This window comes from Perognathus longimembris, chromosome 12 (genome assembly GCF_023159225.1).
Source record: "Perognathus longimembris pacificus isolate PPM17 chromosome 12, ASM2315922v1, whole genome shotgun sequence".
In the NCBI taxonomy this organism is placed as follows: Eukaryota; Metazoa; Chordata; class Mammalia; order Rodentia; family Heteromyidae; genus Perognathus; species Perognathus longimembris.
This window is the reverse complement of record NC_063172.1, coordinates 53,657,832-53,718,779: the sequence shown is the minus strand read 5'-3', so window position 1 is coordinate 53,718,779 and position 60,948 is coordinate 53,657,832. Positions and strand designations below refer to the sequence as shown.

At 39.1% G+C, this 60,948-nt stretch overlaps 1 long non-coding RNA gene across 1 annotated transcript; it reads left to right on the top strand.

The window, feature by feature from the left end:
• The first annotated feature begins 2,760 nt into the window (after positions 1–2,760).
• Positions 2,761–22,159, top strand: LOC125360830. The gene is made up of 3 exons (XR_007212812.1): positions 2,761–2,772; positions 20,581–20,588; positions 22,043–22,159. It is a non-coding gene; the product is annotated as an uncharacterized LOC125360830 (long non-coding RNA).
• Positions 22,160–60,948: the final 38,789 nt, after the last annotated feature.

The following is a 60,948-nucleotide window of genomic DNA, read 5'->3' as shown; positions in this document are numbered from 1 at the left end:
ACAATTAGGTTTAAAATAAAGGGTTTTGTTCCACCAACTCATTACTGTGTGTGGTGATTAAGATTTATCTTTTATTTTTTAGATTTTTGCATAACAAGTTATCTAAGATCCCAACAAAGAGTTTTCTCAGTTGTATTCATTAAAATACTTCTCATGAAAGCAAGTATATAAAGAAATCTTGTAACTTTCTCCAAAATACATAAATACCAAACAATGATTGCCTTTGCTAACTCTTGCTGGAAAGATCGCTGAAGTTCTAGTCTATTAAGGGAAATTGATTTGTTAACTGCAGCATGGTAGAGGCCCCAGATAGTCTATCGGGCTTTCATGTATTCTCTTAGAAGTGACATTCAAAAGGAATATTGAAGACAGAAGTTTTTCTCATCAGTCGATTTCTTTTCTGGTCAAGTCTAAAGACTCCAAAGGCTTATTATTTTTCTTTAAATTTTATTTTAAAAAGAGATGTGAGATGTTCCCAAGACAATCTGATCCCACTGCTCAGGTTGAGCTTTCCCTTGCTACACTAACACTACAGCCCAGCTCATCTTCTCCTACAGAAATCGAAAGGAACCAAAACCTCAGTTCTGTGCTGATTTCTGTTCTCCTTGGTTTCCCTACTGTTGTCTGTATACTGATCTGCCCCACTTTCTACTTGTCCATGTGACTATCTCTCCTTCATTTTTGTTGTGGTTACTGCATTGTTTTGTTCCCTCAGTACACATACTAGTTCCAGTGATCAGGTGAAGGATAGATGCCAGTTGGAAAGCCCACAGTGGAAAACTCACAGAAGTGTATCTGTCACTTCTCTTAGAGGTCACAGTTGTTCCTCTTTCTGGTATAAACAAAGGGATGTTAAGATGAAATAAAAAATCAGAATTCTTAATAAATTCAATTTACATTCACTTGTGGCCTGGAAATAATACTTTCAATGTTTGCATTTAAAGGGTCATGAATAATCCAAGAGACAATTCATCCACTCCTAGTCCATCTTGTCATGTCTCTCCATTCCCCAAATCCTTGACGGTTCTCACAGAAAACTTACCTAAGGTTGCCAGATGCTCACTTGTTAGAGCAGTGGCCTTACATTATGCTCACACTGTGAAGGGGGATTGGATGAGGAATCTTCTTGTTTTCTGTGGCATTTTGTGACACAGTACATTTCTTTTTGAACAATTTCACCCCTTCTCCTGCTCTCTTCCAGTTTTTCCCTTGTGTCCCCACCCATAAGCTGCAGAGTTCATTTTCAACATAGTGTCTAGTGATTACCACTGCAGCATTTGTCTATCCTTTGTTCCTCCATTTCTGTGGCCCCATACTCTGTCAAAGACAGATAATTGAACAAGCAAGACAAAAGGAGGACAAAAATACAAAATAAACCAAAATTTTCTTCTTGTTTCCATTTTTCAGATTTCATTTTGATAAATATTATTTTATATAATCAGATATTGTGCTTTTGCATTCCAGACCTAAGAATATCCTCCTTAGGTCTCACTGTCTGTGAATGTCTAGAGACTTATATAATTTATCATGTCCCAGTATACATTTTTTAACCATTCAGTGTGTTTACCTATAGATTTATACTTTTTAGTTTTACAGTACTAAAATGATAAGAGTTATTGTTTTTGTCTGTTTGCAACTGTAACATACTATAGAGATTTCTACATAGGTGTCATTCTTGTCTCCTAACACCTTTAGAAAGTTTTGAAGCTTTTTCCTAGTTTTGTTCTATTGTTTTTTCCTGGTAAGATCTTCATAGCAGTTTTCCTGTTCCATGCTTATTCATTTACTACAATAGTGTTTACTCCCTGCTGGAACCTCAGTGCAAAAGTAAATGCCAGTAAGAAGGTGGAAGGATCTGGGCACCATTGGTTAATGCCTGTAATCCTAGCTACTCAGGAGGCTGAGACGAAAAGATCATGGGTTGAAGCCAGCCCAGGCAGGAAACTCCATGAGACTCTTATCACCAATAAACTATTCAGAAAAATTGGAAGTGGCACTGTGATTCAAGTGGTATAGTTCTCACCTTGAGCATAAAGAAGCTCAAGGACAGTGCTCCAGACCAGAGGTTAAGCACCTGAATGGGCAAAAACAAAACAAACAAAACCCAACCAACCAACCAAACAGACAAAGAAAGTGGAAGTAGCCCTACTTATGGTGATGTGCTCATATTTTACCATGAGTTGTTGATTGCTGTGGGCTGGGCTGGTCACTGCCTCCTACATCTTCCAAATGATCAAAAAGCTAGGTTATGATTTAGATGACAAAAACAGAAAATAGTAAAGTGACAGAGGAATAACAAATGAGCTGCACTTAAACAATGAAGTCTATTTACAGCTGGGGGTCCTAAGTTCACTAGTAACGTGGGGGGCATATGTTGCACTGGAGTCTCACCCACTTGGAGCCATTGGAAATATACTCAAATGGACAATTTAGTGTTATGATGATCCTCAGCAATACAATCAAGAACTGCTTGTCTTGACTTTATTATTTTTTGGTGTGATAGTTGATGGAAGAATACTTTCAGAATGGAGAAGAGTAAAATACATTTTTTGTGACACAGGTCCTTAATATTTAGGCCAGTTTAATGTAGATTAATAAGAACCACTTACTGATTTACTATGTAGTTCTTTTCAACTTTTTTACCTTTAAATTGTAACCACAACTTCAAGAATATTACAGAATAGAAATTTGGAAATACCCTATTTATAAAAGGTCTTCAAATATTATTATGTAAAAGTATAGATCTACTTATTTTAGATTATTCCAAAAATGGTTCTTTAAGGGGAATAGAAATCTGTTTTCTTTAGTTGTTGTATTGTATTTTGTACCTACGTATAAATACCTTAAATGAAGTTGACAGTAATAATAATAAAAAAAATCAAAGGTGGTTGCTCAGTTGTTACCAAAACATACATGCATGAGTATACATAGCAAAAATGTGAGCAAAGATTAGTGGAGCTCCTGAGTCAGCAATAGTGGCATTTGGGAAATAGAGTGTTCTAGATCATTATGGCTCCTACTTGTCATGTTCCCAAAGGAGTTATTTCCACATTCTTCTTTGTTTGTTCAATGCACAGGAATATCATGGTGACAATGAAGTCAGAATGAAGTCTATTGTATTGAATAATTTTAGATTTCTTTTGATAAATTGACAGAAGTTTAACACAAAATGTAAATTTGGACACAATAATGCTGAAGTAGATGCTTTTTAGCCAAGTAATCAGAAAGGGCCAAGGAACAATCAAGGGCACCTGGAACAATAAAGCATTCCTAAATAAGCATGAACTGTCTTGTCTTATACTTCATTTTCACATGCTGAACAAGTGCTCTACTTGTTTTCCTAGTTAGGTTTAAATTCTTACTAGAAATGTTGAGCACAAAATATCTATATGTTAACATTTTAAGAAGATTCACCCCTGCATTTAATAACTTAAAACTACTAATTACAGCTATATTTTACTGTAATATAATATAACTTAAATAAACAGAAAAATTATAAACTAAATATAGCTGATGCCTCACAAAATTATGATACATTTAAATTTACTTAAATGTATACTTTTTAAAAAGTCATATTCTAAATATAAGGACTAGCATGATTCTTTTTTTTTTAAGCTTATAGGCTTGCCTATTCCAGTCACTTGAAATGCATCAGATTCTGCAGAATGCAATGGTTTTTTATTTTATTTTTAAGCGATTCCTTCATATTCTATTTTTTTGCTTATTTGTTTTCCACAAACTTTTCATTCATATGTAATCACAATGAAAAGCTATTGGAAGTCACAATGTTTTCTAGCCTGTTCAAGTCACAGAAGACTGCATATTACAATGGGGTAGGAAACCATGCCTGTCCTCAACTCTTTTGGATATAGGTTCATATTAGCCTTTGGTCACTAGATGTTTTGTGTAGAATGTGACCTGATTCCCTCATGGGCAGACTTATGAATTCTATGTAGACAACATTCCTTTTTTAAAGGAAAGGAAGAAAAAAATTACTATTACCTTGTAGTTTTACCATACTTGTTTATAAAAAAAAATAGATAGAGACACCATATTTTTTTTTAGCTAGCAATCAACATAATTTCCTGAGAGAAATTGTTAGGAAGCATTAGGAAAATACTGTGAAACTTGATGATTTGTTTGTCTAGCTGGAGAAATATGGGAAGGAAAGTAAAGGCTCTTAGTTTTTTTGTAATGGTCTGCAGGCAAACAGCAGACTTGAATTTTTAGTGATGTCTTTTAGCTTTATAAAACAACATATCTTCTCTCCTTTGGGGCACACCTGTCTCTCCATATTGATGCCACTGAACTTGGTTTAAGGAAGAAGAGAGTGAGGGGGCAGCCACATGCACCATGCACACACATTTATAAGCCTCTTTTGAGCAATAAAGCCTCCACTACTTCTTTTAAGTTATCCCTGTGAAAAAGTTAAAATATCACTACCCATTCATAACCTCTGCTCTTTAAAAAGTAACCAAGTTCTGAGGTTTCAGTACTTGTGATTTTATCATTCTATTTAGGAAAAAAAAAGAGTCCTGATTTTATCTCACAATTACTGATTTGTAAAGAATATAGTTCATGTTTAGTGAAAAGTGCTTTTTAAGTAAGATACTATTAAACGGAAATGGTTTGTCAAATTGTGTGAGATGTGTAAATATGTAAGCAGTTTTCCTTTTATTAAATTTATACATACATAATAATTGTGTATCTTAAGGATATAGTATGATAATTCAATACATACATCTGCCCACTGAAGATTTAAAAAGAAGGCAAGTGTTTAAAGTAGTTAGAATAAGTTTACATAAATGGGGAAGGAAGGCTGTGAAAGTATGCAGACTTTATGAAAAAAGAGCCCCAAAGAAGACTCCAATAAGATCCTCTTGGTTTTATACTATGAAGCTTCTCTCTTGGTCTTTTGTGCTGATTGCTTGATGGTTTGTGTATGCACTAATTCAGCTGTTTTTATCGGCTGAGTGGACACCAAAGAAAGTATGTGAGAAAAAGCATTTGAGCAGGAGCCCAAGGCACTGTGGGAACAAGAAATGCATATATAGGCCATGAGTTTTCTCCCACATGTAATATCCCTTCCAACATACCATTTTCCCTTTACTTTAAATAAAATTAGAGTAAAGCATACTTACATCTCAATAGATAAAATTTTGTTAAGTAAAAAATATTTAAAATATATGTATTGTTAACTAGAAATTCTAGAGGCAAAATATGACTGATAAAATAAAATAGAGGAAAATCAATATTTTTCTACACAAATGATTGATTGTAGAAATTAACAGTCACTTTTAGCCAGTTCTTGCCTGTGGATTTAGGCATCTGGATTCCAACACTGGTCGGTGACTATGATCTCTACTGGCTGGGAGACTTTATACAAGGCTGCTCCCACAACAGGGGAACTGAAGCATCCGTCCAGTGTGAATATCCACCAAGCCTCCTTGGGCATTCGGTTGCTTCAGAGATACTTCAGAAATGTAATTGCAGGGTGTAATTGTCCTTGAGTATAAAAAGAAATGTATTTTTTTCCACCTTCCTTCTGAATAGATTGGGGTACTTACTTTTATTTTTACTTATTTTATTTATACTTTTATTGTAAAGGTGACATACATAGGCTTTGCACTTATGTAAGTCAGGCAATGAGTGCATTTATTTTAGAACAGTGTCACCCCTTCCCTTGTTTTGTCCGTTTTTTCCCTCTTGATCCCCATCCCACCCATGGATAGTTCATTCTCAACACAGTGTCTAGTGAGTATCACTGCTGAATTAGTTTTCTCTTTGTCGCACCATTCCTATGCCACCCTTTCCCCTCTCCAAACCACATAAACTTACATACAAGACAAAATGTACAGAAATAAAAAACAACAACAAAAGGAGAAAACAGAAAGAAATAAATAAGAAAAACTAAGTTATAAAACTGTTTCCATTTCTTGGAGTTAATTTTGATTAGCATTATTTTACATGATCATACAAACACATATAGTTACTGAGCCTTTGTGATCGTCTTTTATTTTTTTTAATTATTTTTTTTTTCATTGCAGGTACAACCATAGGAAGGGGATACAAGAGGATCATCAATAATAAAAACTACGATTTCACATCGCATGTTGAAAGTAATTAACAGTGATATGACAGTCGTTTCCATAACATGAAGTTCACTTCCCTTAACATCATCTTATGTGTTCATAAGGGCTATTGGGCTGTTGTGATCCTCTGCTGTGACTTGCCTAAACCTGTGCTAATTATTCCCTATGAGGAAGACCATAGAGTCCATGTTTCTTTGGGTCTGGCTCACTTCACTTAGTATAATTTTTTGCAAGTCCTTCCATTTCCTTACGAATGGGGCAATGTCATTCTTTCTGATAGAAGCATAAAATTCCATTGTGTATATGTACCACATTTTCCTGATCCATTCGTCTACTGAGGGGCATCTCGGTTGGTTCCAAATTCTCGCTATGACAAATTGCACTGCGATGAACATTGTTGTGCTGATGGCTTTAGTGTGTTCTTGTTTGTGGTCTTTTGGGTAGATGCCCAAAAGTGGGGCTGCTGGATCATAGGGGAGCTCTATGCCTAGCCTTCTGAGAAATCTCCATACTGCTTGACAGAGTGGCTGACTCAATTTACATTCCCACCAACAATGAAATAGGGTTCCCTTTTGGCCACATCCCCTCCAACAATTGTTATTGTTAATTTTCTTGATATAGGATATTCTTACTGGGGTGAGATGGAATCTCAATGTTGTTTTGATTTGCATTTCTTTTCTTTTTTTTTTGGCCAGTCCTGGGCCTTGGACTCAGGGCCCGAGCACTGTCCCTGGCTTCTTCCCACTCAAGGCTAGCACTCTGCCACCTGAGCCACAGCGCCGCTTCTGGCCGTTTTCTGTATATGTGGTGCTGGGGAATCGAACCTAGGGCCTCGTGTATCCAAGGCAGGCACTCTTGCCACTAGGCTATATCCCCAGCACATTGATTTGCATTTCTTTTATGGCCAGTGATGTAGAGCACTTTTTCATATGTCCCTTGGCCATTCTCATTTCCTCCTCAGAGAGGACTCTTTGTAAGTCTTTAGCCCACTTGTTGAGAGGGCTATTGGTGCTTTGCAGTTTTGTTTGGAGGAATGTAATTTTTTTAGTTCTGCATATATTTTAGAGATGAGGCCTTTGTCCATTGTACGGCCGGTAAAGATCTTTTCCCAATCTGTGGGCTTTCTGTTTATCTTGTGAGCTATGTCCTTTGCCCTGCAGAACTTCTGCAGTTTGATGCAGTCCCATTTGTTCATCCTTTCTTTAATTTGTAGCATTTCTGAGTCTTTGTTAAGGAAGTTCCGTCCTGTACCAAGGAGCCCAAGTGTTTATCATACTCCTTCCTGGTATCTGTTTTAATTTCCTGGTATCTACTTTATATCTGTTTAATATCCTGGTATCTGTTTTAATTTCAAGGTCTTTGATCCATTTGGAATTGATTTTGGTGGAGGGTGATATATAAGGATCTAATTTTAGTTTGTTGCATGTGTTGAATCAGTTTTGCCAGAACCATTTATTAAAGAGGCTATCTTCTTCCATCCTATTTTTTAAGCTCCTTTATGAAAGATTAAGTAGGCATAGTTCTGTGGGTTTAATTCTGGGTCTTCAATTCTGTTCCATTGGTCTTCAGGCCTGTTCAGGTGCCAATACCAAGCTGTTTTTATTACTGTAGCTTGATAATACAGCTTGAAGTTGGGTATTGTAATTCCTCCAGCACTGTTCTTTCTGCTTTGGATTGTTTTTGCTATTCTGGGTCTTTTCTTGTTCCATATGAATTTCTGGATTGCTTCCTCTATTTCATTAAAAAATGGTGTTGGGATGTTAATGGCTATCGCGTTGAATTTGTAGATAGCATTTGGCAACATTACCATTTTGATTATATTAATCCTCCCAATCTAGGACCATGGGAGGTTTTTCCATTTCCTTAGTTCTGCCTTAATTTCGTTTTTCATGTTTTTAAAGTTCTCATCATAGAGGTCTTTCACTTATTTGGTTAAGTTTATTCCTTGGTATTTAATGCTTTTTGAGGCTATTGCAAAAGGAGTTGCTTTCCTGATTTCAGCCTCGGTGTTCGGGTCATTACCAAATAGAAATGCCATTGATTTTTGAGGGTTTATTTTATGTCCTGAAATTTGGCAAAGTTTTGTATCAGCTCTAGTAGCTTGGGAGTTGAGTCAATGGGGTTCTTTAGGTATAGGATCATGTCATCTGAGAAGAGAGAGAACATTTAACTTCATCTTTCGGTATTTGGATCCCTTTCATATTTTCTTATTGCGTAATTGCTCTGGCAAGGAATTCTAATACTATGTCGAAGAGAAAGGGAGAGAGCAGACATTCCTGTCTTGCTCCTGATTTTAAAGGGAATGTCTTTAGTTTTTCACTATTTAGAACTATGCTTGCTGTGGTTTGTCATAGACTGCCTTTATTATATTCAAGAGTGTTCCCTGGAATCCCAGTTTTTCCAGGGCTTTTAGCATTAATGGGTGCTGGATTTTATTGAATGTCTTTTCCACATCCAAAGATATAATCATGTGGTTCTTTACCTTGCTCCGGTTGATGTGGAGGATTACATTAATGGACTTGTGTATATTGAACCAACTTTGCATCCCTGGGATGAATCAAGCTTGATTGTTGTGTACAATTTTTTTGATGACCTGTTGAAGTCGATTGGCCAGAATTCTGTTGAGAATTTTTGCATCTATGTTCATCAGAGAAATCGGTCTGTAGTTCTCCTTCCGTGATGAGTGCTTTCCTGGTTTTGGAATGAGGGTTATACTGGCTTCATAGAATGTGCCTGGTAGTGAATTTTCTCTTTCAATTTCATTGAAGAGTTTGAGAAATATTGGTGTGAGTTCTGATTTGAAGGCTTGTAGAATTCTGCTGTGAATCCGTCTGGACCTGGAATTTTCTTGGATGGGAGAACTCTTATTGCCGTTTCTATTTCAATGCTGGATATGGGTCTGTTCTGAAGGTTTAAATCTTCATCGTTGAGTTTGGGTTATCAATTTTTTTTAGGAAATCATCGATTTCTTCCAGGTTCTCAAATTTGTTGGAATAAAGATTTGCAAAATATTCCCCTATTGTGTTCTGAATTTTGGTTGTTTTTGTGGTGGTGTTACCTGTTTCAACTCTGATCTTGTTTATTTGGGTTTGCTGCTTTCGTTTTTTGGTCATGTTTGCTAGGGGTCTGCGTATCTTGTTAATTTTTTCAAAGAACCAACTCTTTGTTTTGTTGATTCTATCGGGTTTTTTTTGTGTCTAATTCATTTAATTCTGATTTGATTTTAATTATTGGCTTCCATCAATTGACTTGGGGTTTGGCTTGTTGTTCTCTTTCGCGGAGATTAAGGTGCTTCCTTAAGTTGTTGAGTTGCTGTTTCTCCAGTTTGTTGGTGTAGGCACTCAGAGATATAAATTTCCCTCCGAGTACTGCCTTTGCTGTATCCCAAAGGAGCTGGTACTTTGTGTACTCATCCTGGTTGAATTCCATAAACATTTGAATTTCTGTTCTAATTTCTTCAATGACCCACTGATGGTTCAGCAGTTGTTGTTTAGTCTCCATGTATTGTAGAATTTTCTGTGGTGGCTGTTTGAGTTGAGCTCTAATTTTATTCCATTGTGGTCTGAGAGAATGCAGGGAATGGTTTTGATACTTCTGAAATTTGTACCGATTTTCTTTGTGCCCTAAGATGTGATCTATTTTAGAGTATGTTCCATGTGCTGCTGAAAAGAATGTGTATTCTGTTGTTACTGGATGTCAGTTGTTGTAGGTGTCAGTTAAGTCTAGTTGGTCTATGCAGTTGTTTAGTTCTGTGGTTTCTTTGTTCAGTTTTTGGCGTGTTGATCAGTCAGACCTGAGTTGACAGTAGAGTGTTAAAGTCCCCAACTATCAAAGTGTTTGGGTCTACTAGTCTTTCTAGAGTCAGTAGTGTTTATTTGATGAAGTTAGCTGCTCCTGTATTTGGTGTGTAGATATCTAGGTTGGTTATATCCTCCTGTAGGAGAGATCCCTTTATTAGGATGTAGTAACCTTCTTTGTGTCTTCTTACCATTTTTAATTTGAAGTCAATTTTATCTGATACTAGGATTGCAACTCCAGCCTGCTTATGGGGGCCATTTGCTTGATAGATTTTATTCCAGCCTTTCACGTTTAGAAGATGTTTGCTTTTGCTACATAGATGTGTCTCTTGCATGCAGCAGAAAGATGGATCTTGATTTTTGATTCAACTTATGAGCCTATGTCATTTGATTGGAGAATTAAGTCCATTAATGTTGAGAGTTAGGATTGAGAGATGATCATTTGTTTCTTTCATTATAGCTATCTTGTTAAAAGCTGTGTCTTCCCATTTCTTGATTTGATGTTTACTATTTAGGGTTCATTTCTCTGTCTTTATTGTGATCTTGATTATTTTCTCTGTATAGTACATCTTTGAGGATTTTTTGTTAAGCTGGTTTGGTGGAAATATATTGTTTCAATTTTTCCTTACTGTGGAAGACTTTTATTTGACCTCCAGCTATGAATGAGAGTTTAGCTGGGTACCGTATTCTTGGTTGGTAGTTACTTTTATTCAGAGTTTGGCATACCTCATTCCAGGCTCTCCTTGCTTTCATGGTCTCTGCTGAGAGGTCGGGTAATTCTGATAGCTTTTCCTTTATATGTGATTGTTTTCTTCTCCCTAACAGCATTCAGGATTCTTTCCTTGGACTCCATTGATCCTGTTTTGATCATGCTGTGTTAGTCAGATGTCCTGTTCTGGTCTGGTCAGTGAGGGGTTCTAATTGCTTCTTGCATCTGTATAGATCTATCCTGGATATTTGGGAAGTTCTCTGCTAATATTCTGTTAAATAGGTTGCATATTCCATTAACTTTTTTCTCCAGTTTTTCCTGAATACCTATTAGCCTTAAATTGGGCTTCCTGTTCATGTCTTGGAGCTCCTTGAGTAATCTGTTTTTTAAATTGGATTGGGTTTGTATTGATTTTTGATCTTTCTCCATGGATTCTAGGGAATCTTCAGCTCCTGAGATTCGTTCCTCTTCTTCAGCTAGTCGGGAGTGTAGGCTATCTACTTGATTTTGAATTTCCTTTTCTTCTGACTAGTCTTTCCTGATGATTTCCATGTCATCTCTTAGGTCCTGCATGGACTTCTTTACTTGATTAACTTCATTTATTTGGTTTTGTGTGCTGTCTCTCAAATCTATTAGCTGGGTATCTATCTTTTCATTTGACTCTTGAATTTCATTTATCTTTCTATTTGTCCAGGCCATGATTCATCTATTTCGGAAGGATTGCTGTTTTGTTTCATACTTTTCATTAATCATGTGTATCACTAGACTTTGTAGAGCATTTTGAGGGTTCTCTTCTATGTCTTTGATTGACTGCTCTGCTTCCTGCTTGTTTTGAGTGGGAGATGAGACTCCATTGTCTGCCATCTTTCTTGTGTTTCTTCTGCCCATTTGGATTGGGAATGCCAATCTACAAGCACCTGTGAGCACCATTTAAGACCCAAAGCAGACCTTACCAAGCATTGTTGTGGAAACCTTAGAAGTTCACAATTATATACAGATACCTTGTATACCTGTCTATAAAATTAGATTTGGTGTTCCTAGTGAATACAATTTCAATATGACAACCAATCCTAATCCTTGTATTCAGTAGTTACTTATTTGCTTTTACAACCCTATGAGCAATTTTTGTTCTTATATTAAGTTCTTTTTGGACTGGCTGGCTTTGTCTTTGATCCCCTTTGATTCACTCTGATTGAGCAGGGATACCCTCTATCCAATAACCAGGAGTCAATGGAATCTGGAGGTCCTGGAAGTAAGTCAGGAGGATAAGTTAGAGGTTGTAAAGAGAATAGAGTAAAATGTATGAGGGGGGTGATTATTTTGATTTAGTTTCAGTAACGTGGAAATGTGGAGAAGAGTAGAATCAGTAGAAAGAAGGAAGTTAAAATGATAGACAATGGAGAGTTAGCATAAAAGAGTGGAGGTGTTATTCATAGGAAAGTAATTTATAAAGGAAGAGAATGTAAAGAGAGAAATAAACAAAAAATACTGGGTACACAGATACACAGATACACAAAACAGAGAAAAATTATTTTTTAAAAAAAGGAAAAAAACCCCAGAAAAACAAACAACCAAAAAAAATACAACTTGATAAAAAAACAGGTAAACAATGGAAAAAAATGATGTTTCGTATATGAAAAAGAAAAGCTTAAAAATGTTTGAAAAAAATGGAGTCTTCCTTGTTTGGGTGGGCTTTCTACAGTCTCTGGTGTCCTTGTGATGGTCTGCAGTCTATTTTGCTGCTTGGCTGTTTTGACTTGCTTTCGGTTAGCAGGGGTAGATCTGTTCTGACCCTCCCCCACTGTTAGTGAAATCCTGGGTCTCTGTGGTTCACACAACTTGCAGGTAAGACTTGGGTGTCCTCTGTAGATGGGGCATATGAACAGTCTCGGGAACCGTGGCTCCTCTCCTCTCCTCCGGGAAGGCTGCCTCTAACTCCTGTCTTTGAATAGCCTGTGGACTCAGCAGGGCAGGGCGCCTCTGGTCTGGTTTACCTGGCTGAGATTTGCTTGCCTCGGGGAGGTTCCTCCCTCCTGGGTGGGGTGGCCTCCTGGGCGGAGCTGGCTATGGAATTCAGCTCTGTTTTGGGCTGGGAGTTGGGCTTCCTCTGTGACAGGACCGTTTATCTGTCTCAGGAACTGTTTGTTTTCCCATCTTGTTGTTCTTATGCCTCTGCTAGCTGCTCACCACTTTCGTTTTTAATTTAGAAATTCTGGCAGGCAGTGCGGGGCATCGCTGGCTGAGCTGCAGCCCAGGACCAGCCTCCCGCCTGGGCAGGGGACCTTCTCCTGGGCGGAGCTGGCTCTCACTGATTGGTCCCTCTTGCCCTTTTCAAAGATGGCCCCTTCATCCTCACTTTCCCCTGGCCCACTTTAGTTCCAGTCTGGTCTGACCCTATGCCAGTGTCAAAGATGGTGCTTTGCTCCGGTGGTGGGGGAAGGGCTACATTCCAGATGCTGCTCTATGGGTGCGAGTGAGAATGTCGTTTGTGGGGTACTCATGCTTTCTCTGCGATTTCAGCCTATTGGTGCTCAGCCTGCGATCCATGTCTGTCTGCCGCCGTCTGGAGGATTTCTTCCTGGTTGCTTCTGTGTGCTTTAAGTGAGAGGAGTGTGGGGCGCTCTGTGTGCCAGCGCTGGCACTGGCGTGGCGGTGGGATGCCTCCTGGAGCACAAATCTGTGTTTTCAGGCCAGCAAAGTAGATTTTCTTCTTCCTGGCCAGAATCCCTGTACTGTTATAACTTACTTGGGCTGTCTTTCTAGGAGTAAAATTTTCTCTGGAGTGGGAAAACTGTGATTTGAGAGGGAGCTTAGCTAGGGCTCTGCTGCTCCTCCACCATCCTCCCAGAAGTCCTCCATCCTTAGTCTTTTAAAGAACCTCCATACTGCTTTTCAGAGTGTTTGAACAAGTTTACATGCTCACCAAAACTGCAATAATATTTCCTTTTGGCCATATCCCCACCATCAGTTATTGTTAGTTTCCTTGACACTGTCCATTCGAAAGATCTTTTCCCTTTCTGTTGTCTTACTATTTATCTTGCTAGCTATGTCTTTTGCCATTTAGAAACTCTGTGCATTTTTGACTCCCACTTACCTACTTTTTCTTTGATTTCCTGTGCGTCTGCCAAGTTGCTTTAGTGTTTCCCCTTTCTCTTCCTGTAACATTCTCATGGTATTTGGCCTTTCATTGAAGTCTTTGATCCGTTTGGAATTGAATCTGGTGCAGGGTGATATATAAGGATCAATTTTCTGCATATGTATACCTAATTCTGCCAGCACCATTTGTTGAAGGGGCTGTCTCTCTTCCATCCAGTGTTTTGGCTCCCTTATCAAAGGTTAGTTGGCCATAGTCTGTGGGATCCTTTCTTGGTCTCTGTTATATTCCATTGGTCCCCAGGCCTGTTCATGGGCTAGAACCAAGCTATTTTTCTAACTGTGGCTCTATAATAGACTTTGAAGTTTTGCATTGATATCCCCCCAGCAATATTCTTCCTGCTAAGGATTATTTTTGCTATTTTGGAGTCTTCAATTATTCCATATGAATTTTTGGATTACTTCCTCTGTACCATTGAATAATGCCATTAGGAACTTGATATATACTGCAATGAGTTTGTAGATAGCTTTGGGCAATATTATCATTTTTCACAATGTTAATCCTCCCAATCCAGAGCATGGAAGGTGTTTCCATTTCATTTAATATATTCACTTTCTTTTTTCAGATTTTGGAGGTTTTTTTTTTTTTTTGCCAGTCCTGGGCCTTGAACTCAGGGCCTGAGCACTGTCCCTGGCTTTCTTTTGCTCAAGGCTAGCATTCTGCCACTTGAGCCATAGCACCACTTCTGGACGTTTTCTATTGTTGTGCCAAATCGCAAGACCACCACCAAGAAGACCACCGAGACTCAGACATTCTGAAATGCAATAGCAAGGCAGGACTTTATTTAAGCGAGCTGCAACTCGGGCCACGTCCTACCCACCGACACAGCGGAGGTTAGGAGGGAGCCTCGAGCTGCGATTACACAGGGCTTATAAAGGCAAAAAACAAAGTTACAACAATCAGGTGTTCAAGTAAGATTAAGACACAGGTACAAATCTGATTAGCTCAGGGTTCGAGGTACCCCAGGGGTGGTCAGAGTTAAGCATTCCCAGCGGTTAGAGTTCTAGACCGACTGGGCCCTAATGGGCTTATCCTGGGATTGCTCACAGGGCCTGCTTATCTCAGGTTCGTGTGGTAAAGTGGGGTTCGCGTGGTAAAATGGGGTTCACGTGGTAAAAATGGGGCCTGACTTCAAAGTCTGGCACTTCATTTCCCCATTTTTCTTTTTAGTACCTTGGGAGCCAATCATGGCTCCATTCTGTCCATTTCAATGGCTTGCATGTCTAGGGGATGATATAGAGATAAGGCATGGGCAAATAGGGCCCAAAGTAGTAACCAAAGGGCCTGTCACCATTTCTCACAAGTACAGTCTCTGTACCTCTGTTTTGCATGCCTCTAGTTTATCCTTCTAACGGGCGCCTGTCCAGTCCACTCTATATTCGGGGTTGTCTGGTGCGCTCCTACACAGGAACAGGAGAGAGAGAGAGCCTCAAGACTGTGTGGTCTGCCCCCTCACAGGGGCAGGAGATACACAGTGAGACTATGTGGTCTGCCCCCTCACAGGGGCAGGAGAGACACAGTCGAACCTATAAGCCACGGCTCCCTAAGTCTGTCTGTAAGTGTTGTCTGGTCTTTGTCCCAGTGATTATTTTTGTGTGTTTCTTTCTTGCGCTGTGCCTGACTGACAAACGGATGATGGGGAACATTCCTTCCACTCCCCTGGACTTGAGTTTAGCTCACTGGAAAGATGTACAGGTGACAGCCCACAATCAGTTAATCAGTGAGTGTCCGCAAAAAAGAACTCTAGGGGGACCCCCACCCAGCCTTCTTAAGCAGAAAATTGTTTAGTGTGCTAAAATGTTTTAATAAGACTAATAATGTTTTACTAAAACTATCAACCCCTGGAAAATGAGGCTGGAGAATGCTTTGCATCTCTAGAATGAATCCCATTTGGTCACTGAGTGTAATTGTTTTGTTAGTTGGTGAATTTGGTTGGCCAGAATTTTGTTCAAAAGTTTTGCATCTATGTTCATTGAATTGATGGGTCCGTTCAATTTATTAGATGAGTTCCTATCTGGTTTTGGGATGAGAGGTATGGTGGCTTCAGGGAATGAGTTTGATAGTGATCTTTTGTCAATTTTAATTTTTTTTTTCCAAAGAACCAGATCTTTGGTTTGTTGATTCTGTCTATGATGTTTTCTTCTCTAATTCATTTATTTGTGATTTAATTTTGATTATTTTTTCCATCTACTGTTTGCCATTTGGCTTGTTCCTCTTTTTTCAAGGATCTTAAGGTGCCTCATTAAATTGCTTATTTGGGATTTCTCCAATTTGTTGATGTTGGCCCTTAGAACTATAAACTTTCCTCTCGATACTGTATTTGCGGTGTCCCTGAGGAGGCGGTCATTGTTATATCCTCATTTATGAAAGGATATAACAATTCTAAATATCTATAACCAAATTTCAGAGCAGACAGCTTCATCAAACAAACAATACTTAACCTGAAAACACAAATAGATCCAAACATTGATTGTTGTGACATTAACACTTCACTGTCACCTATGGATAGATCATCTCCGCAAAACTCCACAGAGAAACCACAGAACTAAATAATTACATTGACCAACAAAACTTAATAGACAATACAGAATAGTTCACCGCGTAGCATCAAAATATACACTGTTCTCACCAACTCATGGAACATTTTCCAAAATAAATCATATTTTAGCCTACAATAAAAGCTGTGTAAACCCAGAAATATTGAAAGTATTCTCTGCAGTCTGTCAGACCCAATAGAATAAAATTACAACTCAACATTAAAAGCCATCACAGAAAATTTTGTAACTCATGAACATAGAACAACACATAGTTGAATGACAGGGGGCCATTAAAGAGATCAGAATGGAGAATCTAACATTTATGGTATTAAACAAAAGTGAACACACAAAATTCCGCCTCCTCAGGGACACCGCCGAGTTGGAAAAAAAAGTTGAGCGCTCAAATTTGAAACCACAACAGGATGCAACATAAAGTTAGGGACCAACACAAAGCCTTATAATTATATAATTTTATAGATATTCCCTTATCTAAGTCTTTCTTAACTTTTGTTTAGGAAGTGGTATAGTCGTGCAGAAATTGAGATTATATATAATTGTAGCAAAAATTTGTTGGAAGAGCTAGGAAAACAAAACCAACAAAAAGATAATAGGATGAGTTAACTAGACAGAATGAAAATGGACACAAACACAGTCAAACAAACAAACAAGCAATATGAAACAAACTACAATAGGACAGAATGCAAAAGAAAAGGAACAGAAATAAAGGAAGACAAAAATAAAATTAAAAAATAGAATAATAAAGAAAAGTAAAGGAAGGAGAAAAAAGAATAAAAAAGGAAAGAAAAAGAAGGGGAGAAAACTAAAATCTAGAAAATAAAAATAAAATAAAAACTTGAACAATTAAAAATTTAGCCAGAATTCAGTATGCCCACAACTAAGAAACAGTTTTAGCAAACATACCAACTGTATATCTAGGACTAAACAAACAACAAAAAGCTAAAGAACAAAAGAAATGAAGAAAAGAAGTGAAAAAAAAGAAAATTAATATGTTCCCCATTTGGGGGGATTTTGTGTCTCCCTATGTGAATGGCTGTTGACTACATTCCCACGCTCAGTACAATTAAGAAATAACTAGGTTTTTAAGGGCTTTATATCTAAAATCTGCCTACAGCTCAAGAAATTAAATACCCCTAAAACAAACCTCCAAATGAACAACCACCCCATTAATAAGTGGGCTAAAGATCTAGAGAGAGAGAGACTTCTCCGAAGAGGAAATAAGAATAACAAAGAGATATATGAAGAAATGCTCAACATTCCTGGCCATAAAAGAAATGCAAATCAAAACAAAATTGAGAGTCCTCCTCACCCCAGTTAGAATGGCCATTACCAAGAAATCTAAGAACAGATGCTGGTAGGCATGCAGCCAAAGGAGAACACAACTATACAGTTCATGGGAATGTAAACTTGTATAACCATCCTGGAAAGCAGTATGGAGTTTCCTCAAAAGATTAAATGCAGAGCTCCCCTGTGATCCAGCAACCCTACTTCTGGGCATGTACCCAAATGTCCACAAACAAAACCATACTAAAGTTACCAGCATTATTTACCTTAGCAAAGATATGGAACCAACTCAGATGCTTCTTAGTAGATGAATGGATCAAGAAGATGTGGTATATGTACACAGATGAATTCTGGGATGACTGATATACAGTCAAAGAAAACTGATTTGTTTGTCTACCAAAATCTGGCCTCATTTTCATGTAAACAAAGGCCACAGTTGGCCTGAATTCTGAACCTTTGATTTTACTCTCAGTGACTTAAACACTTCTCCAAGGAAATGGCGAGAGGTCCAAGGTCCCCTATACCTAAGCCTCCCTCTGCTCATCCTATTCTTTTCACTCTCACCTCTGCTGAAGTCCTCCCCCTCTGCTCTCCTGTCTTGCTCATGAAGTCCTTCTCTGCTGTAAGCCTCCAAGCTCACTCCTCTAGAAAGGAAACTTTCCTTGCTTTGTAGCAATCTCCATTTCCTCCCTCCTTTTTCTTTCTTTCTCTCTCTGATTGTTATGGGGTAAGAAACATTACAGGATTCAAGGGAGGGGATTCTCCATACCTCCAAGAGTCTGCCACTCAGAGACAGTCTCAAGCAAAATGATGGATTTATTGGGGAAGCAAAACTGAACTGACCAGCCAGGGACACAGTGCAGACTCAGGAGTTGCCACCGTGATAGTGAAAGCGGAATGACCAGCCAGGGACACAATGCAGACTAGGGAGCTTACACTGTGACCCTGAGCAGTCCTCAAATTGGTGTTTATAAAGGTAAAAGTGTAGCACAGATGTAGGGGTTGGTACAGGGGGTAGAGCAAGTAACAAGTTAAACAAGCATGGTACAGATGTAGGGGATTGATACAAGGAGTAGAGCCACAAACAAACAAGTTAAGCGAGAAGCAGAATTTGGGGGCCTCCAACATTTCCGACCATGTTTCCCTAATCAAGATTGAGTCAGCTGTACTTCATACAACATGATGATCACCAGACTGGAGATCATTTACCACTACATCACCTCCATTCCCACTGACAGCCAGCCCTTCAACTTGTGCCCTTGAGAGTGAGATGCAGGCAGTCCTAGAATCCCTGAATCAGCATTCCATAAGCCCAAGTCTTTTCTCTCTCCTGGCTCCTGTAACTACATTCCTCTTCAATTTAGCCAGTCTGGACTCACTAAGTAAAAACTGCTCCTGGAAAACTTTTTCTATTGACCTTTTTTTCCCTCTCTTACATCTCTCTCCCTTTTCCTTCACCCCCAAAATCCCATAGCATACACCAAACAAACCTATCCTTTTTGCCTTTGGCATTCAGACACTAAACCATTCCTTTTCTCTTTCCTGAGCCTACTCACTTCAAAATCTGGATTCTTAATTTCTCCCTTAAGCAAAACTCCTCTAGGAGGCTGCAGGAAAAATTCCCTCCATCTTAACTCTACTCTATTCCATAGCTCTATTCAAGTGCCTCCTCTCCTTAGAAACCTGTTAAGCCACCTCCTCTCCCAATTCTCTTTACAGGCCTTAGAGACTGACACCTAGGAAGAGACAAAGGACACATGGAGTGTTTGCTACAGTCCCCTACTCTTCTACCAAGCTTACTCTTCTAGGTGTTCAAATATCCAACTCATACTAAAGTACCTCAGCAGCAAAATTGTTTTAAAGTTTTTCTGTTCTTGTTTATCCATGTTTGTTTAAGCATGGACATTCTGTTAAATTCTGTTTGTGGTTTGCTAAATCTAAGTTTTGTCTTGTATTTTGTTTGGTATTGCCTGTTTATCTATGTGGTTCTATCATATTGGGAAAAATAATATTTTCCATTGGAATTACAGAAGACTAACATTGCTAATTTTTCATTTTTTAAAACTTAAGTGCACCTTAATACCTTTTATACAAGTGTGTGTGTGCATGTGTGTGTGTCAACATATTCAACACAATCTCATGGTAATACATAAAAATTGTTATCATGGTGAAAAAGCTAATCTTTTTCTGTCTGTGATATTTGTTCCTTGATTACAATTGTAAATCTTGTGAAAGGAGTTAATCATCAAGTCTGCTGCTTGTTAAAAGAAAACATCTTTATCAATGAAAAAGGAATGAGGCCCAGCTGTGCTCTTAACAAGCTGTGATTAAAAAAAAGGGAAAACCAGTAAAGAGTAATGTAAACCAAGAGGAAAGTTAGTGAAGAAAGCCTTGGAAAAGAAAAATGAGGAAAAAAGAACTTGTTTCCTCTGGATAAGAAAGGATTTGGAAAGTAACAATTGTCTTAAAGGTGTGTTCCATGAAAAAAAGGTAGAAATTAAGACAAATCCCAGAAAGTTTGAGTATATCTTAAAAGATAGAGCTTGAGTAAAGTTGGTATGTAATTAAGTTGGCTATGATTTACAGTAAAAACTACCATCTCATTCTTTATGTCCCATCTATGAAAGTAATTTTTTGTGTAAACCAAAGTTCACTTAAATGTTTGTTTATGTCAAGATCCTTCAAATGAACATGCTTTAACTCAAATGCCATTCTCCCTGTTTAATATGTAGGCTGCCTTGGATACAAAGCCAGGCTGGAAGCATGCCTTAAGATTAACCAGCCAAATGCTAGACGTGCCACTGTGGCTCAAAGTGGTAGAGTGCTAGCTTTGAGCAGAATTGCTCAGGGATAGTGCTCAGGTCTTCACTATATATATATCTACCTTATTACTCTCCTGTTCTCCTGTAGAAATATTTATTTTGACTTTAGGGGCTTAATGAAGCAGGTGAATAGCTGTTTAGAAGATAGATATGTGGAAATATGCCAGCTTTCAAAGTGATACTGAGACAGGGAGACTAAGTACAAATATCTGCACAACGGGGGTTAGAGACAGGTTGGACAGGTAAATTAGAGGTGATATTTAAGGTCATAACAACTAGGAATGTTCCAGAAATTAAGAAATTCACAATATTTCAGACTAAGTGTTGTACTGATACCCACAGAGAATTTTTAAAAGGTATACAAAACCTATCTGATAAATTATAATATTAAGTTTGAAATTCAAATCATTTTATAGTAATCAATAGATTACTTACAAATTTATAGTAATTAAATGTGTAATGAGCTTTACATCAGACCAAAAGGAGCAAAGCTTTATCTAGGGTATTAAAGAATAAGAAATAACTATTTATTTATTGATTTATTTTATTTTTTGAATAAATAAGAGAATTTTATTAGACACATAATATTACTTGGCATTTTTTTAGGGGCAGTCATTGAGTGCTTCTATCAGAATAAAGGTCCTGAGCATTGTTGTCTTCGTGTGTGTATGTGTGTTTGTGTATATATTTCTGAGTTATTGGGATTTCCTCATTATTTAGAATTTTGAATATGAGGCGGAATCATAAAATTGAGACTTAGCTTTGGGACTGTGGCCTTAGTTTCCTGTGGTGGACAGGTGACACAGAGCTAATGGCCACTTCCCTTTACTGGCACTTTCTCACTGAGCAATTTAAGAAGCATATTTGACATTTTCTATAGTGCATGTTCTGAGTCTCAAGGGGCTTGACGCACGGGGTAGAGCAAGTAACAAATTAAGCAAGCCATTTACAGAAGCATAACTTTGGGGTCAGGTTGACCTAATATTTTACTTCATTTTAGCAATTTTTACCATGTTTCCCTAGTCAAGATGGAGTCAGAGTAAGCTCTACTCCCCCCAACATTTCCTACCATGTTTCCCTAGTCAAGATGGAGTCAGCTCTACCTTCTACTACATCCCTCCTTTTCTTTTCAGCCTAGTCAAATCCTTGACCCATTTTATTAACATTGAGGGGTGTGTACTGGACGCATAGGACCATCAGTTTTATGGCCCAATTCTTTGTACAAATGACAATGCACAATGTACAAATGACATGGGCCAATCCAGTTTCCTGTGCCTCTAAGTGCCTAAGGTTAGTCAGTGATATCTGTGAGGTCCACCCCTAGGAGGGCTCCATGCAGGTGCTCTCTCCTGTTTAAATCTCCATCCACTTACCTAGGTAGCTGGCACATCTGGAGGCAGTTACCTCCTTCCCTTGTCTGAGGTCACACCCTAATCCATCTGGACACACCCTAATACACCTGGACACACCTCCCGCCCCAAGCATCGCCTGGGAGTGACTCTCTTGCCTGCCACTCATGCTTTATCCAATTTTCTTAATAAAGAGAGTCAAATCCAGTCAACTCAGAGGAGTGGAAAGGTTACCACAGAAAGAATGTCCCCCGAAATCTTAGTTTCAGTGGAACCAAAGTAGCCTTCCAGCAGGAATCAGCTACATGTGATGGAGTCCCATCTGCTTTTACCATGGTAGAGGTGCTCAGGGTGACGATGTAGTTTCCTCCATATGTGTCTCAGGCAAACCGGAATCATTTTGGTAGCTATACTTTTTCACTTTGCCTTTCATTGGCATTTAAAGAACTCTGAAGCCTAGAGGCACCAGGTACTGCCCATTCCCTCGAGGCTGCCTGTTTTAAAAGAAACATTTTGTTTTCTTCAGACTGAATTACTGCCTAGAAGACCTTTGAACTCAAATAACAATTTTTCCTTAATGCAAGAATTACAAACACAAGAATCTAGACTTAGCATCTTCACTTCTTCAATACATCCAAGTTGCAAAATAGCACAGAAATCAAGTTACATCATACAAATAAACCTTTTTAACTTTCTTCTTAAGACTTTTCCAATTTTAATCCATCCTAAGGGGCAGTTTTAGATATACTAATCAAATCATTCATTTTACCATCAGGTTTCCAGTGTTCATCTGAAAACAAAAGAGACCAGATGAAGAAAGGCCTCCATTGGCTGTCCTACAGAATGGGCATATACTCACCCATCCCACTCCTTAGAGCTTGATGCACTGCCTTTGTACCAGCTTACTCTCTTCCACCATGCATGGACTCCCCCTATGGCCTGTCACACCATGTGTAGACTCCTCCCAGGGCCTGTCCCACCATGGACTCCTCCCCCCAGAGCCTGTCCCACTATTTGTGGACTCCCTACGAGGGCCTGTCCCACCATGTGTAGACTGGCTCAGCTTCACCTTTGCAAGATCACCCCTTACTCCTGAGGATAGGCTCACAGGCCTGCCCCAGGTTTTTCCTGTCTTTTCCTGTTGATCTCTGAATGAGAAACCGAAGTAGTTCTTTAACAGTGACAATCAAACATTAATATCCAAATTTAATGTTTAGTCCCAAACTGTAACAGTGGAGGGAAACAAATTTCAAGTTCCCTTGCCTTTTGCTAAACCAGATAGCTTGATGACAGTGCAAACAGCCTATAAATCAAATTACATCATATAGCTCCAATCCTCCTCTCCGAATCTCCCACCTGTATTTCTCAGTCTGGTGGGGTGAGTCTTTGCCTCCTCCCCCCATTTGGCATCCATTTCACAAGAACATCATCAGTCTAAATGTTTTACAAATGTTCATTTTAGTGGGTCGTTGCCAGAATGCACCACCTTTCACTTGTCCTCCTTGGTCAGGTTAGCTGCTTTGATGTGGGAGGCATGGATTCAGGTTTACCTTGACAGCAGTAGGAGTGGTCAGAACTATGATGTAGGGGTCTTTCCAGTGGGGCTCCAAGGACTCAGTCTTATGTTGCTTTACCCACCTCACCTGTCCTGGCACAAAAGGGTGTAAAGCTGGAGGATCCTTGGGCAGCTCCTCGTGAACAGCTCTGACCTGGGAGAAAAATTCCTCTTGAACTTTCTGCAGGGCCTGCAAAGACTGTATCAGATGTTGGTTAGACAATTCAGCTATTGCTTCAGAACCAAGCTTAGGGAAGAAAGGAGGAGGTCTCCAGAACAATATCACATAAGGTGTGATGCCCTTAAAGTATGGTGTACAGTGTACCCGCAGAAGGGAGAATGGTAGGAGAGCTGTTCAGTTTTCACCAGTCTCAAAGTTTAATTTGGTTAAGGTCTCTTTAGAGTCCTATTCATCCTCTCTACCTGACCTGAACTTTGGGGGTGATAGGCACAGTGTAATTTCCAATGACTTACCTAAGAGTTGCATTACCTGAGTGATGAAAGAGGAGACATTTTCTGAGCCTATGGCTACTGGGAGTCCAAACCTGGCAATTTTCTCCTATAGCAGCTTCTTTGCTGTTGTCTGTGCTGTTTCTCACTTGGTTGGGTAAGCTTCTGTCCATCCTGAACAAGTGTCTACAAAAACTAGCAGCTATTTATATCCATACTTGCCTGTTTTTACCTCAGTAAATCTACCTCCCAAAGGGCTCCTGGCACCATTCCCCTTTCCCTCTTTCCTTTGACAGCTATTCCACCAGCCACATTTGTCCTCTGGCATGGCACACAGCTGCTGGTAATATCTTCTATCATTTTGTCCATTTCAGATATATAGAAGAACTGGTGGATCAATTTTGTTAACTTGCTCTTTTTTTAGATGAGTTTCCTCTTGTATTTGCTTAATAGTCCATCCTAACACTTGGGGAAGAATAATTTTTTCATTGTGAGTCTGATTCCAGCTTCCCTTTTTACTTAAGTCATGAAGAGACTGGAGAGCCTCTTGATCTTCAGGAGAATACAGGGGCTCCTCTGGGAGGGCTGGCGCTGGGAAGAAGGCCAATACCTCCAGGCTCCTATCTCTTGTAGCCACTTCCTATGTGGCCTTGTCAGCTCTATGGTTCTCCTTTGCTTCCTCTGATTTCCCCTTCTGATGTCCAGGGCAGTGCATTACAGCAACTGCCTTTGGCAGCCATGTGGCCTGAAGTAAGCCTAAGTGTGTTCTTTATTTTTGATGGTTTTTTTCTTCTGCTGTCAGCAGCCTGTGTTCCTTGTAAATGGCCCCATGTACATGTACAGTGGAGAATGAATACCTGCTGTCTGTATAGATGTTGACCTTCTTGTCCTTTCCCAGTGTCAAAGCTTAGGTTAGGGCAATGAGCTCAGCCTTTTGCGCCGAGGTGCTCATGAGTAACGGCTTGGCCCACATGACTTGGTCTTCTTCCACGACTGCCGCTGCTGCTAACCTCACTCCATCCATCACATAGCTGCTGCCATTGGTGAAAATGGCCTTTTCCATGTCGGGGAGTGGGACATCCATGAGGTCTGGTCTAATGGTCACAACCTCGGCATGATCGTGCAGCACTGTCTGATCAGTGTCTGGCAGCAGGGTGGCAGGGTTGAGGGCTGTGGAAACTCAGAAAGTCACTTTAGGCTGGTTGAGCAACAAAGGCTGGTGCTGTGTTAGCCTGGCACTGGACATCCACCGGTCTGGTGGGCTTTGCAACAAGTTCTCAACCACATGGGGGGTAGTTACCACTAGGTCCTGTGCCAATGTTAGCATGTTAGAGTCTTTGACTAGCTGAGCTGTTGCTGCTATTACTCTGAGGCAAGCAGGCCATCCTGACACAACTGGATCTAATTTCTTAGATAAGTAGGCCACTGGCCGATACCAGGGTCCTAGCTTCTGAGTTAGCACACCTTTTCCTACCCCAGTCTTTTTGTCCACGAACAAGTGAAAAGGCTTGTGGATATCGGGAATGGCCAGGGCTGGGGCTGAGACTAGCTGATTTTTAAGGATCTAGAGCACCCGTTCCTCTTCTTCAGTCCATCTAATATTTTCTCCTAGCCCTTTGATAATCTCATATAAGGGACACGATACTTCAGCAAACCCCAAAATCCAGAGCCTACAATACCCCACAGTTCCCAAGAATTCCCTTGTCTCTTAGTCTTGGGAGTGGGGATCTGCATGATTCCTGGAGCTAGACAAGGTCCAGAGTTGATTTATTTTTGAGACAGGTCATGCTATGTAGTCCAGGATGTTCTAAAACTCCATATTTAGTCCAGGCTGGCCTTGAACTCATCATCATTTTCCCTCAGCTTCTTAAGTACTGAAATTACAGGTATGTGGTACCATACCTGGCTTCCCCCTATTTTATATTCAAATAATTATCCTACAAGATAAAATTAAAAACTTTTTAGATACATTGTAGCACATACCTGCCGAAAGTTATACTTCACAAAGTAGGAAGTTAGAAGCCTAAGGAAGGTGCAATATGAAAGAGAAATGAGAAAATAGATTTTATTTTTGGTCATGCTGGGGATTGAGTTTACTGTCTGGTGCATGCACTCTCCCACTGTGTTGTACCTATAAGCCAACCAAGCAGCTTTTAAACATTTCCTTAAATATGAACATATTAAGATTGTCAATTAATTATTGGACTATTTTATAATAAAAATAAGCATTGTAGTACTTTATGGGTTTAGGAGAAGAGCTTCAAGAAAAGGGAATATAGTTGAATTATTATGTATATCTCATTATTCTTTATATTTTCAATGGCAAGTAAGAACTAAAGCACTAATAAATAGAACATCTCTTTGAAACCAGGAAAACAGAGAAGTTAGATAAAGAGAAGTGGATTAATATAACAAAAAGGAAAAGAAAGAATGAATTACTAAAAAAGAGAAAAGTCTACAGTGGAGAAAACAAAGTAATTAACCATAAATATTTCAAAGTAAATTGGTAAAAAGAATAAATTGATCGTTGAAAGTAGCAAAATCTATTCAAATACAAATTTAATGAACACCTAATAAAATAGTTGCTTCAAATAAAACACAAGGAATAATAGATACGGACTCAATTACAGCGAAAGATTTTACTATTAGTTTTGAAAGGAGATGAAGAACCAATTTTACGAGTATGTAAACAAATTTATAAGAATGCTGATTTTTACATGTATTTGGTACATAGAAAGGTAAACTATGTTATTTTCAACCAAATATGAAATATTTGCCAAGACTGACCACATAATAAAGACACAAAATCTCCAAGCATGGCAATGAATCAGTTTTTTTTAAAAATAAATTATTTATTAATTAAAAAAAAATTTTGACAAGGTGTTGTGCAAAAGGGGTACAGTTACATAGTAGGGTAGTGTGTGCATTTCTTGTGATATCTTACACCCTGTTTTTCTTTCCCTTCCCTAGGTCAGGTAGACATATATACAATACACAGTTTTCCAAAAACATATACAGTAGCCATGTGGCCTACGCCAAAGGAAATTCACCTAGGGCTTTAAATGTAATGTCGGCAATAGGGTTTGCTTATCCTTGTCTTACATGAACATACATACATAGCTTTTGAGTTATTGTGATACACTGAGAGGTCTATTTTTGACCTTTTTGTGTTGAGTAAGTGTTTGGATTCAGTTACATAATGTAGGGTTGCTGACCCAAACCTGTGGACAATACTATTTGAGAAGTTGTTGGTTTCACAGACCTGGTCTCTACTGTCTCCCCCTTCCCCCACCTTAATAGTCATATATCAAGGAGATCATGCCCCTTTGTTTTCTGTGTTCTAGCCTTGTCTCACTCAACATTATTTGTTCAAGTTCTGACCATTTCTCTGCAAATACCAATATTTCACCATTTCTAATTGCTATGTAGTATTCCATTGTGTATAGGTACCATAGTTTTTGGATCCATTCATCTGTGGAGGGGCATCTGGGTTATTTCCATATTTTGGCTATTGTGAATTGTGCAGCAATAAACATGGAAGTGCAGATATCTTTTTGATATCTTGAGGCCTGCTGTTCAGGTTAGATGCCTAGGAGTGGAATGGCTGGGTCATAAGGTAGGTCTATGTTGAGCTTTTTGAGGGCCCTCCATACTGTTCTCCAAAGTGGTTGTACTAATTTGCACTCCCACCAACAATGGAGAAGGGTTCCTCTTTCCCCACACCCCCTCCAGCATTTGTTGTTACCTGAATTCAAAGTATAGGCCATTCTAACTGGAGTGAGGTGGTACCTAAGGGTTGTTTTTATTTGCATTTCCTTTACTTCCAGGGATGTTGAACATTTCCTCATATATTTCTTTGCCATTTTTATCTCTTCACTTGTGAAGTCTCTCTTTAGCTCCTTTGCCCATTTCCTAATTGGTTTGCTGGGCTTGGAGAGGCTTAGTTTTTTGAGTTCTCTGTAGATGACAGATATTAGGCCTTTGTCTGTTGCTGTGCTGGTAAAGATCCTTTCCAATGTGATTGGCTGTCTTTCTAGTTTGGTGGCTATGTCCATAGGTGTGCAGAAACTTTTTATTTTGTAGTAGTCCCATTTGTCAAGTCTCTCCCCTATCTGTTGTGCTCCTGGGACTCTATTCAGGAAGTTCCTTTCTGTGCCTATAAGTTCTAGCGTCTTTCCTACTCTGTCCTTCAGTAGTTTCAAGGATTCAGGTCTGATATTGAGGTCCTTGATCCATTTTGAGTTCATCTTGGTGCATGGTGATAGGCTACGGTCTACTTTGAGTTTTCTGCATATGGCTGCCCAGTTTTCCCAGCACCAGTAGTTGAAGAAGCTATGTTTTTTTTTTCCATTGTATGTCTTTAGCTCCTTTGTCGAATATCAGCTGACTGTAAGAGTGCGGTTTTATTTCTGGGTCTTCAATTCTATTCCATTGGTCTTCAGGTCTGTTTTTATACCAATACCAGGCTGTTTTTGTTATGATGGCTCTATAGTAGAGCTTGAAGTCTGGTATTGTGATACCTCCTGCACTGCTTTTTTTTGCCCAGAATTGCTTTGACTATTCTAGGTCTTTTGCTGTTCCATATGAATTTATGGATTGCTTTTTCTATTTCAGTGAAGAATGTAGCTGGGATTTTGATGGGGATTGTATTGAATTTGTATAACAATTTGGGCAATATGGCCATTCTCACTATATTGATTCTGCCTACCCATGAGTATGGAAGGTCTTTCCATCTCCTTGTGTCTTCTTTGAATTCCCTTTTTAGATTTTTATAGTTCTCATTAAAGATGTCCTTCACGTCTTTGGTTAGGTTGATCCCTAGGTACTTTATTCTTTTTTTGGCTACTGTAAATGGAATTATTTCCATAATTTCCTTTTCTGCTTGTACATTGTTGGTGTACAGAAAAGCTGCTCACTTTTGTGGATTGATTTTGTATCCTGCTACTTTGCCAAAATGGTTTATTAGGTGTAGGAGTTTGGGCACTGAGTTTTTTGGGTCCTTCAGATATAAGATCATGTCATCTGCGAATAGGGATAGCTTGATTTCTTCCTTGCCGATGTAGATCCCTTTGATGTCCTCTTCTTGCCTTATTGCTATGGCTAGGGATTCCAGCACTACGTTGAAAAGAAGTGGGGAGAGTGGGCATCCTTGTCTTGTTCCTGAGTTTAGGGGGAATTATTTTAGTTTCTCCCCATTAATACAATATTAGCAGTTGGTCTGTTGTATATTGCTTTTATTGTTTTGAGGAATGTCCCATCTATTCCTGTTCTCTCCAGAGCTTTTAATGAGTACGGATGTTGTATTTTGTCAAAGGCTTTTTGGGCATCGACTGAGATAACAATGTGATTCTTGATTTTAGTTCTGTTGATGTGGTGAATTGCACTGATTGATTTATGGGTGCTGAACCACCCTTGTGTCTTGGGATGAAGTCTACTTGGTCATGATGTATGATATTCTTGATCAGTTTCTGGACCCTGTTAGCTAATATTTTATTAAGGAGCTTTGCGTCTGTGTTCATTACTGATATTGGTCTGTAGTTTTCTTTTTTTGTTGGGTCTTTGCCTGGTTTGGGGATGAGTATAATATTAGCGTCATAGAATGAGTTTGGGATTTCTCACTGTTTCTATTTTGCGGAAGAGTTTGAGGAGTATTGGTATTAGCTCCTCACTAAAGGTTTTATAGAATTCTTTGGTGAATCTATCTGCACCTGGGTTTTCTTTGTGGGGATTACCCCCTGTATCTCGCTGTAAGTTATTGGTTTATTTAGTTGATTTATTTCTTCTTGACTCAGTTTGGGCAGTTTATACTTCTCTAAGAATTGATCCATTTCTGTAAAATTATTGTTTTTTAGTGAGTAGAGGTTCTGTAAATAGTTCCTTATGATTGTTTGAATATCGTGTTTATTTGTTGTAATTTTTCCGCTGGAGTCCCTGATTTTATGTATATGCGTCTCTTCTCTTCTTTTTTTTTGTAAGTCTTGCGAGGGGTCTGTCAATTTTATTTATTTTCTCAAAGAACCAGCTTTTAGTCTTATTTGTTTGTTGAAAGGTCTTTCTATTTTCAATCAAATTTATCTCTTCTTTAATCTTTGTGATCTGTCTCCTCCTAGTCATTTTAGATTCGATCATTTCTTGTTTCTCCAGTTGTTTTAGTTTCATCGTGAGGTTATTTACCTGCTGTGCTTCCATTCTTTTAATGTGTGTGCTGAGGGCAATGATCTTGCCCCTCTGTAATGCCTTAGCTGTATCCCATAGGTTTCTTTGTGATGTATTTTCATTGTGGTTGTGGCTTATGAATTCGTTAATTTCATCCTTAATTTGGTCTGTGGCCCAAGTGTTAGATAACAGTGAGGGATTTAGCCTCCAAGAATATGTACAGCCTCTGTGGTATCCTTTGTTATTGAGGTTACCTTTATTCCACTGTGGTCAGATATAATACATGGGATGACGTCAATACTGTTGCATTTGCTAAGGTTCTTTGTGTGGGCTATGACATGGTCTATTTTGTAGTATGATCCATGGGCTGCTGAGAAGAAGGTGTATTGAATCTTTGTATGGTGAAAGACTCTGTACACATCTATCAGATCCATTTGGGATATGGTGTTACTTAGGTCTTCAGCTCCCTTACTCTGGGTGTTGAATCTGTCTCTTGGAGAGAGTGGGGTATTAAAGTTATCCACTACGATTGTGTTTGGGTCTATCTTGTTCTGTAGTTCTGTGAGAATTTGCTTGACATATCTAGGGCCTATTTTGTTTGGTGAGTATACATTTATCACCGTGATGCCTTGATTCTGGATTTTTTTCTTGTATTAAAATGTAGTGGCCTTCTTTGTCTTTTAGATTTGATTTTAATGAGAAGTCCAGCTTGTCTGAGATCAGAATGGCTACTCCTGACGTTTTGGTAGGTGCATTTGCTTGGAAGATCTTGCTCCATCCTTTCATTTGGAGCCTGTTTTTATCCCTTGCTGTAAGATGGGTCTCTTGAAGACAACAGATGGCAGATTTTTGTTTGTGGATCCACTCCGACAGTCTGCTCCTCTTTATCGGAGAGTTTATAACATTTATATTCAATGACATCAAGTGTTTTTCCCCTTCCATTTTCCTGTTAGGCTGTTTTTCCTCTCCTTTTTTTTTTTCTTGTCTTTAATGAGCTGCGATTTCTGTTGGGCTCTAGCTATTGTAGTTTCTTTCTGTTTCTGTCTGTGTATCCTGCACAATTTTTGTTGGTGGTGTTCCCCTCTTAGAATTCGCTGTAAGGCTGGTTTTTTATTCACATACTCCTTTAGGTTCTCTTTGCTATGGAAAGATCTGGTTTTTCCCTCAAATGTGAATTGTAGATTGGCTGGATATCTAATTCTAGGTTGGCAATTGTTGGCCTGTAGGACTTGGATTGTGTTCTTCCACACTCTTCTTGCGTGGTAGGTTTTTGTGGAGAAGTCTGCTGTTATTCAGATCCTTTTCCCATTGTAATATATCTCTTTCTTCGCTTTGGCTGCATTCAAAACTTGCTCTTTATTCTTGAGATCTAAAGTCTTGATTATTATGTGCCTGGGCGAGGATTTTCTAGGGTCTGGTCTGCCAGGCGTCCTATAAGCTTCGGTTACCTGGGTAAGGTCCCCTGTGAGATTGGGGAAGTTTTCTGCAATAACTCTATTGAAAATATGTTGAAGCCCTCTGCTCTGGTATTGGGCTCCTTCTTCTATTCCAATTATGTGCATCTTATATCCTTTGTCTTTGTCCACTAGCTCCTGGATTAGTCTGCCCTGAAGTTTTACAGTTTTTTGGAGTGTGGCAATTTTCTGGTCCTTACTGGCTGCATTGTCGGCCAACAGGGAGATTTGGGTTTCAATATGATCTATTCTTTGTGATGTGTTTTCAAGTGTGGAGTTTATGGATGTCAGGGAGCTATTTATGGTTGCCAGATCAGCTCTGATCATGGAAATTTCTTTCTTTAGAGAGTTGTATTTTCAATCTATTTTTTTAATGCATTTCGCATCTCAGGATGTTAAGGTCTTCTTTAATGGAGGTTTGCACTGTATCCATTTTTGCTTCTATTTCTTTCTTGACTTCCTGAAGGTCCTTCGAGACTTCCATTCTAAACTCCTGGAATTGTTTTCTGAATTCGTTCCTGAGGCTTTCCATCATTTCTGCTATCATAGCCTCAGTTGTGTTTTTATTCTCCATCTCCTCTTCATTCGTACTGCTTTTTGGAGCTGGAGAGTTGGCTTGCCCTTTCATGAAATTTGTAATATTTCTTTGTGATTTGTGCATCTGGAGATCTGTAGGTGGTGTCTTTGGGTTGGCTTTGTGCTGGTTCCCATTGGTCTGTGAGTTTGGCTGTTGAACCTTACTGCCCAATGGGTGAGCGTGACCATCTCAGTTGTTGCCGGGGTGATCACCCTCACTGCACTTGGGGGTGGGTAGGTTCTGTGTCTTTCTCTGCAGGACTGTGTCCCGCCACTGTGTTGTGTTGACCCTAGCGTGCCCCTGGTGGGGGTTTGAGGGTCGCTGATTCACTGTGGTGTGGAGACTTTTCTCTGCTTTGGTTCTTTTTCCTACTCGGTACCCTGGTCAGAGGAGCTCACTTCTCAGATTGAGATTTGCCACTGAAAGGCGGCTCACCCACCTGTGTGGATTGCTCCTGTCGGAGCCAGTGTTGCTGTTGAGGGGTGGCCCACCCACCTGTGCGAAGTGCGCCTATCAGAGTGGGTGCTGTCACTGGGGTACTCTTTCCACCTGTGTTGTGTGTGCCTATCCAAGCGGGTGTTGTAGTTTGTCCGCTTGTGCACTCCAGTGGGGGGTTGGGCAGGAGATGCTCCTGCTGGAGGGCTAGCACGCTGGCCCATGCTGGCCCTCTGAGGGGGCACATGCATGTGCACTCTAGTTCTTCCTTTGGGGATGTGCTGCCCCGAGTTGTTGGAGGGTGCTTGTGCCCTCTCGCGAGTCTGCTGTGGGGCGTGGTATGCGTGGACCTCAGCAGGTTCAAGTGTCCGGCCGTGGGTTGGTGACCACAGACTCTCTGCGCCTCTACTGTGAGGGTGTGTGTGTTTGGGCCCAGGTGTCCCTGCTGGGCTGGTATTGCACACCACCAAGCCTGTGACTGTTGTTCAAAAAGTCTGCGAGGACCAGGAGCTTCAGGTGGGGCTTCCAATGTCTACCGGTCCCCGGGCCCCTGCTGGGGAGGGGGCAGGGCTGGTGCAGCCAGGTTCAGGCTCCTTAGCTGGGGCTTTGGGGGGTGCCTGCCTAAGGTGTTTCCCGGTCCCCTTGTTGGGCGCTGCTCTGCCCCTGCTAGCTCCCATGTCCTCCCAAAGGCTGTAGGGTCCTAGAGCCTCAAGATATGGGGCTCCTTTGTTCCCTCGGGGTAGGAAGGGGGAGGGAGGGAGCTCTAGCTTCTTTGTAGGGTTTGGGTCTCTGCTAGAGCTGGTCTCCCATTGGGGGGGGGATGGGGAACTTACTGGTCCTGGATGTGTGTGTGTCCTGCGCTGCTGTGGGCTTTTCGGGGCTGGGGTGCTGGGGTGTGGAGATCGGTTGTTTGGTGGTGGCAGTCCCGGCTCTCCCTGTCATCCAGCTCTCCGCTTCTGTGTTGCCCAGTTCCCCTGCTGTTTACCTCTGTTCCCAGCCGTACGGTCCCGGGCCGCCATCTGTCTCGGTCTGTCTGTGCTCCATCTGGGGTCCATGGAGCTCCTGCTGTCTGGACTCTGCACTCCTGGCGTGACTTTTCAGATGTTGGTTTGCCAGTGCCTGGTCCCCTTTCCCAGCCTGGCCCTGTTCATGCTGGAGTCGGCGGGTGGCTGGGTGGGGTACCCCGGAGATTTTCTGGCTCCATGCAGGTTATAGGCTCTTCTTTTTTAGTTCTTTTTCATTTCCTGTGTTTCTGTGTTGCTTCTGGTTGTTGGGTTTTCTGGATTCTTGTGGGGTGTTGGGTGCTGGAGTTCCCAGCTCACTATTCGGTTGGAGCGAGTTGGGGTGCCTCCCTATTGTGATGGCGCCATCTTCCCTCAATGAATCAGTTTTATAAGCACCTTTATTTAGTTCATTTTATAATTGCCTTCATAATACCCCAGGCAGGGTAAAGTATTTCAAAGAAGATTTATTTTGGCTTGTGGCTCTAATTCAAGGCCAAGGAACCAACCTTGTGATGGGCTTTCTGTCTGGCAGAGTCCAGAGATACTGCAGGTATGTAGGAGAAGAAAATGTCTAGCCAAGAGAGCTGGGGAAAGCTGAAAGAAACTAGTAAGCAGATCCACTCTGGAAATGAACAATTAACTCATTATGATCACTTCAATCAAGGTTGTTAGTTTGTGAAAGTGGTTTCTTAATACTCTTCCAGTGTTTTTACCTGTTTCTATCTCCTCACATCTCAATTCAGGTAAAATACTAACACAAGTTTTGGAGGAGATATACCATATCCAACTATAGCAAATCCATTTATCAAGAAAAATTTTGGAATTCTTTAGGTTTTTCAGTAGGAAAGCACAGTGATTTCCATTTCTCACTACACAATTTTTAAGTAACTGTCTCAGTAAACTTAAGCTCTCTGAGTTGCAGAATGGTGAATGTAGTAGGCACAGGATGGACATGATACACTAGCTTCAAGAAAGAGGTGGACTCATCAGTAGAATAAGGTTTAATTTTAGAAAGGACTAGGGAAAATATTTTTAAACTTACTAGAGAGATGATAATTTAAAAAATTTTACACTCCTTTAAAGTGACTGAAAGGCATGGAGTAAGATAGTGACACAATAAAGGATACTTAAAAACTATCCATTTCTTTCTTAATGTTTAAGATTTGGTGTCATAGAAATTTCAAAGATTGTAGAGAAATTAAATTTTATGGTATGTACAATTGTGATCGTTAAAGTAGGTTATAAACAAGGTGCATAATCTTATTCAGAAGGCTGACATCTAGGGGACTGAGTTTCTTGCAGAAGAAAAGTCCACAAGACTACATCTCCAAATAATCAGCAAAAAGTTGAACTGAATGCATGTCTTGAATGGTAGAAAACTACCAATAAGCAACCAAGCCAATTTAGTATGAGGCCCTGAGTTTAAGCACCAGTGCCATCATGCACACACACACACACACACACACACACACACACACACACACACAAACACATACACATACACACGCACACAATGGAGGCCCTAGTGGTTCACCTATATAATCCTGGATATTCAGGTGGCTGAGATCTGAGGATTGAGATTTGAAGCCTGCCTGGACAAGTAAGTTGAAAAAATACTGTCGCTAATCCACAAAAAGCTGGAATTGGAGCTTTTGCTCAAATGACAGTTTCAGCGTTGAATGTCAAAGCCAAGGGACAGTACCCAGGACCTGAATTCAAGCCCCGGTACCCAGTAGTCTCTCTCTCTCTCTCTCTCTCTCTCTCTCTCGTCATAAAATGGCATCATGAGTATATTCTTCCCTATGGTTGAAGATGTTTTGATATGATGATGATCACATATTTGTCTAATTTTCTAGTATTTACTTTCAGCAAATTGTTATCAGAGGCACTTAATCAGAAGCAAGTACAGTGGAACACTTTCATAGAGCATACCGATACCTCTTCAAAAATGGAAAGTGTTTAAAGTATAATTTAACTATATCCTCTTTTATATAAACCTCTGTAGTTTCACATAGGCTTGATATGCAGCATGCATCAAATTGACATTGTGAAAAGTGCATATAGGGTGATGAAACTTATTCAGTTTCTTTGGAGAAACAACTTGATTTGCAAATGAACAAGTTTTATGATAATAATGAATAAGATGTAATTGAGGAGGAAAAGAGCCAGGAAAAAGAACCATGTGCTCTGGGAATTTTATGTCACCTTCATCATAGTGAACTTAAGAGGTTCTGTGACATTGTGTAGCCAGCTGATAGGTAGGTAGTATGTTCACATCTAGAATCTTTTGATACTGGGAAATACAGAGGTTTTTTTTTTTTTTTTAAATTCATGACATAAATTTATTGGTTCAATTGGGTACAGTGTTAGGGAATGTGGACTTGAATTCAAGTTGTTTAGTGCTAAGTGGCCCTTGGGAATTTGGATATTAAAATGCATAGTGACTATTCTAACTAGGTGAGGTTGAATCTCAATGTTGTTTGATTTGCATTTCTTTTATGGCCAGAGATTTTGAGCATTTCTTCGTGTGTCTATTGGTCATTCTTATTTCCTATTCAGAGAAGTTTTAGTCCACTTATTAATGGGACAGTTGTTTCTTTGAAGATTTGTTTTGGGGAGATTTAATTTTTTCAGTTCTAAGTATACTTTAGATATGAGGCCCTTATCTGTTGGATGGTTAGTGAAGATCTTTGCCCAATCCGTGGGCTTTCTATTTACATTCATAGCTATGTTCTTTACCATGTAGAAGCTCTGCAGTTTCATGCAATGCCATCTGTCTAATCTTTCAACAGATGCAGGCAGGGATGTAGCCAAAAGGAAATGCTACTACACTGTTGGTGGGAGTGACAACTTGTTCAGCCACTCTGGAAAGCAGGATGGAGGTTCCTTAAAAGGCTAAACATAGTGCTCTCCTATGACCCATCAACCCCACTCCTGGGCATTCACCCAAAGGATTAAAAACAAGGCCATACTAAAGCTACCACCACAACCATGTTCATTCCAGAATTCTTTGCCATAGCTAAGAGATGGGAACAACCCAGATGCCCTTCAGTAGATGGATGGATCGAGAAGATAGGGTACATATGCACAATGGAATTCTATGCTTCCATCAAAAAGAATGACATCACCCCATTTGTAAGCAAATGAAAAGACTTAGAAAAATTCATATCACATGAAGTATGCCAGACCCAAAGAAATATAGAGTCTATGGTTTCCCTCATTGGTAATAATTACCATGTGTCTTGGATAGTCCTATCAGAGGATCACACTAGCTCAATAGCTATGTACATATTATCATATACAGTACTGCTAAGCAAAATGATCTCCATGATATGGAAACAAGAGGTTTTTCATTGTTGTTATTTTTAATGTACAATGTGAAAGATTTCTTTTTTCTTTCTTATGGTTTATCCCCTGTTGTCACTGTATTTGATTTTTGTACACTGGGTATTGCATATGTGTTTATCTGAATTAGGGAAAGGCAGGGGAACATCACAATGGCTAGACAAAGGACACAGGGTGAAGCAATTCAACAGTGAAATTCACAAGTCAATATGTTGGAAAGTATCTGTACACAACTTGAGGGGTGATTGGGAGTAGGGAAAGTGGGGAAAAATGAGGAAGGGGGTAGCCAGTTTGACAAGAAATGTATTCACTGCCTATGTATATAACCATAATCCCTTGGTATATCACCTTGACAATAAAATTAAAATAAAAAATTAAAATGCATAGTGATGTTCTAACTCTGTTATGTATTTTGAGTAACCTTGGCAATTTATGTTGAGAAGAATATCCTTTGTCTACCTCCTCTGTGGGTCCCTTGAACTGATAGCCACTGCATTCTTTTGTTTCTCTTTTTCTTCTGATAATAGGGATTGAACTCAGGACTTTGTGCTTACTGGACTTGCTTGCTCATGACTGGTCTTCTATCACTGGAGCCACATCTCCAGTTTAGCAATGGTGTTTTTCTCAAAGTAAAACTTTTCAAATATCAAAATTTACAGTTTTCATTTGTCTCACTGGTAGTTTTTCTTTGTGTTGGGATTTTCACACTCATTCATTGGCAGAAAGAAAACACATCGTCTTAATCTGTTCTGCCATCTCTCCTCTGACTCACTTTAAAATACCACTTGAAATATAGCCATAGCCTGCTAGTTGTGTAATGACAAATATTGTTCAATAATGATTATGCTTTTTCTTTTTTTCACCTTGCTTTATTCTTTGCACACATACAAGTGTTAATGGAATTATTCTTTATCACATTTTGAAATTGGTAGGGCAAATGTTTACTGGAATTCATTGACTTCTTAAAGCTATTTGAAGTGAGAATTATGCTATTCTCCCAAGGTTTTTTGTTGTTGTTTTTGTTTTTTATCTATGAATGTTGATCCATTGGGTGATTCATTTTTGGTGTTTAATAAGTATTTATTGAGTGATGAAGTGGTTTGTGAAGTATTTATTGAGTGATGAAGTGGTTTGTTTCTTTGTATCTTACTCAATAGTAATAAGTATACATGCATAAACATCTATAATCACACATGATCATCAAATAGTTTAAAGAAAAACAACCTTGACCAGAAAGAATATTCTATAGAAGTTTCCAATATATGTTTATATGTCATTAACTTTGTATTTATTGTAAAAAAATACATCTGTCATTGTGATTATTCATATAATGTGATGATTCATGTCTGAACCTGTTTGCCAGTGAATGTATTTTCCATTTTATTGATAAATGGCATTTTCTTAGTATATAAAAATATGGTCCATTCAATTAGGAGGCTTAGTGTACAGCAAATTGGTCTGTCTGAGTAATGAGATGTTTTCATTTATTGCTAAATCAAACACATATGCTTGAGTCACTCTTGTTTGCATACAAATATTTCTTTTACACTTAAGAAAACATAGATGTAGGGGCTGGGTATATGGCCTAGTGGCAAGAGTGTTTGCCTCATATACATGAAGCCCTGGGTTCAATTCCCCAGCACCACATATACAGAAAACGGCCAGAAGTGGCGCTGTGGCTCAAGTGGCAGAGTGCTAGCCTTGAGCAAAAAGAAGCCAGGGACAGTGCTCAGGCCCTGAGTCCAAGCCCCAGAACTGCCAAAAAAAAAAAAAAAAAAAAAAGAAAAAAGAAAACATAGATGTATACTGAATGAGTCACAGGAAAGAGGTGAAAAAGCTCACACATTACTATCTGATGATTCTTTATTTTAAAAATTGGTAGAGTGCTAGCTATACTTGAGCACAAAGAGGCTCGAGGATAGTGCCCAGGCCCTGAGTTCAAGCCCCACAACTGGCCAAACAAACAAAACAACAACAACAATAAAAATAATGGCTTGTGCATGTTAACCTAGCAACTCAGGAGGCTGAGATCTAAGGAGTATGGCAGAAAAGTCTCCATGAGACTCATATCTCCAATAAACTACCCCCAAAATGCCAGACATGGTGCAGTGATTCAAGTGGTAGAGCACTAGCATTGAGCACAAAAAGGCTCAGGAACAGTGTGTAGGCCCTGTGTTCAAGCACCAGGACTGGCAAAATAAGTAAATAAGTAGGAAATTGTGGGTGTTTCACTAGGCTGAATTATCTTTCATGTAGGAAAATTGCTTAGGTTTCTAAGTTCATGTGATCCAGGAAAGCAGAACATTTAAATCTTCTTCTCCTTTATCTTATTTTGACACTATATGGAGAATAGAATCTCGGTAGTAAGGAATGGATATTGAGTGAGCACATTGCCATGTGACCAGTGCCATGGTATTAAGACTGGAGAGATTTCAAAATACATGTATTTATATAACATTCACATGCTGTATTTAGTTTCATTCACTCCTCATCCTTAGCTAAACTGGATCCTTCTCTGGGATATAGAGGTTTACACTGGCACCAGCACAACTTTGGAATGCGTGGCCACAAGATACTCATACCCCATATCACTTGGACAAACGAGAGGCAACAGCGAAGTGCTGGATGGATCCAGGCACAAAGTGACTTGTGGTGGACTTAATTACATAACATCACCCTCTGGAATCATGGTAGATAGACCTGACATGTTAACAACCAGCATGGTTCTATGAAAGCTATAGCAAACATAATTGTATAAGGTATGGAAGCAGAAGGTCATAATTGATAATGTGCTTCCTGCCACATGCACAGAATTATTTCACAACTTAATGATTAATATCATGTATGTCAGCAGAGAGACATGCTTATTTGCCATTGACTTTTTCATATAATAGAATTTTTAAAACTAATCTTCTTCTAGTTAAAAGTTAGATTTTTTCTTTATCCAAATGCCAGAATCAATGAAAGAGATGAAGCCATTAATCTTGTCAGAAACTGTCAAAATTTTTGTTTCAGACTATTATAGAGATAAGAGGAAGACATTTCAGCCATTAAAGTGTAAAGGATATGACCTAAGTTCGTAGCCACTTGCCAAACTGTCTATTTAACATAGCTAGGAAATAGATGAGGATTTTTATGGGTAGCTCCACAAATAATAAAACCATTCTGAACCTAGAAAATAAGTTGCATGTTTGGACATACAATTAGATTGCAAAGACCAGCTCTTCTGCTGTTCTCTTGCTATTAATTTGGGGCTGTATTTTCTGTTGTAATTTTGTGTGTATATGTCTCTCTGTGTGCCTGTGTACACTCAGTCCTTCTGTAGGTTCAGAGTTCTTGTAAACAGGATATATGAATTTGAAGTGATGTTGAAAGTTTTACTTCATCCATAATGGTTTTTTCATCATCAGATGAAAATTAAGTAATTTGCTATTAGTGTAATGGGTAATTTACAATTGTAAGAGGGACTCCTGGAGAGGTGCATTTTAACTGAGGCAAAAAGCTTTATAGTTTTTCTATTTGTAAAATTAAGACTAGAGTTTTATATTCCAGGGTCAAGTTCAGGGACTTGACATTGCATGGCAGGGCACTTGACCCAACACACAGAACAAAGAGATGAGTCCTGAAGGGCAGAGAAAGGAGGTTTATAAAGTGGCATAGATACACTGTGGAAAGAGATAAAGTTACATTGCAGCCTCTATTCAAGGCACAGATATGCGCTTTATGTTTAGATAAATAATTTGGAGCATAGAATGAAAGGTATGCATAATTATTAAACAGTCCTTGTCAAAGTATGGCCTTGTTGATCATCATTTTGGGGTTTCAGCTAACAACCTGGTAATGGTAGACAAATCCCTTTTCTATCTGGTAGATGGTCTTCCCTGCAGAGGCTCATCTGTTTCTTTTATAAAGGACAGTTTCCTCCATCTATACTTGTAAATATGTTATCCATCAGTCTGATCCTCTTGGGTTCCAGAATGGCTCAGACCAAAGGAAGTTATAAAAATGGAAGCAGGGATGCTGTGCTTTTCTCCTGCTTTTAGTTACCTCGTAGGCTCTAGTAAAGTCTGTGCTTTCCAGAAAAAAAGTTTCTAAGTATCTGTTATAACAGGATGTGATTTACCCGAACACTAGATACAAGAAACAGAGTGAAGATAAGCTAGAGTTGAGACATTGAGCAGCACAGAGTTGGAGCCATGGCACCCTCTGGATGGGCGTCCCCGATGTTTCAGGACTAGCATTGGCACCTGAGAGGCAGGAGACTTCATCCAGCCTACATCTCCCACATTCAGCAAATGTTTTCTGATTTGTATGCTGCAGCACCAACTCTGTCAGAAGTAGATGAATTATTTTGTTTCTATCGCCAAGTCTGACAAAAAAGTTGTTTCCTCTCGAAATGCTAATATCATGAAAAACACTCTCCTGGCTCTAAAAAGAGGCAGAAATAAAAATTTCCCTTAGGTCTTTTGTAAATCCAGGAGGAAATTACTGGTAAAAGATTCAAATATTATTTTTAGAGTTGTTTCAGTGTGTTGGGATTGAAAAATGCTTTAATAGTGCCTAGCAGGACGCCAGTAGTGCAGGCACGTAATCCTAGCTACTCAGAGGCTGAGATCTGAAGGTCACAGTTCAAAGCCAGACTGTGCAGAAAAGTTCCTGTGAGACTTAATCATCCAAATCTGGAGGTGGAATAGTGGCTAAAAGTGGTAGAGTGCTAACCTAGAGCAAAAGAGCCCAGGCTGAGCTCAATACTCATTGCCATAAAAACAAAAACAAAAAAAACAAAAAAACACAAAACAAAAAATAGTGCTTGGGCTCTGGCTTGTGTGCACTATTTTCTGTTTAGTATCTTGGTTTTATGGAAACCTAGTACCTAATCAAGTGTGTACTTTTTACCAGTCTCTTTCACTGAAAACGATGTCGGTCTCCTGTTCTCCACCTTCTTGCATGTAGTTCCTGTTCTTTCCACTCGTTTGTTTGCATATTCAAAGCTTGACTACGGGCTCTGGTAATAGTAAGTCTTTTTGTTTGATAAACCATGGTACTCTTTGCTTTTGGTGTTGGCTTGTATTGAAATCACCATCTGCTTGTCTTTGGTCCCTTGCAACTACCCACTTTTGTTACTGGTAAATCTGTTTATGATGATTTTTAATTAGTCTTGAAATGGTCCATTAATCATTCCATACATTTATGAAGAAGGCATTTTTATATGCTGGGTGCATGGATTAAATATTCAACGATATATCCTTCCTAGGTTATGTTAACAGATGTTCTAGCAATTTTGTTTAGTTCTTTTACTGAATATTCACCAAGTTTGCAATTATACAGGTCAGTTTTCTTTAGACTGACTGAAACAAATGATAACAGCTACCAAAACAGAAACAACCCAAATGTCCAAATATCCAATATCAAAAGCTTCAATCAAAAGCATGAATCACAGCATCGGGTGCAGACATGTAAAAACCTGTCATTATGGATTATGTAGCCTAAAATTCTTCTCATGAGAGGGAACTATGATTGAGGATAGTGCAAAGAGAGGAGTTTAATAAATAGTGATGCTGGCCCCCCAAAGCTCTACTTATGGCTACTGTGTCAATCAAAGATTAGAACTGTCATATCATACTCACCACGCGAGGCTCATCTGTACTGTCCAGTCCTTCCTGCCTGGCTTTGTCTCATTTCTTTGATTTTCTTCTTCAGTAAATCACAATCCTTTCCATGATGTAACGAGATGGTTCTTTTAGAGATAAGAACAAATGCTCTTATCTTCCTAGGTCTTTTTGACCTATTATTTGTTAGTATGTTAGTGTTTGTTTTCTTTTTCTTTTTTTTATTAAGAACACAAAGTGCTGGGTGCAGATGGCTCATACCTGTAATCCTAGCTATCTAAGAGTCTGTAATCTGATGTCATGGTTCGAAGCCATACTGGGGAGTAAAGTCCATGAGGCACTTATCTCCAATTACCTGCCAAAAACCTGTAAGTGGAACTGTGGCTCAAGGGGAAAATCACCTGCCTTGAGAAAAAATTCTCAGGGACAGTGCTCAGGCTCTAAGTTCAAGCCTTAGGATTGGCACACATACAAGCGTGTGTGCACACACATGCATATACACACATACACAATCAGTAAAACAACATTTTCCTATACATTTGGCTCACTGTCTGTTGGGCTCAGGTCACCTCCCCTGGCGCGGGGACTAAGGCTCTGCTATGCTTCTAACAGCTCCCTTTCTCATCCTCTCCCCTGGTCACCTGACCCGCAGGTAAGGCCAGGGTGGAGTGGGGGGGCCCAGGAAAGACCACAGGTGCACGCGGCCGAATGCGATCACTTTGCTTCCCTCCTTACCCATGAAGAAAGCCAGGAATACGCGGATCTCAGAGATGCTTTGTGAGCAATCTGATTTATTAAGGTGGGGGCAAGGACTAATATGGTAGGAGGGGACGAGAGAAGGCGATCGGCCAGGACGCTGATGATAGGCTATGAGCTTACCATATGACCCCCTCATGAGCTAACGTCACTTGGAAAGCGCCACGTCAGGGGGACGCTGGGGGCGCATGGGCTGGCGAGAAAGTTTGGGGGCTGTTCGCAAAGCCGGTTCTTCTGGTTCCAGACCCAGAGAATTGTGGCCTGCTTCTGCATTCCCCAGGGCTGGGGGAAGGGCGGCGTCTCAGGAGCGCTCCCAATGCCCATCCCCCATCAAGTCCAGAGGCTGGACCCCAACAACTGTCAATTTTAAACATCCTTAAAAAGTTGAGATCAAGATTTCCAACACTGGAAACATGGCTAAATTTCTTGTTGTACCTACTTTTTTTATTTTGAGTACCTACTTTTTTATTTTACATAGCTCTATTACTATGTCACAAATGTGTGTTGTAGTTTAGAGATCATTTTTTGTTCATTTAGCCATCCTAGTAATTTAAGAAGTTAGTGTGAAGTTCCAGGAAGAGGAACATCTGAGTGTTGAATGACCTAGATTTTCTATAGTCTCTGTCACTTACTGATTGTGAGAGACAAATTCAATGTAACATATTCCCTCTGAATTTCTTCATCTGTGGATGGAGATGCCAAAACTGCTGGTTCCTCTGTTTTCCAGCTTGACTTTTCTAGAAGACTATTACAAAGTACTTGCAGGCAGTCCTGAAGGAGAGTGTTCAGGAATCTCTGGGGCTCTGTAATCAATCTTTTACTGTAGTTATGTAGTCTAGCACTTTCGTTAAAGTTGATCTCTAAAAATGGGCTTACCATCTGCATTTAGTAATGATCTTATAATGATATCTTTTGCCAAAAAATAAAATATTGGCACTTCCAGGAAGACGGCGGAGGAACAGCAGAGCCCTAACTGAGCTCCCTCTGACATCGCAGTTTTCTCACCCCATAGAAACTTTTACTCCTAGAAAGACAGGCAGAGTAAGTTCTAACAGAACAGGGATTCTGGCCAGGAAGGAAAAATCAACTTTGCCTGTCTGAAAACACAGATTTGAGCTCCGGGTGGCATCCCGGCACCAGCACAGCGCCCGGCACAGGGCCCTGCACTTCGTGCGGCTAAAGCACACAGCATAGACCAGGGAGAAATCCTCCAGACAGCGGTTGAGCACGGATGGGCTGAAATCGTAGAGAAAGCATCATGAGTACCCCCGAAAGATATTGGCACTCGTGCCCACAGAGCAGCTTCTGGAAGGTAGCCCTTCCTCCACTGCCAGAGCTAAGCCCCATCTTTGACACTGGCATAGGGTCAGACCAGACTGGAACTAAAGTGGGCCTGGGGAAAGCGAGTAGAAAGGAGCCATCTTTGAAAAGGGCAAGTGGGACCAACCAGTGAGAGCCAGCTCTGCCCAAGAGAACAACCCATGCCCAGGTGGGAGACTCATCCTGGGCTGCGGCTTAGCCAGAGGTGCCCCGCCATGCCCACCGGAATTTCTAAAATTAAAGCAAAAGCAGCGAGCAGCTACCGGAAGCACGGAAACACCAGACGGAGGAACAAACAGTTCCTGAAACATATAAAAGGTTCCGTCACAGAAGAAGCCCAATTCCCAGCCCGAAACGGAGCTGAATTCCAAAGCCAGCTCCGCCAGGCGGCTGCCCCGCCCAGGAAGGAGGAACCTCCCCCAGGCAAGCAACTCTCAGCCGGGTAAACCAGGCCAGAGGGGCCCTGCCTTGCTGATTCCACAGGCTATTCAAAGCCAGGCATTAAAGGCCGCTGCCTCACAGCAGACAGAGGAGCCACGGTTCCCGAGACTGCTCATGTCCCCATCTACGGAGGACGACCAAGGCCTACCTGCAAGCTGTGCTAACCACAGAGACCCAGGATTGCACCAACAGGAGAGAAGGGTCAGAACAGATCCACCCCCTGCAAACTGAAAGCAAGTCAAGCCAGCCAATCAGGAAAATAGACTGCAGACCATCGCGAGGAAACCAGAGACTGGGGAAAGACCACCCAAGCAAGGAGGACTCCAGTTTTTTTTCTTTTCAAACATTTTTTAAACTTTAAAAAAATAAAAAAGAATTTTTTTTCAGTTCTGAAACGTCGTTGGTTTTTTTGTTTTCCATTTTTACCTGTTTGTTTTATCAACATTTTTTTTTTTTGGTTGTTCATTTTTCTAGGTTTTTCCCTTTGATTTTTTAAAAATAATTTTTCTCTGTTTTGTGCATCTGTCTTCCAGTATTTTTTCTTTATTTCTCTCTTTGTGTTCTCTTTCTTTAAAAATTACTTTCCTATGAATAACACCTCCACTCTTTTCTGCTAACTCTCCATTGTCTATCATTTTAACCTTGTTCTTTCTACTGATTCTACTCTTCTCCACATTTCCATGTCACTGAAACTAAACCAAATCATCACCACCACCACCACCCCCCCCCCCCCCCACATACATTTTACTCTATTCTCTTTACTACCTCTAACTTACCCTCCGGACTTACTTCCAGGATCTCCAGGTTGCTTTGACGCCTGGTTATTGGATAGAGGGTATCCCTGCTTAATCAGAGTGAATCAAAGGGGTTCATAGAGAAAGCCAGTCCTAAAATAACTTAATATAAGAACAATAATTGCTCATAGGGTTGTAACAATAAATAAGTAACTACTGAATACAGGGCCCAGGATCAGTTGTTATACTGAAATTGTATTCTTTAGGAACACCAAATCTAATTTTATAGACAGGTATACAAGGTATCTGTATATAATTGTGGACTTCTAAGATTTACACAACAGTGCTTGGTAAGGTCTGCTTTGGGTCTTAAACAGTGCTCACAGGTGCTTGTAGATTGGCATTCCCAATCCAAATGGGCATAAGAAACACAAGAAAGATGGCAAACAATGGAGTCTTTTCTCCCCCTCAAAACAAGCAGGAAACAGAGCAGTCAATCAAAGACATAGACGAGAACCCTCAAAATGCTCTGCAAAGTCTACTGATGAACATGTTAAATGAAAAGTTTGAATCAATACAGCAATCCTTCCATAAAGTAATAGATGATTTCATGGCCTCGACAAATAGAAAGATAAATGAAATTCAAGAGTAAAATGAAAAGATAGCTACCCAGCTAAAAGGTTAAGATACAGCACACAAAACCAAATTAATGAAGTTAATGAAGTAAAGAAGTCCATGCAAGACCTCAGAGATGACATGGAAATCATCAGAAAAGACAAGTCAGAAGGAAAAGAGATTCGAAATCAAGTAGCTAGCCTACAGTCCCGACCAACTGAAGCAGAGGATCGAATCTTAGGAGTTGAAGACTCCCTGGAATCTATGGAGAAAGATAAAAAAATCAATACAAATCCAGTCCAATCAACAAAACAGATCGCTAAAGGAGATTCAAGACTTGATCAGGATGCTCAATTTAAGGATAATAGGTATTGAGGAAAACTTGGAGAAAGAAGTTAATAGGATAGGCAACCTATTTAACAAAATATTAGCTGAGAACTTCCCAAATATCCAGAAGGAAAGGCCTATACAGATACAAGAAGTATTTAGAACCCCAAACCAAACAGACCAGAATAGGACTTCCCACCGACACATTGTGATCAAAACAGGATCAGTAGAGTACAAGGAAAGAATCCTTAAGGCTGTTACAGAGAAGAAAACAATCACCTATAAAGGAAAAGCCATCAGAATAACCCCAGACTTTTCAGCAGAGACCATGAAAGCAAGGAGAGCCTGGAATGAGGTATACCAAACACTAAATAAAAATAACTACCAACCAAGAATACTGTACCCAGCCAAACTCTCACTCATAGCTGAAGGTCAAATAAAAGTCTTCCACAGAAAGGAAAAACTGAAACAATATATTTCCACCAAACAAAATTTACAAAAAATCCTCAAAGATATACTATATTAGGAAAATAATCAAGATCCCAATACAGACAGAAATGAACCCTAAATAGTAAATATCAGGTCAAGAACTGGGAAGACACAGCTTTAAACAAGATAGTGATAATGAAAGGAACAAACGATCATATCTCAATCCTAACTCTAAACATTCATGGATTTAATTCTCCAATCAAATGACATAGGCTCATAAGTTGGATCAAAAATCAAGATCCATCTTTCTGCTGCCTCCAAGAGATACATCTATCCAGAAAAAGTAAACATCTTCTAAAAGTAAAAGGCTGGAATCAAATCTATCAAGAAAATGGCCCCCATAAGCAGGCTGGAATTGCAATCCTAGTATCAGACAAAATTGACTTCAAATTAAAAAAAGGTAATAAGAGACAAAGAAGGTTGCTACATACTAGTAAAGGGATCTCTCCTACAGGAAGATATAAACATCCTAAATATCTACACAGCAAATACAGGAGCATCCAACTTCATCAAACAAACACTACTGACTCTAAAAACACTCATAGACCCAAACACATTGATAGTTGGGGACTTTAACACTCCACTATCACCTCTGGACAGATTAACATGCCAAAAACTGAACAAAAAAACCCACAGAACTAAACAACTGCATAGACCAACTAGATATAACTGACATCTACAGAATATTCCACCCAGCAACAACAGAAGACACATTCTTCTCCGCAGCACATGAAACATTCTCCAAAATAGATCACATCTTAGGGCACAAAGAAAATCTATACAAATTCAGAAGTATCAGACCCATTCCCTGCATTCTCTCAGACCATAATGGAATAAAATTAGAGCTCAACGCAGAAAGCCCACAGACTGGGAGAAGATCTTTACCGGCCATTCAACAGACAAAGGCCTCATATCTAAAATATATGCAGAACTAAAAAATTACCTTCCTCCAAAACAAAACTGCAAAGAACCAATAGCCCCCTCATCAAGTGGGCTAAAGACTTACAAAGATACTTCTCCGATGAGGAAATGGGAATGGCCAAGAGACATATGAAAAAGTGCTCTACATCACTGGCCATAAAAGAAATGCAAATCAAAACAACATTGAGATTCCATCTCACCCCAGTAAGAATGTCATATATCAAGAAAACTAACAATAACAATTGTTGGGGGGGATGTGGCCAAAAGGGAACCCTACTTCATTGTTGGTGGGAATGTAAACTGATTCAGCCACTCTGGCAACCAGTATGGAGATTCCTCAGAAGGCTAAATATAGAATTTCCCTATGACCCAGCAGCCCCACTTTTGGGTATCTATCCAAAAGACCACAAACAAAACCACAGTAAAGCCACCAGCACAACAAAGTTCATCGCAGCACAATTTGTCATAGCTAGAATCTGTAACCAACCCAGATGGCCCTCAGTAGATGAATGGATCAGGAAAATGTGGTACATATACACAATGGAATTTTATGCCTGTATCAGAAAGAGTGACATTGCCCCATTTATAAGGAAATGCAAAGACTTGGAAAATATTAAACTAAGTGAAGTGAGCCAGACCCAAAGAAACATGGACTCTATGGTCTGCCTCATAGGGAATAATTAGCACAGGTTTAGGAAAGTCACAGCAGAGGATCACAAGAGCCCAATAGCTATACCCTTATGAACACATAAGATGATGCTAAGTGAAATGAACTCCATGTTATGGAAATGATTTTTATATCACAGTTGTAACTACTTCAACGTCACATGTGTATCTGTAGCTTCTATTATTGATGGTGTTCTTGTATCACCTTCATGTGGTTGTACCTACACTATCTCTGTAACCTTACCTGAGTATATTGGAAACTGTGTATACTGGTATTAGAACTAGGAAATTGAAAGAGAATACCAAAATTGAGAGACACAGGGTAAAAAAAGACAAACAACTACAAAAGCAATACTTGCTAAACTGTTTGGTGTAAGTGAACTGAATACCTCATGGGGGGAAAGGGAAAGGGGGAAGAGAGAGGGGGGTATGAGGGACGAGGTAACAAACAGTACAATGAATGTATCCAATGCCTATCATATGAAACTGTAACCTCTCTGTACATCAGTTTGATAATAAAAATTTGAAAAAAAAGAATAAAATATTGCCATATTTTTTCCAGTTTCAGATGGTGAATAACAACATCTACCACCAAGAGGTGATTTTCCAGGGCAACTGGAAATTTCTTTAGAAAAATCTTACAACTCTTAGGATCTCAGTGCCCCATCACAGTTTTTCCACTACTGGGGCTTAAAGTCAGGGGCTGGGCCCTCTCCCTCAGCTTTTCACTCAAGGACATTTTATGCTTCAACATTTGAGACAGAGATGCACTTTTCTGGTTAATGGGAAATGATAGTCTCCAGCATGGGTTGGCTTCTAACCACAAGTCCTCTGATCTCAGCCTCCTGAGTAGATAGGATTACAGGCATAATCAACTGACTCCTGGATTCATGGTTCCTTTCTTAAATTACCACATTGATTTTGTTTTTGTGCTAATCAACTTGTCCTGATCCCAATCCCTTTTCATCAACTCTGTAAGTAGCTGTTAGCTAACCACTATTATACAAAACCAGAAATGGTCTGTGTATTTAGAGGCCTGAATTTTGTCTTGAGGTTTTCAAAAGTATAGTTTGTTGTGTTACAGAGCCATTTATCCTAAACAGCAGGTTTTTCTTTCTGAGATTTATCTCCAATTTTATTCTGCATGTGAAAATTTGAAATACAAATCAAAGATGATTTTCAGTTTTAAAACGTTTATAGCACCTAAGTCAATAACAAAAGGGAGGAGATTTACTCATATTAAGTGCTTCAAAAGATTTAGAAATGGTCTCTTGTTACTGGCTGTTGCTTTTCTTGTTTGTAGAAAAATGCTCATATTTCTAGTTTCTGACATACACCAGTACCTTGTGTTCTTAGATCCTAGGGCATAAATAATTGGAAGCAACATATTTCAGCATATTGCCTTTACTCCTTAGTACTAAGAAGTTATAAAATATCTAGGTGCTGCTGGCTTATACCTGTAATTCTAGCTACTCAGAAGGCTGTTATCTGAGGATTACAGTTCCAAGCCAGCCTGGGAAGGAAAGTCCCTGAGACTCTCACCTCCAACTAAAGGCAAAAACAAAACTAAAGACAATAACAAAACAACAAAACAGAACAAGAAAATGGAGGTTGAGCTGTGGCTCTTGTGACAAAAACCAAGGGACATCTCTCTGGCCCTGAGTTCAAACCCCAGCCCCATCATGGCAACACTTATTGACTCTCTCTGTCACACACACACACACACACACACACACACACACACACACTTAAAATAACGTTCAGATTTGACACTCTTGCAGTTCTTCAGTAAACTGAGGCCGGAAGTAAGTTTGCTGTCAGCCCTGGGATCGGTTGACAATGGAAGGAAAGGGATTGATTGATAATGCTGAATTTCTTTGTGATGCGGACGGGGCCCTCCTCCAGTAATGGTGTGGACAAAAGCAGGTATGGGTACATGAAGTGATTGCAGGATGGAATAAAAAGCTTTGTTTGGAGACTCTGAAAGTAGTTTAAACTAATTATCATAGACATATCATGGACAATAAGACTCCATGCAGAAAATAATCTTTACAGAGTATGCCATAATAGGGTGGGGTTGACAGAGATGGGGAAGAATTATGGAAGCAGTGACCTTGATGAAGATGAATTGTACTCATAAATTGACATGTTGAATTGAAACTTCTTGGAGGAATTACTTACAGATAATAAAATGGCTAAAAGTAATGAAAGAACACCACCATAAAATGTATGACATTGTGTAACATACTTTTTCATGATTTAAGTATATGGCCTTCCAGAAAGCATCCTTTCTGGGATTCAGTTTGCTGAATTTTAAAAGAAAATTATTGGAAAACTCAAATTTTAAACATTAGAAAAATTCTCCAAAGTTGGCCTGTAGAATGTGTATGACTGCTTTTTATTTTTTGAACTTCAAAAAGTTGTATAAGAGGTGTTACAGTATAATATGTCCATCTAAGTGTTCAGTGTTTCTTGATCACAGTTACTTTTCCATCTTTCTTCCCCACCCTATTTTATCCCTCCCCATGGACACATTTCACTTAGAACTTCTTTGAATTGGTCTTCGGCTAAAATCCCGAAGTCCTCTTTCAGTACAGAATTAAATTATAAAGTAAATGAGATGCTCAGTAAAATTCTGTCATATTAAACACTGAGTAAAGCTGTCAAAAGGCAGCTGCTATCCTTCATATATAGTTGAGTGGGGCTCAGGGTCTGGCTGATGGTATCAGCCTCCCCATCTAGATGGACCAGATACTTCAGGGAATCAAAAATCTTGTAAAACAAGATAGAAAATCTGCTGGATGAGAGTAGTGCAAAGATTCTTCTGAGCAGGGAAATAATAACTTTTAGTTTAGGCCTTAGAATATATGAAAAAAACAACCATATTTTCAAATACCTTCATTAAAATTTTTGCTCTAGTCCTCAGCAGTTTGGAAAGTCTAGTATAGTAGGTGTAAGGTGTGTCTGGGGGCCCACAAATTGATTCCCAGTTCTATTCCTTCATGTACTAGTGTGTGTATGTGTGTGTATGTGTGGTGTGTGTGTGTGTGTATGTTGTGTGTGTGTGTAAGTAAATTATCTGCTGTTTCCTAGAGTTCCCTGTTGTAGTGGTGACATATCCTGCACTGTGGGATATTTTCAGGGATTAATTTGAATATATTTATACTTTATGCATTTAGGCAGACACAGATGTTGGCATACTGTGCAGTCAGTTTAGCTGTTATTTTCCATCTAGTAGACATTCAGTAAGATATAAGTTGTCATTAAGATAGTTGGGAATAGCAACTCCTGCTGAATTGTCAGAGGCCACCAGTAATAAAGTGTTGAGAAGGATCCAGAGCCTCAAGTTAGGTTCAGAGGTAAGAAGCGTGATAGCCTAGGGAGTGGCTGTGAGAATTATCAAGTGTCATACTGACTTGTTGCCTCAGCATCTGAATGTCTTATTTCAAGAATGTTTTTATATCCAAATACTGTAGACAAATGATAAGTAAATGTTAAGGGGTATTTAAATATTGCACTTAGTAATCAGATTTGCTTTGAAGCTCACACTGTTACTGAGGGAAGAATGAGGGGCAAGCACGGAGTTGGAAGGATTCATTAGGAAGCCTCACTGTTCCCTTTGTGGAAAGAGAGACATTCCCTCAATACAGCAACTGAGGCTGGAGCAGGCCAAAGATCATTCATGGTTCTGGGGATGCAGGGAAGGAAGGAATAGTAGTCATAGCAAAGAATGGATCTCAACCTTGACCCAGGACCATCATGCAGTCTAGCTTTTAAGTTTGGAGACCACTCAAATAGAGTCCCAAGCGCTTTCTTTTTATCTCTGCAGGAGGGCAGCTCCTTCTTCATTTGGTTCTTTCTTAGTATACTTTGAGAACTGGTCATGAAACATTGCATGATCAAGGCCAATATAAATGTCAAGTTGTCAGTCTATTGGAGGTGAAAAAAGCATCTATCCAGCTGACTGTAAAGCCAAAAAGTAATAAGTGCTGTGATTCATCTTCACACTCTGAAGATAGCTTCTTCTGTGTTGTTGACTCAGAAGTGACCTTGTCACATAGGTATTTTTTAGAATTTTGTATAGACTCTCAGAACTCTATTACTGTTAATATTTTTCTTCAAGTGAATCATTTATATAGCTGTCCCTGAGATTTTTGTTTGAGGTTAGTGCTTTCTTACTTGAGCCACAGCTCCACTGCTGGCTTTTTTGGTGGTTGTTGGAAATAGAGTTTCAAGGACTTCCTGCCTTGGCTGGCATTGAATCTGGATTTTAAGATTTCAGCCTCATGGGTGGTTAGGAGCATAGGTGTGAGCCACCAGTGCATGGCTTAAAATTTTATTTCTATAAATACAATCTTCTTAAAAATATCACTTTATGTTGTTTATGTATATAAATTACATACACACATATAATCTGTTTCTATCTACACATATAAATAAAAGCAATGACAAGTAGAAGCTAAATTGTGCCATATGTAGCTATGTAAATGGGAAAAGAAATATTGTGAAATATTAGGAATGTGGAAGTGTTCATGATGCCTAAACATTGATGAAGACTCTGCTGCAACACTACTGTCTATATATGGCCTGTTAGCAATTGTGTGTCCACATTATTATAGACATAGCACATTCTTACTTACAATGGAAATCAAGATTCTCTGAGGGTGAAGATGTGCCAACAGCAGCTTTCAATTCAAGAATGATAGAGAGTAAGATGCCTTGGAAAGGCCATTTCTGTCTAGGAGGGAATACGAAAGCTAGTTTCAAACTACTTTTGGATTCCTCTTTAATAAAAGCTTAAAAATCAGAAAGTTTTCATACTAACATATTATAAAAAACAGGCAGATAAATACCAAGTAACCAAAATATGCTGTGCTACAATGAATGGATGATCATCACTTTTCCCCAACACTTCATCCTATCTTGGCTAATTTCTAGCAATTATTAGTATTTCAATAAAGAAGCCACCTTACTTCCTTACAGAGGTTTCTTCTCTCTCTAAAATAAGATAATAAACGTGGCCTGACATTAGTATCAAAAAGTACCAAGTTAGGACCTTGATACATTGCTGAGAAAATATGAGAGGCAACAGTCACAAATGAGAAACTAACAAACAAGGAAGCATTATTTTTTTAATGGAGAGTCTAAATGTGAATGTGAATGCATGTGGGAGAAAGTATTTGGGATGGGTGAGGTACAACATACCAAATTTTAACTTCAGGAGATGAAAGATAAATTTTTTGAAGTCTTGGTCAGATCTATTACTTGGAGTAGTTAATCCAAAATAAATAGAATGGTCTGGAGCAGAGAAACTAAGTGGGAGAAATAATAGGAGCTATGAGTACAGTCATGTGATATGTTTTCAGACACAAATTAGCATCAGAGAGAGGTAGTGTAAGAGTGAATAAATTCAGGAAAACATGAAGTAATAAAAGAACATTTTCTTAGCCTTAGTTTCCTTCCCTAGACCTGAAAAAATAACAAGAATAGCAAAAACAACAACATCAAAAGACAAACAACATAACAAAAAGTCATACAAAATAATGAGAGGTAGAACCATTCCATTTCATCTATAAGATTATGAACAACTATTTTCTTTTCTTCTAATTCCAGAAACAATTTAAATATGCCAGAGAATGTTAATGTGATGAAAAAGTTAACAAAGAGACCAAAAATCATGTACCCTGATGTCTCATTTAGGGAAAGTGATCAGAAAGGCCTCTATAATGACAAAATATTTAAGAAGAATCCTAAATGAAGCAAAAATTAGTAGCTTTGATGATAGATGGACAAATAGGCCTCAGTCAAGTGATCACAGAGGGAAACATTTCCCCAGTCATGACAAGTAAAGAATGGCATTACTGAGACGGAAAAGAATTTACCATGCTTCGTGCAACTAAACAAGAATAAGGGACTTGTCATTTTGAGAGAGAAGACCTGGGAGGAATTGGAGTTGTGGTTAAAAGGATTCTGCAGCAGCAAAATAAGATTTGGGGTTTGGGCCAAAGACAGTGGGTGGTGTTAATGGAGATTCTAACACTTTCTGAACATGGAGTGGGTTTAGGCAAACTCAAGATGCCTACTTTTAGATGCATTTGGTAAAAATCAATTCTCAATGAAGACAATTATTGGGAATATAAATCTGTATATCAAGGTACAAGACTTGGGTGGAAGGTATGGAGGAGGGAATGTCAAATACCATGCGAACAGGGATGTGGTCATAGCACTGTGGAGAACTCATTTCATGACATGCAAGTGAGAGAAATGTTCATGCAGGCATTGGTCAATAGCTCTGTATGGAGATGAGAGTGAGAGGGAATACATATGGATGAAGTGATTTGAGAAGGCATCTGAGCAGTTAGCAAGAATCCAAACTGTCTGAGTAATGTTAATTAGGAGTTCCTGCCAGTATCAAGGGATAGAAATTATGAAAAGTCTTGGTATCAGGAGTTTAAGATTTTCTACATAAAAATAAAACATACTGCATAGCTGGGGTAATATGAAGAAGGTTAGAGTTTTTCTCCAAGATGTACTCAACCAAAATAGAAAAGAAGGGAGGAGGACTAATCCAAAATCAGTGTTGAGAGAAATGCATGGATGAAAGGAAAGGTGACTAAAAATGCAAACAGTGGTTATGGTGGACAGGAAAATGTAGAGAACTAGTTAGATGGTACAAGCTGGTGGTCACAGCCCTTCCCCCCATCAATGAGGGGAACCCCAAATCAATCTACATTAAAAAATAAATGTAGCCCAAGTATGATAGCGGCTCTACCTTATCAGGAGCAGAGATTGGATGATCATTATTGAAGCCAACCCAGTCAGAAAAGAATAGAAGATTCCCTCTCCAATTAACCAGGAAAAAGTCAGGATTGGAGGAGTGGTTCAAGTGGTAAAACTAAGAGAGTGAGCTTCTAGATTCAATCCCTAGTGATGAATTTAAGCTGGGTGCCAGGGATATAGAGGTTCAAGGCTAAACAGCCTGAAAGTTTATGAGACTACCTTCTCACAGTTTAGTGATGCATGTCTGTCACTCAAAACTGCATGAAAGGCTGGGATTGGGAGCTGTAAAAATGTCAGTGAAGATGGGGTAGAGACATTGAAGAATTCAGGAAAAAACTTGTTTTCTGAGATATTTTCTTAAAAGAAGGAAAGGTCAAAGATATGGAAGAACATTAGCAATATAAGGTTTAAAAGCTCTTGGCTGGATTGTAAGAGAGGAGTGAAAGTTTTTTCTTCATCTTAGTTGAGAATAGAAGAGTTAACAGTGTGTTCATCTATAGAGAATAGGTATCTTTATGAGAGGAAAGAGCATCGGAAGCTAAGTCGGCTTCTGTTCTCCTTTGTGGAGCAGACAATGCTGGCATTTTGCAGAAGGCATTTTGAGGGACAATGAAGGTTTCTTCAAGGAGTAGTGAAAGTTTGGACTTGTAGTTACATAGAATCTCAAGTGACAGAGGCATCTTGACCTGATGAACCAGAACAAAGATCAGCCTATTTTTACTCTAAGTTGTTTAGAAAAGTGAAAGCAATATAGGTAGTGATATCAAAGGGAAGGACACTGGAAGAAATGATTGAGTTTGGCAAGGAAGGTGGGAGAGGAGGTGAGATAGAATCTTGGCAGAAAGAGGAAGGAAAGGAAACTAGAAGTTTGCTAGTCAACAGAAGGAAGGGGGAAGTCTTAGGGTCTATCTATTGTCAAAATGAGGAGGTGAGAAACTGGTATTTCCACAATAATGTAAGTAATGGCAGAGTTCATAGTAGTGCGCAGTTGTGACTAGAGGTGGAAGCAGCTGATGATAAAAGTCATTAGATCTGGAGGCTGTGAAGAGTCTTCTCAGTTGAATTAGAAATGTCATTGCATAACAGGGCCACCCAGGTTCTCATGAATTATGCACTGTATACTACCAGGAATTGATGATGGTCCTAATAGTATGTGTTAATAATAATGTGTTAATAATGTGTGTTAATAATATAGCATTAAGTGTAAAATTGGAATATATAAGAAATCAGATCTCCAATGCAGAATTTTTGGCTTGTAATAACTTTCAAATCATTTTACGTATTTATAAATCTATATATTCAGAATTTTATATTGATATATACTAGTCACAGCACAACTTCTGGTTTTCTGATGATTAACTGAAGATTAGAGTCTTACAGACTTTCTTGCCAGGGCTGGCTTTGAACCACAATCCTCAGATCTCAATCTCCTGTGTAGTTAGGATTACCTGGCTATTTACCAGTTCTTCATTTATTCATAAGTGGTACTGAACTGTGGTTCTGTTTTATTTTTCATTGCTATCTTCATCTCCTTTTGATATTATAATCACCCTCCCAGAATATGTTAGAAAGCATATACTCCTTTTTTATCTTGTGGAAAGGATTGTATAGAATTGTCAAATTGGTATTTATTGATTTATTTAATTTTAGTCCAGTCTTGGGGCTTGAACTCAGGGGTTTGGATCCTGTGCCTAGGCCTTTTCTTTGTCTCAAGGCTAGTACTCTACCAGTTAAGACTCCATGCCACTTTTAGTTAATTAATTGTCAGACTTTTCTGCCTGATTTTTTTTTTTTTTTGCCAGTCCTGGGCCTTGGACTCAGGGCCTAAGCACTGTCCCTGGCTTCTTTTTGCTCAAGGCTAGCACTCTGCCACTTGAGCCACAGCACCACTTCTGGCCGTTTACTATATGTGAGGTGCCGGGGAATCGAACCCAGGGTTTCATGTATAGGAGGCAAGCACTCTTGCCCCTAGGCCATACTCCCAGCCCCCTGATCTTGTCTTGAAACTCTACCCTCATCTCTTAGTCTCCTCAGTAACTAAAGATTACAGACATGAGTGGCTGGTATTTATTGTTTTTTAAATTCATTGGAAGACTTGTCTAATAAAATGTTTTAAAATTCTTTCTTGGTTGGAGATTTCCTTATTGGAAATTTTAGCAATTATGAATTCCATTTTCTTAATCATTATAACGTTATTCCAAAAATCTGTTTCATATTAGGTGAGTTGGGAGAGTCTATCTTTTTGATAAACTGAGTTACATGTTTAAAAAGACATTCTTAAAGCCAGGTACTGGAAAATCATACCTGTACCTCTAGCTACTCAGGAGGCTGAGAGTGAAGGATTGTGGTTCGAAGCCAGCCCATGTAGGAAACTCTGTGAGACTCTTATCTCCAATTAATCATGAAAAAAGCCATAAATGGAGCTGTAGATCAAGTAGTACTAGCCTTGAGAAAATATAACCAGGGATAGTGTCCAGGTCCTGAGTTCAAGCCCCAAGCCTGGCTTGAGATTGGTGATTAACATCCCCTGCCATTTTCAAGTACTTTGTATTTAAAAGTAACTGTGCCTATCCTCCTTGAGCCATTATATAAGGATGGCACAAACTGACATAAACCACACTGACTTGATGTTATTTTAGCTCATTTCTATAGCTCTTCCAGTATTTACTTGACCTTGGGAGGATATGAATGCAGATGCTAGAAAGAATATAAACATTTTATGTCATGCCCATGGAAAACCACAGCCCACAATTACTTGGAATAAGGCAAAAATCTCAACTAAATGTACAGTAATATTAAAAACACTGATGGGTGTGTTGACCCACTGAAACCAAGATAATGATTTGCGTATTGATTTATTGCTGCTGTGATTTATTTTGTTAGCTAGCAAGAAATACTTCTTACACTGCAGTGGTTATTTCCTGATTCTTCTTTTTATAAGTGACCGCATCTGATTTTGGCTCAGGGCCTTGATAAAGTTCACACTTTCTCATTTGCTTGGTGATGAAAACTTTGTAAGAATAACTAAATTCCCCCAGGGAAATTGCTTTTGTCATATATAAATTAAAGAGTTGTAATGGCCAGCAAGAAGCATTGTAAATTAATAACTCAAAGTGGATTAAAAGTAGGTCATTAGTTGGAATAAGAATGAAATGAAAAGCTTGGTATTGAAGGAAAATTTAAAAAGCAACAACAGCTCAAATCTTGAAGGTCTTTACAGCTCTAATAGCTCTTTATTTACATATCTAATTTCCTTTGTCTCATTGAGTCATGTTCATTCGATTCAATTGCCTTTTCTGTTTTACATTTAAATTAAATGATTGTTCTGAGATTTCAGTGTTCTTAGAGATACATGAATCTGCACAAGCTAAGTGTCTAGGTTTCATGGTAAGTCATGATAAAATGGAAAATTTCTGAAGAGCTCAAGAGGTGTTTGGAAAAACTGCTTTGTTTATTTCATATGGTGACTAGGCTTCAAAAGGCTCACATCTGTGCTATGAAGGAGAACTCCATGTGAGGGTCTCTGTGAAGTAAAAGTTCAGTGGTATCCAAATTGAGCCTCACATCAGCTCTCATTAAAAGCATACTCTGATGATGAGTATATACAATTTATTCATATCCTGCTTATTTCTAAAGTTGAATTCATTCATCAAAATTAAAAGAAAAAGTTTTAAAAGGAGAAAACTACTCACATATCTACTTCCTAAAATATTTTCTTAGTTATCTGACTTCAATTTCTTCTTTGTATATACTTAGCATGTTTGTGCAGTTGTACTGCTGCATAGAATCTGTTTCCCACTTGAAATACACATTAAGAAAATAAAAATAATTACAATCTGTAGATTTATCAAAATCCACTTATATGAACTTAGTGTGTCATTTAATTTTTAAAGGAGACGAATTTCCTTCAGAGATATCAGTTGCCATAGGGAAGGAGCAGATCTGCCTCTATTCTACCCCTCTTCAAAGGATTCGGAGGAATGGTAGAAAATTTTCCAGAAGAATTCACACTCTAGAGGTGGCCAATAGGCCACAACAGAGCCATGAAAACCATGGCAGAAAGAAGCACTCTTCCCACTAGGCCATACTCCCAGCCCCTGTTAATTGATTCTTTATTGTGACTGTTTAATAAAATTTAAACTGCACACTAGTGGCTGGTGCCTGCTTTTATAGCTATCTAGGATGCTAGAATCTGAGGATCATGGTTCCAAACCAGCTTGGACAAAAAAGTCTGTGTGACATTCTTATGTCCAATTAACCAGCAAAAAGCCCCAACTGGAGCTGCAGCTCAAGTGAAAGTCTTGAACAAAAAAATACAGGTGAGAGTTTGAGACCCTGAATTCAATGCACAGTATGAACACACAGAACATTTGCTTGCCATAACTTTCCTACTGGAAATGAACATGTGTTTACAGCAGACTCCAGTGTCAGCCATGGTTATACAAATGGAGACGGTATTGACTTGAGGATGGGCTCTTGGACATATTCCTCATGGGAAAGTATTTAACAAAAGCACAGTATGGTTGCTGTGAGGAACTGACATCATAGTTAATTGTGTTCTACACATGGGCTTAGCAGTTTTTATTGTAGTCACTAGCAATTAAAGCAATTAGTTTAGACTAGTGCCAGTGCCTAATCTTACTACTGAAAATTCTACTATAATCCTGCTACTCAGGAAGCTGAGATCTGAGACTCTCTCTTCAAAATCAGCCTAGGCAGAAAATTTCCCATGACTCCTATCTCTAACCAGCAAAAAGCCAGAAGTAGAGCCATGGTTAAAATGGTAGCACCAGACATGAACAAAAATGTTGAACAATAGTACAAAGCTTTGAGTTTGAGCTCAATTCTGTAAAAATCAGCTTAATAAAAAGGAAGGAAGACAGGAAGGAGAGAGTAATAGATAGCAAGAAAACAGAAAGAAAAAGGAAGGAAGAAAAAAGAAAGGAAGGAAGGAAGGAAGGGAGGGAGGATGGGAGAAAGAAAGCAATTAAGCAAACAAGCAATAAAATAGTTCAACCTCAGCATCCACAATGCTGCTTTGGCCATCTTCTACTTTCCTTAGAAATGGTAAGATTTTATCAATGGAGTTGTGCAGATTCATTTCACTTCTATATAGCTTTTAGAGCCCTTATGTGTTTATAGAAAAGATTGAATAACTCACTATAAATCTTTTATTAAATTTAAAATAGGCTGTTATCAAATCATATCCTTCAGGATTTTCCTACCCTATCAGTTCATTCATATTTCTCAATTTAAATATTCTTTTCAGTTATAAACTTGTGAGGATCCCATTTTTTACACATGTTATAAATATGTGTATTTTCTTTTTTTTACAAAAAAGTGAAATTTTATTTTAAAAATATACATTCTTATCATATGTACTTTATTCTTTTTGATATTTTACAAATATTTCATTAGCAGTTGTAGTTGTTAGGCATTTAGTTTGTATTGCTCTTTGACCTCAAAGTGAGGAGGATAACATAACTATGAAAGGATGTTACTGCATCAATGAAATGCTACCTATGTCAATAGTGATAGTGAAAGAACAAGTT